Here is a 71,843-nt window from a genome sequence, read left to right as displayed (position 1 = left end):
CCCTTCTCTGGGAGAGTTTTATGGTCTTGAAGAAGACAGAAGGCCCACTCATACATACATACACAAACATTATCACACACTTTCTTATCTCCTCTTTGTTCTCCTAAGAACTCCTTGTCTTTCCTAAAGAAACCTATTTGTTCCTCCTATAGGAGACTTTTCTCCTTCCTTTCTTTCCTCTACTAAATGAGGTGTATAAGCCCCTGCTTCTAACCACACCTTTGAGTTACTCATTACTGAGAATTTTCTGCATATATGTACATTCCTAGCACGAATAAACTCTTCTCTTGCTAATCTGTCTTTTGTTAGTTTAATGTGCATGTCCCCAGGTTTTGAACATAAGAGGGCAGAGGAAAAGTTTTTTCTTCCCAACAGCATTTGTACCGAATCTTGTTTTACCCTCCAGTTCTCAACAGGGCCTGGACCCCCTAAGACCCTCATCTAGAACTGCCAACTTCTTTATCCTCAAACAATAAACCCTTCTCATGGGGTCGTTCAGGGTGTCCCAGTTCTTATCCTTGTTCCCCTTCTGTCCTCACTCTCCAAGTGTACCCTAACCTTAGAAGAGGAACTGTCTGAGGCATGGCTCGTGAGCTAGATTCATTCCTTTCCCAGTACACCCTCAAGTCTAAGTCTAGAATCGAGAACCTAGATTAATGCCTGGGGGACTCCTGCCAGGGAGTGTGGTGGCCTTTGGCCACATGAGCTTTGGTGCATCAAGTCCAGACCCCTTCAAAATCTCACAAGCCAAGTGAGTTGCAGAAAAGCCTCTTCATTTTTCTGATAATCCAGCTCATATTTGCTGAATCAGACACCCACATATTTCCAAAGGGCAAACTTTCCTTCTCAGAATAGTACCGCTTCACCTTTAAAAAGGAAAGGAAAGCGTTGGTAAGAGCCCTATAATTTGTAAGGCAACCTCTCTAATCCTCTGCTAATACTTCACTCACCCTGGGGCCTGCCAGGAACAAGAAAGGGTCCCAGGTTGAGCCAAGACTTCTTAAAGGCTGCTGTCAGCTACGCACACAAAGAAACAGCAGAAGCTTTGAAATTACCACTTGTAAAGGCACAATTGCATTCATGGGCCAGCGGGTGGGGGCTGGCTCTTCTTCTATGCCACTATTGGGAGGTGGGAAATAGGGGGAAGTTCATTCTTCCCTTGATCTTAGCATTTGGGCATGTAAAATTGAGGTGCTTAAGCCATCTAGGCAGTTGAAAATAAAGCTCCCAGGAGTGAGCTTGCTCACGCCTATAATCCCAGCACTTTGGGAGGCCTAGGCAGGCGGATTACGAGGTCAGGAGATCGAGACCATCGGCGCCAACATGGTGAAACACAGTCTCTACTAAAAATACAAAAATCAGCTGGGCATGGTGGCATGTGCCTGTAATCCCAGCTACTTAGGAGGCTGAGGCAGGAGAATCCCTTGAACCCAGCAGTCGGAGATTGCAGTGAGTTGATCCCTACAGATAGAGGTGAAAACCATCAGCTGTAAAATGGCAGCCCATGCTGTGGAAATGGGGATGTTCCCATGGGGGCACAAGGAGAAGGCAGAACCTGTTTTCCCCACTCAGCTCTGTGAGGATGTTCTTCCTGTAAACCAAAAAGTATCTGAGATGGGTCTCCATTAATTTACAAGTTTATTTTTCCAAGATTAAGACTATGTCCTTAAATTGATTGAGACCTGTCTCAGGTACTTTTTGGTTTACAAGTTGGTAACCAACGGACTGGACTCTGAGTGGCAGTAGCCCAGATGTTTAACAAATCTCCTTTCAGTGCTTGGCACCAGCTTGGGCTATCTTGATTGTTCAAACCAATAGGACAATTCCCTAAGGCCTGGGACCTTCCCCCCTCCATAGAACCCCTGATCCAAATGTTGATTGAGATCAAGATTTATTTTGGGCTGGGCATGGTGGCTCACACCTGTAATTCCGACACTTTGGGAGGCCAAGGAGGGCAGATCACGAGGTCAGGAGTTCAAGACCAGCCTGACCAATATGGCGAAACCCAATCTCTACTAAAAATACAAAAATTAGCCTGGCATGTGGGAGGCTGAGGCAGGAAAATCACTTGAACCCAGAAGGCAGAGGTTGCAGTGAACTGAGATCGTGCCAGCCTGGGCAACAGAGCGAGACTCTGTCTCAAAAAAAAAAAAAAAAAAGATTTATTTTGCTGTATGCCTCCTCTTCTGGAGTTTTACTTGCTTCCCAACAAAGAAGGTGAGTTTTCCTGCTTCCGTGATAATGGAGGGCAGGCAACTTCTTTCTGGGAGTCTCAGCTTATTTCCAACAGGGAAGGCAAGTTTGAGTCTTCTCCTGCTTCTAGGATGGTAGAGAGCAGTTTTCAGCCTGGGCCCCATTCTTAGGTAAGTAGCTGAATTGGGGTTTTCTCTAGGAAATTTTTCTCTAGGAAAACCCCGAGATTCTGCCAACAAACACAAGGCGGTGTAGAACAACATGCTGTTTTAATGAGCGCCTGGGTGCAGACAGGCTGAGGCCTAAAATGGCATCAGTACCAAATGAGGATAGGGCAGAGATTTTATAGTCTCCTGTAAACAGGAAGTGTCTCAGTCTGATGTAACTGCTAAGCGGTACCCTGACAGCCTCTCTCTTGGTCTTCAGCGGGTACCTGTCTTCCGGCCAGCTAGCTCGCTTCCTGCTTCTGTTATCTTGCTGATGCAGGCCGCTGGCGCCAGTGGGCATGACCTTGGGACTGGGCCTGAGAAGGGAGGAGTTACTCACTGCCCCCCACCACCTCCAGCTTCCAGGCCCCAGGGAAAGTCAGTTTCCATCTTTTTCCCATTGGGTTTGACCAACTCTACCTGACTTGGTCAAATTCAAAGGAAAGTTCCAAATTACGGGGAACAAGGTCTCTGAATTGGTGAAATCCCTGCAGCTGGAAAAAAAAAGAAAGAAAGAAAGAAAAAAAAGAAACAGAAAAAACAAGAAAGAAAGAGAGAGGGAGAGAAAGAAAGAGAGGGAGAGGGAGAGGGAGAGGGAAAGGGAAAGGGAAGATTTTGACTATCTGAGGAGTTTTATTTACATAACAAGGCCACCTTTTGCTAGCCAAGCCCAAACTGACAGAGCAATGGCAGCTGTCCCTGCTGTAGTTGTGTAGCTATGATTCTGCGTCTTGTTTTTTACATGGTGACAGCCTGGGTTTGGTTCCTAAGTCAAGCCCTTTCTAGTTTGATATTTGTGTTACTTTCAAACTATCAGCAGTTTGATCCAGCAAAAATATGATAAGAGATTTTAAAAGATTTTTTAAGAGCTCAATGGTTAAGTCAGCTTAACTAAAATCTAATATCTAAGATATGTATATACACACATATATAAATATATATATATATACACACACACACACTTTTTTCTCTCCTAGGATCTTGTTTTTTAAGAAAAAGGTGTTTTTCTTCTCAATCCACTGAATTCTGTTGTGTCCATTTACTTCTGCCTGTCTCTCCTTCCTCTTACTGTAGCAGGACGAGCCGCAGACGAAACTCCTCAGACACCGAGTAAAAGAAGAAAGGGGTTTATTCGGCCAGGTGCATTGGCAAGACTCCTGTCTCAAGAGCTGAGCTCCCCGAGTGAGCAATTCCTGTCCCTTTTAAGGGCTCACAACTCTAAGGGGGTGCACAAGAGAGGGTCGTGATCAATTGAGCAAGCAGACGGTACGTGACAGGGGCAGCATGCACTGGTAATTAGATTGGAACAAAACAGGATAGAGATTTTCACAGTGCTTTTCTATACAATGTCTGTAATCTATAGATAACAAAACCGATTAGGTCAGGGGTCGATCTTTAACTACCAGGCCTAGGGTGTGGCGCCAGGCTGTCTGCTTATGGATTTCATTTCTGTCTTTTAGTTTTTACTTTTTCTTTCTTTGGAGGCAGAAATTGGGCATAAGACAATATGAGGGGTGGTCTCTTCCTTATTCCCCCGCTTTGAGACTCTCACTCAATAGTGGGAGTTCTCAGTTTCATTTTTACTACCCAGGACTTCTTGCAAGACAGATCGACAGTGATTCATATAGTACACTTGTGCTGAAGCATTTTGGTGAACTAAGGTAGCGATGAAGCTTTTTATCATTTGAAGAAGTACAGGTAGCAAACAAGGGAGCAGTAAGCAGGTTCCTGTTACTATTATAACCCTTATTATAAAAGTCTTAAATCCTCCTAGCGCTGGGAACCATTTTCTAAACATGGCCCCAGGATCAAATCCATGCCACACTTGCACAGGCATATGTGCCAGTTTTGTCATATCTCTAAAACTATGTCTTCAATTACTTGCCCTTGATTATCTGTGTGTAGGCAGCAATTAGTAAGGTTAAATTTCCTACAGATCGCTCCTTCAGCTGCTAGCAAGTAGTGGAGAGCTAATCTATTTTGATAGATAGCATTTCTCATCTGAGTTTCTTGCCAGGCCAGAATAGTCAAGGCTATACTGGTTTTATTAGTGATTATTTTTAAGACAGCTTGTAACCGTATGATTCAGTTGATCATGTAAATGGGGGTCTGGTATCCCCACAAGCCGTCTTATGCCTAAGTAGCAGGCCCATAATATTGTATGATTCTCTCAGAGTGCCATTTATCAGTTTTTCAATTTCCTATAGCTATGGTTCTCTTTTTGCAGGAAGCATAGACAGGGAAGCCCAGGAGTTCGCCTGTTTTTATGGGCAGTAGGAAGAAAGATGGTTTAATAGTGCCAATAACACAACTACCTGCCCACTGGTCAGGTAATTTGGCGTAAGCTCTATGCCCACATATCCAGTATAATCCAGTGGGGGCTGTCCGGTCCCGGTGGGACTCCGGGTGGGTCCACACGGTTTGCAACTTTGGGAATTTACTAAATGGATTTCTCTCTGTGTGATTTGAACTCTACCAAGTGACTGTTTTTGTGGTACCATTATACAGTTTCTGTCTCAGACAACTAAGTCGTCCTACAGGGTGAGTGAATTATTTACCTTCTCTAGCTATGCAATATTGCCCAATAGTTGAGGCTTTTAGGACCCAGAATTATCAGGTGATTCTTTTGAGCCAGGAATTCATCAGGAACTGGGTCTGTAGGTACTAATTCTCGGGCTTCCCATGGCCATTGATCTCCTGTTACAATTCCTCCACATACATAACAAGAAGTGACATTGAGAGACTGGGCTAAGTGCTCGGCTAATTGCAAAAACAAATTTCTTGTTTTTCCTGGAATTTCTGGTACTGGCACATTTAGTTCATCATAGAAAATTTGAAACACTGGCTCAGGAGAGCGTTTGTAAACTTCTCCTCAAACCAAGATATTTACTTGAGGATTCAGTCTAGCCCCATCAATTCCTGAGGTCACACACTGCTCTTTCTTCTAGCAAGGATCAAGGGGATTGGTTATTACTAGCTCTAAGGGGTTACATTGTCCTTTAGTACAGGAAGGGCCATTTTTTCCTTTCTGAAGGTAGATTGGATCCTTTTCTTTTTTTTTTTTTATCCAAGTGGCCTAAATGACACAAGATCAGTATTTATATTTATTTCCACACAGTCCTAATTTATGACAGATGTACTTATTTTCTGCCATATAGCCTCTTCTAATTAAGAGAACCACATCTTATTCCTAACTTATTACTATTAATGAAAACACTGGCATCAAATTTTAAGGTGACTTGTTTGGGCACCCCTTTTTCTTCTGTTTTGGCTAACACTTTACTTGTATCATTTATGAGCCCCCACCAGTTCTCAGTCCTTAATCTTATTTTAAAAACTGTGGTCATGGGAGGCTCAGATAGGACATAACACACACCAGGTTGGTCATTTCCTGGGCTACATACCTTGTACAGAATAACATTATACAAACAAGTTCTTTTTAGAGTTCCAGTACACTTATAATAACCATAAAATAATAGGACTGTAGCAACCTCTTGTCCTCCCTCAGTGACTTGATGTATACACTGGGAACAGTCCTCAATCTGAGGAAGGTCAATTGAAGTCCTTACTGTAAAAGTCCAAATTTCAAGGAAATTGAGTCCTTCGATGAGTTTTCTCATGCTTTGGCCATGCGTGGACCAGTCAGCTTCTGGGTGTGACTGAAGCAGGGCTTGTCGTCTTCTTCAGAGTCACTTTGCACGGGTTGATGAAGCTGCTCCCATCCACGTACCGCTCACAGTCTACTGATGTTTAAGGATGGTCTCAGAGGTTGGGCCTGCTTGAATAAACTGAGTCCAACACCTCTACACAGTTATGTTCAACTGGGCTCTCTGATACCAGGAGCAAGGTGGTGGGCTTTAGGGTGTTGCAAACTTCAATAGTTATGTGGGGATTTTCACATACAAGTTTTGGTACTTGGTTAATCTAGCATTTGTTTTTTTTTTTTTTTTTTTTTGAGACGGAGTCTTGCTCTGTCGCCGGGGCTGGAGTGCAGTGGCCGGATCTCAGCTCACTGCAAGCTCCGACTCCCGGGTTCACGCCATTCTCCTGCCTCAGCCTCCCGAGTAGCTGGGACTACAGACGCCCGCCACCTCGCCCGGCTAGTTTTTTTGTATTTTTTAGTAGAGACGGGGTTTCACAGTGTTCGCCAGGATGGTCTCGATCTCCTGACCTCGTGATCCGCCCGTCTCGGCCTCCCAAAGTGCTGGGATTACAGGCTTGAGCCACCGCGCCCGGCCTAATCTAGCATTTGTTAACCAATGATGTCGTTTGGTAGTCACTAAAGTTACCACAGCATGGGGGGCCTTATATTCAGGTTTTGCCTAAGGGTTAGTTTATCTGCTTTTTGTGCTAACAGGACTGTTACTGCTAGGGCCCTTAGACCTGGGGGCCAGGCTTTGGAAATCCTGTCTAGTTGTTTTGAGAGATAGGCCACTGGCCTTGGCCAGGGCCCCACAGTCTGGGTTAAAACTCCAACTGCCATTTTTTCTCTCTCTGACACGTAGAGTGTAAAGAGTTTTGTCAGGTCAGGTAGCCTTAGGGCAGGGACTGACATGAGTTTTTCTTTTAACTCATGAAAAGCTCGTTGCTCTCGGTTGTAATAGATGTAGTTTATCTAATCTACATTTTTATTAACTGTCACCCACTAAAATACTGACTCAAATCCTGCAGCTATTTGATTTCAAGCTTTAAATTGATCTGGTATTCCTCGTGGGACTCCAATTGCATCTAAATAGACATGAGAGTCAAAAGACCCGTAAAGGGCTTCTCTTGCTTTATGATGTCTTATTTTTCCTCCCTCTGGCTGATGAAATGCCAGGGTGAAAGGGATAGCCAATTGGACTAAAGTACAAGTGCCACTCCAGTTATTCGGCAGAGTGCCCAGTAAAGGTCCACCACAACACCATCACACATTGCTCAGGGATGAAGAAGGGCTGACTGATTGATAAGCTCTTGGAAATTCTTAAGCTCACTGCATCTTTTCAGGTCTCCAAGGAACGCTAAGTTTCCTCCCTGTTGTGAGAGACACGAAGTGAACTTAGTGTTGGGAGATCAAAGCTAGATGGCCCTCGGGAGCTCACCCGCAGGGTGCCAAACTTTGGGATATAGCAGGGAGAGCTTGGCACGACTTATTACTCCAGGCTGTAGAATCCTGGAAAAGAGCTACCATGCAGCCCACACCGGGTCCACTGGAGGACCACCTTAGTGTAAAGGGGACAATCTGGGCCTCTGGCCTGCCATGTGCACAAGCATAACAATTGCTTTTGTTTAACGTGCAGATGGAGTATTTGATCCATTTTAACAAGGCATTTGCATCTTGGTATGCTGTCTTAATTGCTAAAGTTTGTTTTAAGTCTTTAACTTCTATGATCCTCTAGTAAAATGAATCTATGGCTTTAGGAAATTACAAAAACCAGTTGGGGCAGTCCATCCTTGCTCTTTAGTGGTCCACAGAATGTTGGACCAACTATGGCATGAAAGTTCTACACTGGGGGGCAACACTCCTGGGGTCTTTATCGAAATGTCCCCGGATTAAATGGTCCTAGTTTACTAATGCCCAGTCTGAGGAGAGTCAGGAGGGACAGAAGTACTTTTGACTCTCATGTCTATTTAGATGCAATTGGAGTCCCATGAGGAATACCAGATCAAAGCTGTCTTTGACTTGGCAAGGCCTCACAGGGTATAACAAGGCAAGCATTAAATGCAATAGTTTGAGGCAAAATTGACTTGGTTCTGTTAATAACTAGATGGTCAGCAATAGAGCGAGGAAAGAAAAAAGAGAAATAGAATAGATGAAAAGAGTTAAAATTTTCTTAGCTTTAGTTTGGTAGGGTTTTCCCCTGGGACTATGGCCCATGACTCTGGAGGAGGTGGTGCTTTCTTGACTCAGGAGTAATGAGTCCATCCTTTTTTTTTTTTTTTTTTTTTTTTTTTTTTTGCTGTATGAATAGCAGTCTTGGTGCTTAGTAACACAAGATAGGTCCTTCCCAGGCTGGCTCGAGTTTTTCTTCTTTCCACCCTTTGATGAGAACATGATCTTTAGGCTGATGCAGGTTTACTGGAAATTCTAGGGGTGGTACATGTGATAAAAGACTCTTAGTTTTTGAGAGACAGGAAAGTGGAAGATAAACCAAATATATAATTTTTAAGAAATTGACCTTTTGTTTTAAATGTGGGGACCTTGGCAGTGGACTTTGTAGTCCTTAGTGCCTTTTTACTGAGAAATTTTCTTTAGCACCTATTTTTATTAGTTTTTAAACCAAAGAAAGCCAAATACCATTTTAGATTTAAAATGCTTCTTGTATGATTTTTTTTTTTTTTTTTTTTTTTTTTTTGTTGAGACGGAGTCTCGCTCTGTCGCCCAGGCTGGAGTGCAGTGGCCGGATCTCAGCTCACTGCAAGCTCCGCCTCCCGGTTTACGCCATTCTCTCGCCTCAGCCTCCCGAGTAGCTGGGACTACAGGCGCCCGCCATCTCGCCCGGCTAATTTTTTGTATATTTTAGTAGAGACGGGGTTTCACCGTGTTAGCCAGGATGGTCTCGATCTCCTGACCTCATGATCCGCCCGTCTCGGCCTCCCAAAGTGCTGGGATTACAGGCTTGAGCCACTGCACCCGGCTGTATGATTTTTATACCAGATAAGCTAAATTTTATCTTTATATTAATGTGTTATTAACATTAAATCTAATTTTAATAAAACCTCATAGACATATTTATCTAATTTTTAATTTTTGACCATAAGGTAAGATTTTATAGACTCTTTTTAACCTTTTATAATTTTTGCTAAAGAGCAGGTTGGTGCTTTAAGAAAAACCTGTTATGCTTTTACTTTAATGTCCAGTTCACAGAAAAACTGGATGATACTTCTTTAACTTTAGCTAATATGTAAATTTTCTTTACAATTAACATTTTAAAACTTGTTTAAACCTTCAGAACAATAATTTTTTTTTTACTTTTTAATGTAGGTAAAAATCTACATTCTTATGCCTCCTTATAATCCTTTTACCAAAGATATATGTTACTTTTCTTATACACCTTGCACATAAACTGTTTTTTTTTTTTTTCAATAGTTTTACATTCAGGAGGCCTACTTACTTTTAAATTATACAACATTTTTTACATAAATTCTTTTTTATAAGTTTTTTTCTTTCATGACTTTCGCAAACAATTCTTCGACATACCTCAACTTTCTGACTTATTACAAATATTTCTTTCTTTAAACAACCAGTTAATTTATTTCAAGACAAGAATTTACCATATAATACTCTTTATATATAAATTCTTCCCCCTCTTTTTTTTCTTTTTTTTCCTTAGGATACTTCTGAACTGGTGAGGTATGCTCACAATGAGGTTTCCTCTAAAAGTTTTTTTTTCTTTTACTTTTTGTTGTTGTTATTGTTAGCAAAGCAGTTGCCGCTACAGATTGAATGCATTTAGGCCATCCGTGGGCTACTGGGTTCAGGATTTTTGATAGGAAGGCCTTAGTGCTTTCGGGATACACTCTTGTTTACATTGACATCAAAGTGGTATTGGAGTATTATAGGGTTACGGAGAATATCTTCAATAATCAATTATAGGTTTTAAATTTACGTTGGCTTTTAAAGGAATAGTGTATACTTTTTTTTAACTACTTGTATATCTCTTTCTTTCTCTCTTTGACTTTGTCTTTGACTTTCCTTTTGCCTCTGTCTCTTCTTCTCTCTCTCTGCCTCTTTTTTGTCTCTCTCTCTCTCCTTGACTCCCTCTTTGTCTGTGTCTTCCTCTCTTTGCCTCTTTTCCTCTCTGTCTCTTTCCTTTCTCTCTCTCTCTGCTGGTCTTTCCTTGCTCTGCCAGCTGCTTATGCTGCAGTTCTCTCAGCTACTGTGTGTTGGGGATGGGGGGTCTAAAACCAGCTGTAACCAAGTGTCTATGTATGGGAACTGGTCTGGGTTCCCTGGCTTACAGGTTACCTTGTGCCATATCTTTGAAAAAAGAGACCTGTCCAGGCTTCCTTCTAATGGCCAACATACCTCTAATGCTGGCCAGTCTATCTTACACAAAGTTTTAAGTTTTCCTAGTGTCAAAGGAGACTAGTGTAAAGGAGACTCCATAGTGTTCTTTAAATTCTTTTTTGAAATTTTTCAACATAGTTCCTAGTAGGGTGGGCTTATTTGTGCCTGACCTATGCTTCTTCAAGACAAAACACCACACTCACACCACACACACACCACAAAACAAAGAACGGGTAAAAACGGCACACACACACTTTTGCAGTTTGCACCAAACCAAAATCAAAACCAAAATCAGAGTATACAGAAATCCAAGCCTGGTCAAAACAAAAACCAAAGTATCAAGCAATCCAAGTCAAGTCAAAAACAAAAACCAAAGTGCCACATGGGTGATCAGGGCCATGCTTCCATTCAAATGGAATAGGCAAGTTCCCAAGGCCAATCCTGTCAAGCAATTCAAACCAAGTCAAAACCAAAACAAAAGTGCTGATAAAGGCATGCCGTGGGTGATCAGGCCACGCTTCCACTCAAATGGAGTGGGCAAGTTCCCAGGACTGGTCCTGTCAAGCAATTCAAACTAAGTCAAATACAAAACCAAAACCAAAGTGCCAATAAAGACAAGCCATGGGTGATCAGGCCACGCTTCCACTCAAATGGAGTGGGCAAGTTTCAAAGACTAGTCTAACCAAGTTTAAGAGTCCAGATTCCAAGTGCCCATTCCTTCCTGGTGTTCAGCCACTGCGTTGATCCTCCATGGGGGCCTGCCACACACTGCTCTGAATGAGGCATCCCACAGAGGCAAATGCCTACCCGGGAGCGCTTTCAGGATCCGCCTCGCTCAGGCTGGTCGGAGTCCCCCGCAAGGATGTTCCACAGGGCAGGCTTAAGCCGCCTAAGAAGCTGCCTCGACTATCTGCCAATCACCTCGCTTCCCGGTCAGGGAACCAAGAAATGTAGCAGGACGAGCCACAGACAAAACTCCTCAGACACCAAGTTAAAGAAGGGTTTATTCAGCTGGGGACATTGGCAAGACTCCTGTCTCAAGAGCTGAGCTCCCCGAGTGAGCAATTCCTGTCCCTTTTAAGGGCTCACAACTCTGAGGGGGTGTGCGTGAGAGGGTCGTGATCAATTGAGCAAGCAGGGTGTACGTGACTGGTGGCTGCATGCACCAGTAATTAGATCGGAACAAAACAGGATAGGGATTTTCACAGTGCTTTTCTATACAATGTCTGTAATCTATAGATAACAAAACCGATTAGGTTAGGGGTTGATCTTTAACTACCAGGCCCAGGGTGTGGCACCGGGCTGTCTGCTTGTGGATTTCATGTCTGCCTTTTAGTTTTTACTTTTTCTTTTTTTGGAGGCAGAAACTGGGCATAAGACAATATGGGGGGTGGTCTCCTCCCTTATTCCCACACTCTGCTGCATGAAGGATATAAATAGTTCCTAACAGCCTAGGATTCCTTTAAGAAAACAGAGAAGGCGCCAGGTTTCCTTTTAGGAGAAACCTCTGTTTTTCCTTATGGAACCCCAAGAGTGTAAACAGACAAATTCCTCTCAGATCTGTAAACCAAAAGTATCTGAGACAGGTCTCAATCAGTTTAGAAGTTTATTTTGCCAAAGTTAAGGTCAAGCCTGTGACACAGCCTCAGGAGGTCTTGACAACATGTGCCCAAGGTCTTAAGACTACAGTTTGGTTTTACACATTTCAGGAAGGCGTAAGATATTAATCAATACATATAAGATGTACGTTGGTTCAGTCCAGATTCAGAGAGAGTAGATTGCAAATGTTTCTTATCAGATTTAGAAAGTGTTCTTACCAGACTGTTCTATCAGTCGTAAGGTCTGTGTTGATGTTAATGCTGGTCAGCTGTGCCTGAATTTCAATGGGACCAGGGCATAATAGGGTAGGTCTGACTCCTGGCTTCCCATCATGGGCTGAACTAGTTTTTCACTTTCACTTTGGAATTCCCTTGGCCAAGAGGAAGGATCATTCAGTTGGGTGAGGGGCTTGGAACTTTATTTTTGGCTTACAAATCTTCAAATGCTTGTTCTTGTATTATGTTACCTAATCTTTTTTCTACCAAAATCGTTATTACCCTGTACAGGGGTTACTCTTGCATATTTGAGGTAATAGGTGGTGTGGTTTAAACACTTAGAGAACTGTCTTTGTAACAGTGCATTGTAAGCACATTACATGGCCTAGTCCCATGATGTCACTCTGTTTTTGGAGAACTAGGATTCAGCGTGGGATCCACCCAGAGCTCAGAGGTCCAGTTAAAACGTAGAGACTAAATTTAAAACAACCTATCTAAATAAAATTTGTCTCCTTATCAAATCCTATGGTATATTTCTATCATTTTATGTTTGGCTTGGTATCCATTTTTAATCTCCTGCTAACACACCTAGACTTTGTCTGTACTTTGAGATGAATTTCACTATCTGATTTTCACTAAGAGTTGTTCCTTTGGTATGCACATTTAGAGCTATCTAGCTGGCAATTGCCTAGGGAAATGAAACTGATTATCAAGAAATTAGAACTCTAAAATAGAAGACTAAAAAGGAGAATTTTAGGAATCTATGAGCTTCTATCTGCATGTCTAATACGTCTATGCATTTATGTGTCATGTATATGATGTTTCACTACCAAAAATATATAAAAGAGCTCTAATTAATTGACTTTAAAAAAAAAGCACTAGGCCGGGCGCAGTGGCTCAAGCCTGTAATCCCAGCACTTTGGGAGACCGAGACGGGCGGATCACGAGGTCAGGAGATCGAGACCATCCTGGCTAATACGCTGAAACCCCGTCTCTACTAAAAAATACAAAAAACTAGCCGGCGAGGTGGCTGGCGCCTGTAGTCCCAGCTACTCGGGAGGCTGAGGCAGGAGAATGGCGTAACCCAGGAGGCAGAGCTTGCAGTGAGCTGAGATCTGGCCACTGCACTCCAGTCCGGGCGACAGAGCGAGACTCTGTCTCAAAAAAAAAAAAAAAAAAAAAGCACTTAAAACAAATACTTTATCAGAGTCAGGCACAGTGGTTCACGCCTGTAAGATCCCAGCACTTTGGGAGGCGGAGGCAAGTGGAGCACCTTAGGTTGGGAGTTCAAGACCAGCCTAACCAATATGGAGAAACCCTGTCTCTACTAAAAATGCAATAAATTGGCCGGGTGTGGTGTCGTATGCCTGTAATCCCAGCTACTCAGGAGGCTGAGGTAGGAGAATTGCTTGAACCTGGGAGGCGGAGGTTGCAGTGAGCCTAGATTGTGCCATTGCACTCCAGCCTGGGCAACAAGAGCGAAACTCCGTCTCAAAAAAAAAAAAAAAAGTTTCTTAGAAAAATAGGAACTTTAAGCCCAAATGCTTTTTCAAGTTCACATGACTCAAGTAAATCCTTAATAAGCTGGTTTTAGTTGGTAAGATAAAATTAGAAATGTCTTCAGAATTCTTAACATACATTATTGTTTAGATTTATTGGTCAAGTGGTTTCATATTTATCTCTCCTAAATATTATGTCAGCCAGGCGTGCTGTGTCATGCCTGTAATCCCCGCACTTTGGGAGGCTGAGGTGGGCGGATCACCTGAGGTCAGGAGTTTGAGACCAGCCTGGCCAACATGGCCAAACCCCATCTCTACTAAAAATACAAAAATGTGTTGGGAGTGGTGGCATGCACCTGTAATGCCAGCTACTTGGGAGGCTGAGGCAAGAGAATCGCTTGAACCTGGGAGGTGGAGGTTGCAGTGAGCTGAGATCACACCATTGCACGCTAGCCTGGATGATGAGAGTGAAACTCTGTCTCAAAAAAACCTAAAAATTTGGCATGAGGGTTACTATCTTTGTGTAAATTTATATAAATAAGGTATTTAATTAAATTGTTGGTTTGATGGAAACAGCTAAATCCCTAGTTACTGGCCGAAAAAAAAAAGAAAAAAAAACTTTATTTAACCTTAATGTTCTTACTTATGTAAACACTTGAACTTCACAGGCTATAAAAATGGTTAACAAGGAAATAATACTTTTTTTTTTTTTTTTTTTTTTGAGGTGGAGTCTCGCTCTGTCGCCCGGACTGGAGTGCAGTGGCCGGATCTCAGCTCACTGCAAGCTCCGCCTCCCGGGTTCACGCCATTCTCCTGCCTCAGCCTCCCGAGTAGCTGGGACTACAGGCGCCTGCCACTTCGCCCGGCTAGTTTTTGTATTTTTAGTAGAGATGGGGTTTCACCGTGTTAGCCAGGATGGTCTCGATCTCCTGACCTCGTGATCCGCCCGTCTCGGCCTCCCAAAGTGCTGGGATTACAGGCTTGAGCCACCGCGCCCGGCCCAACAAGGAATAATACTTTTTTTTTTTTTTTTTTTTTTGAGGTGGAGTCTCGCTCTGTCGCCCGGACTGGAGTGCAGTGGCCGGATCTCAGCTCACTGCAAGCTCCGCCTCCCGGGTTCACGCCATTCTCCTGCCTCAGCCTCCCGAGTAGCTGGGACTACAGGCGCCTGCCACTTCGCCCGGCTAGTTTTTGTATTTTTAGTAGAGATGGGGTTTCACCGTGTTAGCCAGGATGGTCTCGATCTCCTGACCTCGTGATCCGCCCGTCTCGGCCTCCCAAAGTGCTGGGATTACAGGCTTGAGCCACCGCGCCCGGCCCAACAAGGAAATAATACTAAATGATGACTATCACAGTCTTTTTCTCTTTTCTTTCTTTTCTTTTTTTGTTTTTGTTTTTGTTTTTTGAAACATGGTCTCCCTCTGTTGCCCAGGCTGGGGTGCAGTGGCATGATCACAACTCACTGCAGCCTTGACCTTCTAAGCTCAAGCAATCCTCCCACCTCAGCCTCCGAAGTAGCTGGGACCACAGGCTCACAGCACCATATTGGCTAATTTTTTTTTTTTTTTTTGTAGCGGCTGGGTCTCATCATGATGCCCAGACTGGTCTTAAACTTCTAAGTTCAAGCAGTCCTCCTACTTCAGCCTCCCAAAGTGCTGAGATCCTCCTACCTCAACCTCCCAAAGTGCTCAGGCTCCCACAGTGAGCCACTGTGCTCAGCCCCTATACTTTAAATAATCACTAGATTGCTAATAATACCTCATACAATGTAAGTGCTATGTAAATACTTGTTATACTGTATTTTAAAATTTGTGTTATTTTTTATTGTTGTATTTTGTTCCACAAATATTTTCAATCCACAGCTGGTTGAATACAAGGATGTAGAACTTGTGGATACAAAGGGCCGACTGTAGTTGTAACTTGCACAAGCCCAGGTATATGAAAGGAATTAAAATTTGTTTTGTTCACATATCCTTTCTTGTTCTCCAAGACCATTGTTCCTCAAGAGAAATTATAGTCTTGGCCGGGCGCGGTGGCTCAAGCCTGTAATCCCAGCACTTTGGGAGGCCGAGGCGGGCGGATCACAAGGTCAGGAGATCGAGACCATCCTGGCTAACACGGTGAAACCCCGTCTCTACTAAAAAATACAAAAAACTAGCCGGGCGAGGTGGCGGGCGCCTGTAGTCCCAGCTACTCGGGAGGCTGAGGCAGGAGAATGGCGTGAACCCAGAAGGCGGAGCTTGCAGTGAGCTGAGATCTGGCCAGTGCACTCCAGCTTGGGTGACAGAGCGAGACTCCGTCTCAAAAAAAAAAAAAAAAAAAAAAAGAGAAATTATAGTCTCTTCCTTCTTTGTGATCACAATGCCTGGCTTACAGTAGGTGCTCAGTAAATGTTACAGAAGCATCATGTTCTCAAGCTCTTGCTGAACCTAGACCCAGCCTCCCTTTCAAAGAGGACTGTTCTGCCAGGTGCTTCACTCCATGTCCTACTTCTTTGCTCAAGTCCCTGGGGCCCTCAGACCTCCTGAATTTCCACCACTACTGCAGGGATCAGATCTTCCAATTGTCTAGTTTTCTTCCACTGATGAAACTGTTGGTTCCAGTCTTTAAGTCTGCTGGGAAAAGACAAAACAAACATACAAACAAAAAACTGGCAATAGACAGGTTAACAGGAAAAAAAGCAAACACATGGCCGGGCGCGGTGGCTTAAGCCTGTAATCCAGCACTTTGGGAGGCCGAGACGGGCGGATCACGAGGTCAGGAGATCGAGACCATCCTGGCTAATACGGTGAAACCCCGTCTCTACTAAAAAATACAAAAAACTAGCGGGCGAGGTGGCGGGCGCCTGTAGTCCCAGCTACTCCGGAGGCTGAGGCAGGAGAATGGCGTAAACCGGGAGACGGAGCTTGTAGTGAGCTGAGATCGGCCACTGCACTCCAGCCTGGGCGACAGAGCGAGACTCCGTCTCAAAAAAAAAAAAAAAAAAAAAAAAAAAAAAAAAAAAAAAGCAAACACATTTATTGTATGGGAGTGGGAAGCAGGGTGTAGGGGCAACTACACCCCTACACCCAGAGGGCAAAGGGTAGGGAAAACTTACCCTTTGCCCTCTGAAGGTTCACTGAAAAATCACCTGACAAATGGTGGATGAATAGGAGAAAAGGTGCCCAAATTTATTTGATCCTAGTTTTATGTGACATGAGAACCTTCAGAAAGAAGGTTCAAGGATATAGGAAAATTGTCCATTTTTATGCTCAGGTTCCACATGGTATGGATATTCAGAAACGTGACTGGTCAAAAGGGTATGATGCAGCGCTAATAGACTGAGCGGGGAAACCCCGCAAGCCCTCTCTGTGTAAATTCTTCTTAGTACCTCTGTGCAGCATTCCTTCCTTCTGGGTATGGGGCAAGACCCTCTCTGGAACAGAGGTCTTATGATCTACAAGATAGGTCAGATAAGATATATCAATTTCTTCCAGGCACAGTGGCTCACACCTGTAATCCCATCACTTTGAGAAGATGAGGCAGGCAGCTCACCTGAGGTCAGGAGTTTGAAACCAGTCTGACCAACATGGAGAAACCCCATCTCTACTAAAAATACAAAAAATTAGCCAGGCGTGGCGGTGGACACCTGTAGTCCCAGCTACTCGGGAGGCTGAGGCAGGAGAATCACTTGAACCCAAGAAGCGGAGGTTGCAATGAGCTGAGATCATGCCATTGCACTCCAGCCTGGGGAACAAAGAGAGACTCTATCTCAAAAAAAAAAAAAAAAAGGTAATTTCTTTACAGCCAGTTCTTACACAGAAAGGCTGGGGTGGCAGCAGAGTTAGTAATATTTTTGGGTTTTATGGCTAGCTTTGGGGAAAAGGGGTCTGGTTTTCATGACCTCCCTTGGGAAAGAGGGATTCTAGTTTCAATGGCTAGCCTCTAGAGAGAACGAGAGTCTAGAAATAGGAGATTAGAAGGTTAGAGAGAGCTGCCTCTAAGGCCTTCTTTTTGGGCTATTGTTTTCTGACCCCCAACAGAGGCATCACAGAAAAGCAAATACCCAGTAACCCAATGAAGTCTTCTAATCATCACTGTTTAAGGAATGGGATATGGGCCGGGCTCGGTGGCTCAAGCCTGTAATCCCAGCACTTGGGAGGCCGAGACGGGCGGATCACGAGGTCAGGAGATCGAGACCATCCTGGCTCACACGGTGATACCCCGTCTGTACTAAAAATACAAAAACTAGCCGGGCGAGGTGGCGGGCGCCTGTAGTCCCAGCTACTCGGGAGGCTGAGGCAGGAGAATGGCGTGAACCGGGGAGGCGGAGCTTGCAGTGAGCTGAGATCCGGCCACCGCACTCTAGCCTGGGTGACAGAGCAAGACTCCTTCTCAAAAAAAAAAAAAAAAAAAAAAAGGAATGGGATATGTTTGAGAAATGCACCATTAGTCAATTTCATCATTGTGGGAACATCATAGAGTGCCCTTACACAAACCTGGATGGCATAGCCTACCACACACCTAGGCTATAGGTATAGCCTATTACTTACTCCTAGGCTATAAACTTTACTGTATGTTACTGCACTGACTACTATAGGCAGCTGTAACACAATGGTGACTATTTGCATATCTAACCATGTCTAACCATAGAAAAGATAATATGTTACACTTTGACATTATCAAGGCTAGGTGTCACTAGATGATAGAAATTTTTCAGCTCAGCCAGGCCTATGGCCTCACACCTGTAATCCCAGCACTTTGGGAGGCCAAGATGGGAGGATCACTTGAGGCCAGGAGTTCAATACCAGCTTGGGCAACATGGTGAGACCCCTGCCTCTACAAAAAAATTAAAAAATTAGCCCAGTATGATGGTGTGCACCTATAGTCCCAGCTACTCAGAGGCTGAGGCAGGAGGATTGGTTGAGCCAAGGAGGTCGAGGCTGCAGTGAGCCATGCATCAGCCTACTGCACTGCAACCTGGGCAAGAGTGAGACCCTGTCTCAAAAAAAGAAAAAAAAAACTTAGCTCCCTTTTTTTCTCATGGGGCCACCATTTTACATGTGGTCTGTCATTGACTGAAACATCCTTATCCATCTAGGGGAGAGGGAAGTGGGGTATGTAGGCCACCTACACACAGATGGATATGGGGGAAAAAAGGATGAGCCTTCAGAAGAACAGGTAATAAACTGGATGAAACGTCAACTTTAATCTCTCCTAGGTTTGAGTCCTGTGACATGTTAATCTTCCTGATAGATACAAATTTCTAGGGAGGGTTTTCACGACAATTGGCTTCCTTCTGGAGAATCTACCTTTACTCAGATAAGGGAAATTCGGCCGGGCGCGGTGGCTCAAGCTTGTAATCCCAGCACTTTGGGAGGCCGAGACGGGCGGATCACGAGGTCAGGAGATCGAGACCATCCTGGCTAACACGGTGAAACCCCGTCTCTACTAAAAATACAAAAAGCTAGCCGGGCGAGGTGGCAGGCGCCTGTAGTCCCAGCTACTCCGGAGGCTGAGGCAGGAGAATGGCGTAAACCCAGGAGGCAGAGCTTGCAGTGAGCTGAGATCAGGCCACTGCACTCCAACCTGGGAGACAGAGCCAGACTCCGTCTCAAAAAAAAAAAAAAAAAAAAGATAAGGGAAATTCAGGAAAAGCCCCTCTATGTATCCACTGTTTTCCCAGATGCCTTCAGTTTGAAGCAATCAGCATAACAATGTGGCATTTTAGGGGGTGATAGCTCCTGGGTTCATTCAAAATATTAGCAACATGCTTGGCTGCTTAACCCCCTCATCACAATACTCAAGAAGGTATTGTGGATATTATTCCTTAACTGGAACAAAATCTTAGTCAATGAGCAATTTTGTAGGGTGGTGCAAAACTAATTTTTGTTTTTCCCATAAGGGCAGGCTTGGATAGAGATCCAGGCATCCCTTTTTCTCTCTGGTATTCCTCTCTTTCCCTTTTTTGTCCTCTCTGCCCTCCCTGCAAGCCTGGTACCACCCTGACAGCTGACATGTGTGGTCCTGGAACCTTGTTCCTGGTTCCATCCTAGAGGAGTGGGCAGAGATGGGGACTTACCTACTCTAGGGGTCTTGGGTCTTTCAGATTCACCAAGGTGAGAATCTGCAGGCAGACAAACCTTTTTTCATGACCTCTCCTAACCTGACTTTGCCTCATTATCATGCTAAAAATTTCTTTTCTACTAGGGTTGGAGGGGAAAGAACAAAAGTAGGGTGTCCTACAGAGCACCAGACAGATCCCTCTAATTATTTATAAGCCTCAGTTGATTCATATTTGCAAAATGGCTCTGGAAATTTTCAAATGGTTTATTAAATTTTCCATCCTCATACTGAGCATGTCCTATCTGGCAAGGCTGTGTTGGATGCCAATGGAACATGAAGGTGACCAAGAGAAGCTCCAAGTCCCATGGGGAAACAAGCTCATCCAGGACTAACAAAGCACAAGTGCCCAGTGCCCATCTCAACAAAACCACAGTGGCTCTCAGAGACAGGTCAGACTGCTTGAATCACACGTAGCACACTCTGAATGTCTCTCCATAAGGCCTTCTGACTGCAGATTTAGTGCCTTTCAGCTGCCAGGGATGTCAGCCGAACTCTCAAAACCCCACACCGGATAAAATTCTATTTTCTCCATGAAAAAGCATGTGGGTAGCCACTTGCTGCTTGAACTCCCTGAAGGATGTGTTTGGGAGGGAGGATCAGGAGGGTCTCCCAACACCCTCCCCCTTCTGAGTTAGCACCAGAACCTTGTTTCCTGCATTCCTGGGGTGACAGTCCCCTGCTTGCTTTCCAGTACCTCCCAGAGAACTCCTGCACAAGTGCTGTCCTGAACTTCCCCACGGGGACCCACAGCCTTCTTCTTACCCTCTCTAAGTAGTATGACCATTTTCCCCTATGCTGCGACTGGGGCTCAAAAGATGCTCCTCCAAATTGGAGGCCTCAAAAGCAGCCTCAGAAGCAAAAGTTTCTCTCTGATCTTCTCCTGCCTCCTGTCTCTGGCCCCCAAGGCTAGCCACAGAAACTAGAGTCTCTCTTCCCCAAGGCAGGTCTTAGAAACCAGAACTCCTTTTCCCCAAAGCCAACCATCAAACCCCAAAATATTACTCTAACTTCCTCCCTTTTTCTGTGTAAAACATGGCTGTAAAGAAATCATCTGGCCGGGCGCGGTGGCTCAAGCCTGTAATCCCAGCACTTTGGGAGGCCGAGACGGGCGGATCACGAGGTCAGGAGATCGAGACCATCCTGGCTAACACGGTGAAACCCCATCTCTACTAAAAAATACAAAAAACTAGCCGGGCGAGGTGGCGGGCGCCTGTAGTCCCAGCTACTCGGGAGGCTGAGGCAGGAGAATGGCGTGAACCCGGGAGGCAGAGCTTGCAGTGAGCTGAGATCCGGCCACTGCACTCCAGCCTGGGCGACAGAGCGAGACTCCGTCTCAAAAAAAAAAAAAAAAAAAAAAAGAAATCATCTGACCAGGCCAGGTGCAGTGGCTCATGCCTATAATCCCAGCACTTAGTGAGGGGAGGCAGGTGGATTGTTTGAGCCCAGTAGTTCTAGATGAGCCTAGGCAACATGGCAAAACCTCCTCTCTACAGAAAATTTAAAACTTAAGCCAGGTGCAGTAGTGCATGCTCTGTGGTCCCAGCCACTGGAGATGCTGGGGCAGAAGGATCAGCTGAGTCTGGGAGGTCAAAGCTGCACTCCAGCGTGGGCAACAGAATGACCCTGTCTTAAGAAAAAAAAAGAAAGTAGGCCGGCGCGGTGGCTCAAGCCTGTAATCCCAGCACTTTGGGAGGCCGAGACGGGCGGATCACGAGGTCAGAGATCGAGACCATCCTGGCTAATACGGTGAAACCCCGTCTCTACTAAAAAATACAAAAAACTAGCCGGGCGACGAGGCGGGCGCCTGTAGTCCTAGCTACTCGGGAGGCTGAGACAGGAGAATGGCGTGAACCGGGAGGCGGAGCTTGCAGTGAGCTGAGAGCCGGCCACTGCACTCCAGCCTGGGCGGCAGAGCAAGACTCCGTCTCAAAAAAAAAAAAAAAAAAAGAAAGAAATAAAAAGAAATTATCTAACCTACTTTGTTCGATAGTAGGTCACAAGATCCCCATTCCACAGAGAGTCTTGCCCCGTACCCAGAAGGCAGGAATGCTGCACAGAGAGGCCAAGAAGAAAATATACAGACAGGCCTTGCTGCATTTCCCCACTCGGCCTATTAGCATTAGAGTTTTGTCCAATCACAGTTCTGCATGACCACTCATACTTTTCTGAACCTAAGCATAAAAATGGACAGCTTCCTCTGTATCTTCGGGGTCTTCATTCTGAAGGTTCCTCCATCACATAAAATTATGATCAAATAGGTTTGTATGCTTTTTGGCCTGTTAGTCTGCCTTTTGTGAATGATTCTCAGTGAACCTTCAGATAGCAAAAAGAACGTTTTTCTCTTGGCCCCTGCACCTCTAGGAAAGACTGCAGGCTGCAATCGCCTTCACAATCGCTGCCATCTGCAGCGGCTTCAAGTGGGCTGTGACCTGTGTCAGGCCACTCCATTCTCAGGGTACTGGACCTACATCCCAAACACTGATGTCTCTCCTTGCCATCCCTCACAGGACAGGCCCATGCTGAAGATGCCCTGGGCCATGTCCCCCCGGTACCGCATTTGGGGGCCCACGTCCCAGAGTCAGAGGCATTTGAACCAGAGCAACTCCATCTTGAATAGGAGCTAGGTACAATGAGGCTGAAACCTACTGGGCTGCATTCCAAGACAGTTAAGTATCCTAAGTTACAGGATGAGACAGGAGATTGGTACAAGATACAGGTCATAAAGATCTTGCTGATAAAACAGTTTGCAGTAAAGAAACTGGCCAAAATCCACCAAAACCAAGATAGCCACAAGCATGACCTCTGGTCATCCTCATGTCTACACTTCCCCCAGTGCCACGACACTTTACAAATGCCATGGCAACGTCAGGAAGTTACCCTATATGGTTTAAAAAGGGGAGACATGAATAGTCCACCCCTTGTTTAGCATATATAATCAAGAAATAACCATAAAAATGGGCAACCAGTAGCCCTTGGGGCTGCTCTGCCTCTGGAGTAGCCCTTATTTATTCCTTCACTTCTTTTTTTTTTTTTTTTTTTTTTGAGACGGAGTCTCGCAGTCGCCCAGGCTGGAGTGCAGTGGCCGGATCTCAGCTCACTGCAAGCTCCGCCTCCCGGGTTTACGCCATTCTCCTGCCTCAGCCTCCCGAGTAGCTGGGATTACAGGCGCCTGCCAACTCGCCTGGCTAGTTTTTTCTATTTTTTAGTAGAGACGGGGTTTCGCCGTGTTAGCCAGGATGGTCTCGATCTCCTGACCTCGCGATCCACCTGTCTCGGCCTCCCAAAGTGCTGGGATTACAGGCTTGAGCCACCGCGCCCGGCCTTCCTTCACTTCTTTACAAACTTCCTTTCACTTTAGTCTATGGATCCACCCTGAATTCTTTCTTGGGCGAGATCCAAGAACTCTCTCTTGGGGTTTGTATCAGGACCACTTTCCGGTAACACCTGGGTTGAGTGTGGACCCCAGCCAATGCAAAGCTCTCTCCTCTCCCCACCTGCCACCAACAGGCCCCTCTATTTTTGCTCTTCTAGCAAAGCTTCTCCCAGCAGAGGCTCAGCTTCAGCCTGCTGCTCTCCCGGCTTCATCATGTAGCAGGACGAGCCACAGACAAGAACCCCTCAGACACCGAGTTGTAGAAAAGGAAAGGGCTTTATTCAGCTGGGAGCATCGGCAGACTCACGTCTCCAAAACCTGAGTTCCCTGAGTGAGCAATTCCTGTCCCTTTTAAGGGCTCACAACTCTAAGGGGGTCTGCGTGAAAGGGTTGTGGTCGATTGAGCAAGCAGCAGGTAAATGGCTGGGGGCTGCATGCACCAATAATCAGAATGGAACAGGACAGGATTTTCACTATGCTTGTCCATACAATGTCTGGAATCTATAGATAACACAAGCAGTCAGGTCGGGGGCTGATTTTTTTTTTTTTTTTTTTTTTTTGAGATGGAATTTCACTCTTGTTGCCCAGGCTGGAGTGCAATAGTGCAATCTCGGCTCACCGCAACCTCCGCCTCCGGGGTTCAAGCAATTATCCTGCTTCAGCCTCCCGAGTAGCTGGGATTACAGGCATGTGCCACCACCCCAGCTAATTTTGTATTTTTAGTAGAGACGGGGTTTCACCACGTTAGCCAGGCTGGTCTTGAACCCCTGACCTCATGATCTGCAAGCCTTGGCCTCCCAAAGTGCTGAGATTACAGGCATGAGCCACCATGCTCTGCCAAGTCGGGGATTGATTTTTAACTACCAGGCCCAATGCATGGTGCTGGGCTATCTGCCTGTGGATTCCATTTCTCCCTTTTAGTTTTTACTTCTTCTTTCTTTGTTTTTTTTTTTTTTTTTTTTTGAGGCGGAGTCTCGCTCTGTCGCCCGGACTGGAGTGCAGTGGCCAGATCTCAGCTCACTGCAAGCTCCGCCTCCCGGGTTTACGCCATTCTCCTGCCTCAGCCTCCCGAGTAGCTGGGACTACAGGCGCCCGCCACCTCGCCCGGCTAGTTTTTATATTTTTAGTAGAGATGGGGTTTCACCGTGTTAGCCAGGATGGTCTCGATCTCCTGACCTCGTGATCCGCCCATCTCGGCCTCCCAAAGTGCTGGGATTACAGGCTTGAGCCACCGCGCCCGGCTCTTCTTTCTTTGGAGGCAGAAATTGGGCATAAGACAATATGAGGGGTGGTCTCCTCCCCTAATCAGGGCACTCTTGCCTTCATCAAATCTTTTTATTGTGAGCAGCGAGGCAGCCCACCTCCTCCACAGCCAGCAGCACTGGGCACACACCCTCCCCACTGCCAAAGAGGAAGAGGAAGATCTGCTCCACAGACGCAGCTTCCAAGGAAGAGCCCAGGAGGAGGTTGGCGTGGTTGTCAGCTAACCTGCTCCTGCAAAAGTAGAAACGAAGCTGAAAAAGGCAGCAGAGGATAAACCTTCGGACAAAAAAGTGCAAACAGGCCGGGCGCGGTGGCTCAAGCCTGTAATCCCAGCACTTTGGGAGGCTGAGACGGGCGGATCACGAGGTCAGGAGATCGAGACCATCCTGGCTAACACAGTGAAACCCCGTCTCTACTAAAAAAAAAAACAAAACACTAGCCGGGCAAGGTGGTGGGCGCCTGTAGTCCCAGCTACTCGGGAGGCTGAGGCAGGGGAATGGCGTAAACTCGGGAGGCGGAGCTTGCAGTGAGCTGAGATCCGGCCACTGCACTCCAGCCTGGGCGACAGAGCGAGACTCCATCTCAAAAAAAAAAAAAAAAAAGTGCAAACAAAAGGGGAAAGGGGAGCAAAGGGAAAACAGGCCTAAGTGGCTAACTAGGAAACTAAAGAAGATTTACCTGCAGAAAATGGAGAAACTAAAATGATTTCTCTCCAGCTGATGAAGCTGGAGAGAAAGAAGCCAAGTCTGATTAAATCACATACCATGTTTTATCAGTGGTCCCCGTCTCCCTTTTTGTACAATCGCGATAAATATTTTCATCAACTATTTCGTAAATGCAAGTTTACAAAATAATAGTGGTTTTTTTCTGAGACAGGGTCTGGCTCTGATGCCCAGACTGGAGTGCAGTGGCGCCATTTCAGCTCACTGCACTCTGCCTCCCAGGCTCAAGCCATCCTCCCACCTCAGCCTCCTGGGTAGCTGGGACCACAGATGCATGCCACAATACCTGGCTACTTTTTTGTATTTTTTGTAGAGACAGAGTCTCACTTTGTTGCCCAGGCTGGTCTTAAACTCCTGAGCTCAAGAGATATGCCTGCCTTGACATCTCAAAGTACTGGGATTACAGGTGTAAGCCACCATGGCCGGCCTAGAAACATTTTTAAGAAGGAGGGAATCACACCTAATCCCATTTTTTAAGTGTAAATGCTTTTTTTTAAAAAGGTGAAACCATTTGCTGCTTATTTTTTGGTACAACCAGAAAATAGAGTGGGCTATTGGATTATGGGAGGCTTTGACTGTCTTGGGTGTCAGCTTAACATTCCATAGACAGAGGGGTTAGTTTTTATATCCTATAATACAAAGCATACTAAATGGCAATATGGAGTCACAGTCCTGCATTTAATGTCCTGAGCATTTAAAATTACTTCTATTCCCACGTTTTGTTTTTTTTTGTTGTTTTTTTTTTTTTTGAGATGGAGTCTCGCTCTGTCACTCAGGCTGGAGTGTAATGGCATGATCTCGGCTCACTGCAACCTCCGCCTCCTGGGTTCAAGCAATTCTCCTGCCTCAGCTTCCCAAGTAACTGGGATTACAGGGTATCTGCCATCATGCCCGGCTAATTTTTTGCATTTTTGTAGAGACAGGGTTTCACCATGTTGGCTAGGCTGGTCTTGAACTCCTGACCTCAGGTGATCTGCCCTCCTCGGCCTCCCAAAATACTGGGATTACAGACGTGAGACACCACGCCGGGCCTACCCATATTGTTTTTTAGCAGAATTGTTTCCTAAAGAAATCCACTTGATCGTGGCACTCCCTGAGAATTGTGTGCACTCTGTAACATCCTTGGTCGTGGTAGTCCTGTTTTCCTAGTAACTTTGTTAATGTGCTGTGAAAGATTGAAAATGTGAGTATATGGTATATTTGCTGTTCAGTTGCGTATTGGTGGGATGTATGTAACAGCTTATCCACATGTGCAGATACTGGTACTTGATAGCCTCTTAAGGAAAATTTGCCTCCAAATGTTAAGCTGGAAAGTCACTGGAATAACTTTTAAAAAGAATTACAAGGCCGGGCACGGTGGCTCAAGCCTGTAATCCCAGCACTTTGGGAGGCCGAGACGGGCGGATCACGAGGTCAGGAGATCGAGACCATCCTGGCTAAGACGGTGAAACCCCATCTCTACTAAAAATACAAAAACTAGCCGGGCGAGGTGGCGGGCGCCTGTAGTCCCAGCTACTCGGGAGGCTGAGGCAGGAGAATGGCGTAAACCCGGGAGGCGGAGCTTGCAGTGAGCTGAGATCTGGCCACTGCACTCCAGTCCGGGCCACAGAGCGAGACTCCGCCTCAAAAAAAAAAAAAAAGAAAAAAGAAAAAGAATTACAATACATGGCTTTTTAGATTTTCAGTACATATAAGAACTGTGTGCAAACTGATATGTCTGTGTACTGAGCCGCAACACAACCAATAAAATCTCAATTATGAAAGAGTGTTTTGAAGCACCTGGAAAAAAACTAAGCAAACAAATCTCCTTATTGTGACCATTTCACACTTGGGAGGACAAGGCACAGAGACACTGCCTATTGGCTGTTTGCTCAGGGACAGACCTGCTGGACGCCTTGCTTAGGGTCTGAGGGCAAAAAGAGTAAATCCTGGTTTGGGGCACTGGCTCCTCTGAGAAGAAACCCCACTAGAGCTGTGAGCTTTAGGCAGCTCCTGGCGCCCGGCATTCCCCTCCAGCCCAGCCAGCAGGCCTGGACCCAGGAGCAAGCACTCACAAGCACGCAGCACCGGAAGCTGCTTGCAGCCTCCCAGGAGACCTTTCAGGCTGAGCTGTTTTTGAAGAGAGGAGAGCCTGAGGAAGAAGAGGTCACAGGGCTTTTTGTAGGGAAAAGCATAACTACACATTTAACTACCAATGATGCTTTCCCATTAGCTCAGGCTGGCCAGCTCTCCCTGGCCCCCAGCCTTTGCACCAATCACATAAGGCTGGTTGGCCCGGAGCACGGGCAGGGAGAGTTTCTTCCCAGTGCAGCAGTGAGATCCAGACGTGGGAGCAGATGCACATTCTCAGGGTGGCCAGTCCCGAGGCCTTGGCAGGGACCACTGCAGCTGCCCATCTCCAGCAAGGCCATCAAAAGGCAGTGAGGCGTGGGAGCCAGCCCTCGGAGGGGCCACCACAGGACTCGCCAGACTGCCATCAGGCCTTGGCAGGAAGAGAAAATGTTTTTGCTCTTATAGAGGGTGCAGAGAAAGGCAGCATGTCCGAGCAGGCCAACTACTGCCAGTCTTCAGGGGGTGTGGAACAAAGCCCTTTTTTCTCCGGGTCCACCGACACTCTGCCAGGCCGGACCATTGGTTAGTTCTTTCCCAGTTCCCTTGGCACCAGGAGATGAGGCAGTCAGAGCTGCCCAGGGCTCATTGAGGAGAGGCCCTGAATGGGCACATCCAGGGGGCCCAGGCCAGCTGACACTACCTCGCAATCAGAGCCTCCCGGCTTAGAGTGATGCATGGGCTTTGCATTCAAAGAGACCTGCATTCACCAACTAGGCTACATAAGCCCTCTGAACCTCAGAATCCTCTCATTTAAAATAACAGGGATGGGGTATGTTGTTAATAAAAAAAAAGGCAAGGTGCAGAATACAAGCATAGCATGCCACCAATCAAGGAGGCAGGAGACAGAGAGACATAACAGCCACTAATCAAGGAGGCAGGAGACAGAGAGACATAACATTTACACACATTTACTTGTGCGTGCATAAAACATAAAATGTCTCAGAAAAGATAAACAAAAAATGGGCTTTTGGGTTCCCTCCAAGAAGAAAAATTGGGTGGCTGAAGAAGGAAAGGGGGGAGCCGGGCGCGGTGGCTCAAGCCTGTAATCCCAGCACTTTGGGAGGCCGAGACAGGCGGATCACGAGGTCAGGAAATTGAGACCATCCTGGCTAACATGGTGAAACCCCGTCTCTACTAAAAAATACAAAAAACTAGCCGGGCGAGGTGGCGGGCGCCTGTAGTCCCAGCTACTCGGGAGGCTGAGGCCAGAGAATGGCGTGAACCCGGGAGGCAGAGCTTGCAGTGAGCCAGGATCCGGCCACTACACTCCAGCCTGGTCGACAGAGCGAGACTCCGTCTCAAAAAAAAAAAAAAAGAAAAAAAGAAAAAAAGAAGGAAAGGGGGAAGGAGGAAGACTTTTTATTATTTTATTTTTTATTTATTTTTATGTATTTATTTATTTTATTTTTTTGGAGACAGAGTCTTACTCTGTTGCCCAGGCTGGAGTGCAATGGCACAATCTGGGCTCACTGCAACCACCACCTCCTGGGTTCAAGCGATCCTCATGCCTCAGCCTCAAGTAGCTGGGATTATAGGCACCCACCACCACACCCAGCTAATTTTTGCATTTTTAGTAGAGATGGGGTTTCACCATGTTGGCCAGATTGGTCTTAAACTCCTGACCTCAATTGATCTACCTGCCTTCACCTCCCAAAGTGCTAGGATTACAGGCATGAGCCACCATGCCAGGCCAGAGGAAGACTTTTTCAGAGAGTACCTTTTGGAGCTTTAAAATTTTGATTTTTTTTCTGGTAAAAAAAAAAATTTGTTTTTTGTTGTTGTTGTTGTTGTTTTTTAAAAACAGGGTCTCACTATGTTGCCTAGGCTAGTCTCAAACTCCTGGTCTCAAATGATCCTCCCACATCAGCCTCCCTACTTGTTGGGATTACAGGTGTGAGTGTGAATTGTTTAAATTACTATATATTTAAAATAAGATTTCAATGAAGAAAAACAAAGGTAACAGTGAAGACCTGCCTGGATTGCTGTGAGAATAAAATGAGTTAACACAGATGACAGCAGGGCACCCTGCATGCAGGCCCTCAGGAAGTGGTGTAGAGCCTTAGGGGTTACAGGTCCAGATGGTTTGGGTTTTTGTCTCCGCCCAAATCTCATGTGGAACTGTAATCACCAATGTTGGAGGTGGGGCCTGGTGGGAGGTGACTGATCATGGGAGCAGATTTCCTCCTTGCTGTTCTCATGATAGTGAGTTCTCATAAGATCTGATGGTTTAACTGTGTGTGGCACTTCCCTGTTCACTCTCTCTCTCTCTCCTGCCACCATGAGTAGAAGGTACCTTGCTTCCCCTTCACCTTCCGTCATGACTGTACGTTTCCTGAGGCCTCCCCAGCCATGTTTCCTGTACAGCCTATGGACCCGTGAGCCAATTAAACCTCTTTTCTTTAAAAATTACCCAGTTTCAGATCTTTCTTTATAGCAGTGGGAGAACAGACGAATACACAGGGAGTGCATGCACTGGCTCATGCTGCTGAGTGAGGAAAGGTACAGAGCAGGCACAGTGGATCCTGCAGTGCAGATGGGACCCTGAGGTCCAGAAGGAATCTGCCCAAGGTCATGCAGATAGAAGTGATAAAGGATGCATCTAGGAATCCTATTCCTAGGGCTGAGAACATTTGTAGAAACTAGAAAAACTATTAGGATCTTTGGAGACCTGAGTGCCAGGTGAAAATCAGACTCTCTCAGGATAATGAGACTTTCAAGGCCGGCCTTCAGAAGAGCAAAGGATGCGGGTCTTGACTGATCAGGGCAGGGACTTTGGACTGGGGCCTGAGGCAGTGATTGGATCTCAGAACCTAGCCTCCCGCTGGAACAGATCAACCCCAAGAGGCCTATCTGCCAAGGGAACATATGTTCCTGGTCTGTGGTTTCTCCTCCCAGCCCCAAGCATCTGCTGGAGATGAATCCCTTTTCAAAATTCACCCAGCCTCTCACCTCCCAGCAGACTTCTCCTTCACTAACACTGCATGCCACTCTGTGCTAGGCATTCAGCCAGGTCATGGGGACACCAAGAGGTCTAAGGCACCCCTCAGAGCTTCTAGTTTAATCAGAAGATGTGTCAGGCAGATTTGGATAATAATCTTGAAAGACAAAACCCTGAATGTTGAAATCTTAAAAGATCAAAATCCATAAAGTCTAAAATCCTGAAAATCACTATCACAGGATCGTGTTAGGTGGAACTACTGCCTTGTTAGTATCTTTATTTGGAAATGAAGCACAGTTCAAGGAGATGTGTATGGGTTCTCAGTTCACAAAGGGTGGATTTGTGAACTTAATTTGGTTCTGTGAAAATAGAAATGCACTTAATTGCAATGGGCAGGTGATAACCAGACTTTCAAATGAACAGCATATACTTAAAACATTTGTAGACCTGGCCGGGCGCGGTGGCTCAAGCCTGTAATCCCAGCACTTTGGGAGGCCGAGACGGGCGGATCACGAGGTCAGGAGATCGAGACCATCCTGGCTAACACGGTGAAACCCCGTCTCTACTAAAAATACAAAAAATTAGCTGGGTGAGGTGGCGGGCGCCTGTAGTCCCAGCTACTCGGGAGCCTGAGGCAGGAGAATGGCCTAAACCCGGGAGGCGGAGCTTGCAGTGAGCTGAGATCCGGCCACAGCACTCCAGACTGGGCGACAGAGCGAGACTCCGTCTCAAAAAAAAAAAAAAACAAAAAAACATTTGTAGACCAGAACCACTATACAAATGCAAATGTAGCAAACGTTTTGAAGATAGAAGTGAAACTGCTGGCAAAAAAATGCAAGAAATCTCCTCTACCAAATTATTCAATCATGTAAGACTTCTGCCCCTTCACACATGGTGCCATGCTTGCCTTCAAAAACTGCCCTTCATCAGGGAATAAAAAGAATCTAACAAGCTCAGCAACCTCTGAACCAAAGACGCTTGCTGATACTGAGGCTTCTCCAATGTTACAAAACACATTAATGGTGAGCTAGTCTTTTTTTTTTTTCTGAGACAGGGTCTCGCTCTGTCACCTATGCTGGAGTGCACTGGTATGATCATGGCTCACTACAGCCTCAACTTCCCAGGCTCCAATGATCCTCCCACCTCAGCCTCCTGAGTAGCCGGGACCGCAGGTATATGCCACCACACCTGGCTGATTTTTGTATTTTTTGTAGAGAAAGAGTTTTTGCCATGTTGCCCAGGCTGGTCTCAAACCCCTGGGCTCAAGCAGTCCTCCTGCCTTGGCCTCCCAAAGTGCTGGGATTACAGGCATGAGCCACTGCACTCAGCCAAACTATTCTTGATTAGGGGTTTGACTGTCAAAGAAGATAGAATTTTTATGTTTATCACTAACTCTAATACTAAAAAATAACTTGCATATAGTTCATTGTGGCAAATAAATGGGACTTTCAAAACTGTCACTCCTTTTTTTTTTTAAATCAACTATATACAATTCATGCCCCTATTGGGTCTGAAAACTCTAGAACTTATCCACTTGTTTATGTATTAATGACTGAAAAAAGTGGTGCAATTTATAAAAGTTTATTTGAAGATTTGATAAACTATGCAGAAGAAAATGGATTTCAACTGAATATCCAAACCGTAATGACAGATTTGGAATTAGGTGTGATCAAGGTTACAAGGTAACTTTCCAATAAAGTTTGTTTTTCTCTATTCAGTCCAACGCATTTGGTGGAAAACTCAGATGAGTGGACTGGCCAAGCAATGTGGCAAAAACAATAACTTCAGTTTAAAAAGGCATCATTTGTCTACATTGATGTTCCTTCCAGCTGATGACATTCCAAGAGTGTTTGATTAATTAAAGGCTTATTTACCTGAAGAAGCTAACGAAGTTACTGAATTGTTGGAAAATAATTATGTGGCTGGTAGAACAATAAGACACTTAGGCAACAATGCTTCTGTTCAATCACTAGTATTATTTCCACCAAATTTGTGGCCCCTAAATTGGGGCATGCAGAATGGATTTCTCCATACCCAAAACAACATACAAGGCCAGGCACGGTGGCTCACACCTATAATCCCAATTCTTTGGGAGGCTGAGGCAGGCAGATCACCTGAGCTCAGGAGTTCGAGACCAGCCTGGCCAACATGGCAAAATCCTGTCTAGACACACACACAACACAAAATTTAGCCAGGCATGGTGATGTGGGCCTGTAGTCCCAGCTACTTGAGAGGCTGATGAAGGAGAATTGCTTGAGTCCAGGAGGTTGCAGTGAACCAAAATTGTGCCATTGCACTTCAGCCTGGGCGACAGAGCAAGACTCTGTCTAAAAACAAACAAACAACAACAGACATAGAAGCATGGCACAGAAGACAGAAGATGGGAAATTTTATTTTATTTTATTTTATTTTATTTATTTATTTTTTTGAGATGCAGTCTCGCTCTGTCACCCAGGCTGGAGTGCAGTGGCCGGATCTCAGCTCACTGCAAGCTCTGCCTCCCGGGTTCACGCCATTCTCCTGCCTCAGCCTCCCGAGTAGCTGGGACTACAGGCGCCCGCCACCTCACCCGGCTAGTTTTTGCATTTTTTAGTAGAGACGGGGTTTCACCGTGTTAGCCAGGATGGTCTCGATCTCCTGACCTCATGATCCGCCCGTCTCGGCCTCCCAAAGTGCTGGGGAAATTTTAATAGGGAATGCTCATGTCAGCGTATATCGAGCCACAAGATTTTCAAAAAGAGCAGTGCTACCTGGAAAATGAAGGTGGGGACAGAACCTGAATCCTGTTCCCTTTCTTTCCTCCCCAGACAACATGAGCTTCATCTCTCATTCCACCACCTTCTCCACCAACTACTAGTCCCTGGGCTCTGTCACCCAGCCACAGTGTCTGGCTCACAAGCAGCATGGCCAGTGTCTATGCAGGTGCTGGGGGTTATGCTCCTGGATCTTCATGTCCTGCTCTACCAGCTTCCTAGGAGACTGGGAGTCCAAGGACCTGGCCGCAGGGATGGCCAAGGGTCTGGCGGGAATGGGGGGCAACCAGAGCAGAAAGGAAACATGCAAGGCCTGAATGACTTCCTGGTCTCCTACCTGGACAGAGTGAGGAGCCTACAGACCAAGAATCAGAGGCTCAAGAGCAAAATCTGGAAACACCTGGTGAAGAAGGGACCCCAGGTCAGAGACTAGGGGCATTACTTCAAGACCATCAAGAACCTAAGGTCTCAGATAATTCTGTGGACAATGCCTGCATCATTTTTTTTTTTTTTTTTTTGAGACGGAGTCTCGCTCTGTTGCCCGGGCTGGAGTGCAGTGGCCGGATCACAGCTCACTGTAAGCTCCGCCTCCCGTGTTTACGCCATTCTCCTGCCTCAGCCTCCCGAGTAGCTGGGACTACAGGCACCAGCCACCTCGCCCGGCTAATTTTTTTTTTTTGTATTTTTTTTTTTTTTTTTTTTTTTTTTTGAGACGGAGTCTTGCTCTGCCACCCAGGCTGGAGTGCAGTGGCCGGATCTCGGCTCACTGCAAGCTCCGCCTCCCGGGTTTACGCCATTCTCCTGCCTCAGCCTCCCGAGTAGCTGGGACTACAGGCGCCCGCCTCGTCGCCCGGCTAGTTTTTTGTATTTTTTTTAAGTAGAGACAGGGTTTCACCATATTAGCCAGGATGGTCTCGATCTCCTGACCTCGTGATCCGCCCGTCTCGGCCTCCCAAAGTGCTGGGATTACAGGCTTGAGCCACCGTGCCCGGCCCTTTTTTTTGTATTTTTTAGTAGAGACGGGGTTTCACCGTATTAGCCAGGATGGTCTCGATCTCCTGACCTCGTGATCCGCCTGTCTCGGCCTCCCAAAGTGCTGGGATTACAGGCTTGGGCCACCGCGCCCGGCGGCCTGCATCATTTTTCATGTTGAAAATGCCCTTCTTATTGCTGATGACTTTAGAGCCAAGTATGAGACAGAGCTGGCCATGTGCCAGTCTGTGGAGAGTGACATCCATGAGATCTGCAAGTTCGTTTATGTCACTTGGCTGCAGCCAGAGACAGAGATCAAGGCTCTCAAGGAGGAGCTGCTCTTCATGGAGAAGAACCATGAGGAGGAAGTAAAAGACCTACAAGCCCAGATTGGCAGCTGTGGGTTAATCATGGAGGTAGATGCCCCCAGATCTCAGGACATCAGCAAGATCAGGGCAGACATCCAGTCCCAGTACGACAAGCTGGCTCAGAAGAACCGAGAGGAGCTGGACAAGTACTGGTCCCAGCAGATTGAGGAGGGCACCAGAGTGGTCACCACTCAGTCTGCTTAGATGTTAAATGTCATCTTAGCAGTCCATGGAGCTGTTAAGATGATGCTCATGGAGCTGAGACATACACTTCAGTCCTTCGAGATCGACCTGGACTCAATATCTGAAGGCCAGCTTGGAGAACAGCCTGAGGGTGGTGGAGGTTCGCTACACTATGCAGATGGAGCAGCTCAATGGTGTCCTGCTGCACTTGGAGTCAGAGTTGGCACAGACCCAGACAGAGGGGCAGCACCAGGCCCAGGAGTACGAGGCCCTGATGAACATCAAGGTCAAGCTGGAGACTGAGATCACCACCTACCACTGCCTGCTGGAAGACAGGGAGGACTTTATTCTCAGTGATGCCCTGGACAGCAGCAACTCCAAACAAACCATCCAAAAGACCACCAGGCTGGTGGATGGCAAAGTGGGGTCTGAGACCAACGACACCAGGCTGGTGGATGACAAAGTGGGGTCTGAGACCAATGACACCAAAGTTCTGAGGCACTGAGCCAGCAGAAGCAGGGTACCTTTTGGGAAGCAGGAGTTCAATAAAAATTTCAGAGGTCATTGGTCTGAAAAAAAAAAGAAAGAAAACAAAGATGAATATATTCTCCAAGGACAGCCATGTCCTAAAAGAAAAAAAAGCAACTCTTCATTGTGATATAAGACTTCAAAATATAGTTAATGATTGTGAAAGTCAACCAATGCATCTGCCCATAATCTATCCCTACAACACACCTTCATATGTTGAATTCTCTTCTTAGTTTGTTTTGTTCATTTTTTTACTTTTTTCTTTTAAATTTTTTTATTTTTAAGGTTTTTTAAATTGGCACATAATAATTGTACATTTTTTTTTTTTTTTTGATACGGAGTCTCGCTCTGTTGCCCAGGCTGGAGTGCAGTGGCTGGATCTCAGCTCACTGCAAGCTCCGTCTCCCAGGTTTACGCCATTCTCCTGCCTCAGCCTCCCGAGTAGCTGGGACTACAGGTGCCCGCCACCTCGCCCGGCTAGTTTTTTTTGTAATTTTTAGTAGAGACGGGGTTTCACCATATTAGCCAGGATGGTCTCGATCTCCTGACCTCGTGCTCCGCCCGTCTCGGCCTCCCAAAGTGCTGGGATTACAGGCTTGAGCCACCGCGCCCGGCCATAATTGTACATATTTATAGGGTACATAGTGATGCTGTGATACATACACTGTATTGTAATCAGATCAGGGTAATTAGCATATCTATCATCTCAAACATTTATCATATCTTTGTATTGAAAACATTCCAAGTTCTCCTTCTAGCTATTTGAAACTATATAATATATATTGTTGTTAGCTATAGTCATTCTACAGTGATATGGAATAGTAGAATTTATTCCTCCTATCTAGCTGTGATTTTGTATCCTGTAACAAATCTCTCCCTACCACTCCTTTCCCCTTACCCTTTCTAGCCTCTGTTTTACTTTTTATTTCTAGGAGACCAACTTTTTTTTTTATTTTAGCTTCCACATATAAGTGAGAATATGCAGTATCTAACTCTGTTTCTAGCTTACTTCATTTAACATAATGCCTTCCAGTTCTATCCAAATTGCCAACAAATGACAGGAATTCATTCTTTTTTATGATTGAGTGGTATTCTACTATGTACATATACCACATTTTCTTTATCCACTAATCTGTTGTTGGATACCTAAGTTGATTCCATATCTGGGCTATTGTGAATATGTGGGGAAAAGAGAGGTCAGCTTGTTACTGTGTTTATATAGAAAGAAGTAAATTTAAGAGACTCCATTTGCCTCTGTATTTGAGATGCTGTTAATCTGTGACTCTACCCCCAATCTTGTCCTTGCTGGAGACATCGCTGTGCTAATTAAAGTTGAAAAGATTTTGGGCTGTAAGGAATGAGCTTTGTTAAACAAATGCCTAAAGGCTGCTGGTGGTTAAAGGCCATCACCATTCTCTTAAATCTCAGTAAAAGAAAAACATCTGTCTCCTGCCCGTCCCTGGGTAAATGGAACATCTCCGTGTATCTGTATGTCTTACTGCTGATTTACTCCCTTATCTTTTGAGCAATAAATACTGAGGGAACTCAGAGGCCGGTGCCGGTGTGGGTCCTCTGTAAGCACAGCACCGGTCCCCTGGGCCCCGCTTTTCTTTGTCTATACTTTGTCTCTGTGTATTATTTCTTTTCTCAAGTCTCTCGTTCCACCTAATGAGAAGCACCCACCGGTGTGGAGGGGCAGGCCACCCCTTCAGGAATAACACTGCAATAAGCGTGAGGGTGCAGGTGTTCCTTCTGTATACCAATTTCCTTTCCTTTGGATAAACGTACAGTAGTGAAATCACTGGATCATATATATGATAGTTCCTTTTTTTTGGGGGGGGGGACAGAGTCTTGCCCTGTCACTGCAGTGACACAATCTCGGCTCACTGGAACCTCCACCTTCTGGGCTCAAGTGATCCTTCTGCCTCAATGTCCCAAGTAGCTGGGATTACAGATGCCTGCCACCACACCTAGCTACTTTTTGTATTTTTGGTAGGAACAGGGCTTCATCATGTCGCCCAGGCTGGTCTTGAACTCCTGAGCTGAGAGGATCCGCCTATCTCAGCCTCCCTAAGTGCTGGGATTATAGGCATGAGCCACCATGCCAAGCCCTATATAATAGGTCTATTTATAGTTTTTTGAGATACCTCCACACTATTCTCCATAGTGGTTGTACTTGTTTACATTCCCACCCACAGTGTATAAGAATTCCCTTTTCTCAGTATTCTCACCAGCATTTGTTATTTTTTGTCTTTTTGATCATAGTCATCCTAACTGGGGTGAGATGATACCTTATATGGTTTTGATTTGCATAAACCTGATGATTGGTGGTGTTAAGCATTTTTTCATATGTATATATATAGTTTATATATATATAGTATGTGTGTATATATAGTTTGTTTTGTTTTTGAGATGGAGTTTTGCTCTTGTTGCCCAGGCTGGAGTGCAGTGGTGCAATCTCGGCTCACCGCAATCTCCGCCTCCCACATTCAAGCGATTCTCCTGCCTCAGCCTCCCGAGTAGCTGGGATTTCAGGCATGCGTCACCATGCCCAGCTAATTTTGTATTTTTAGTAGAGATGGGGTTTCTTTATGTTGGTCAGGCTGGTCTCGAACTCCCGACCTCAGGTGATTCACCCACCTTAGCCTCCCAAAGTGCTGGGATTACAGGCGTGAGCCACCACACCCAGCTTTTTTTTCATATATTTGTTGACCATTTGTATGTCTTATTTTGAGAAAAGTCTGTTCAGATCATTTGCCCATTTTTTAGTCAGATTTGTTTTTTGCTATTGTTAGAGTTCCTTGTATATACTGAATATTAATCCCCTGTCAGATGAAAGGTTTGCAAATATTTACTCCCATTCTTCTGCAGGATATCCTTTCACTCTGTTGATTGTTTCCTTTGCTGTGCAGATGCTTTTCCATTTGATATAATCCCATTTGTTTATTTTTACTTTTGTTGCCTGTGCTTTTGAAGCCTTCTTGTTAATAAAATCTTTTCCTCAAACAATATCCTAAAGCATTTCCCTTATGTTTCCCTTTAGTTGTGTTAACTACAGGGTCTTACCCTCTAGTTTTGGGTCTTACCTTTAGGTCTTTGATCTATTTTGAGTTTATTTGTGTATAGGGCAACAGAAGGGGATCTGGTTTTATCCTTCTTCATATGGATATTCAGTTTTCCTATTTTATTTAGGAAATAAATTTATTTAACAATAAATAAATTTAACCATTTATTGAAGAGGCTGTCCTTTCTCTAATGTGTATTCTCAGTGACTTTGTCAAAAATCAGTTGGCTATAGATATGTGGATTAATTACTGGGTTCTCTATTCTGTTCTATTGGTCTGTGCTTCTGTTTTTATGCCAGTACCATGCTGTTTTGGTTACTACAGCTTCGTGGTATATTTTGAAGTCTGGTAGTATGATGCCCCCACCTTTGTTCTTTTGTCTGTTTGGGGTCTGATATAGTTTGGCTATGTGTCCCCACCCAAATCTCATGCAAAATTGTAATCCCCATGGGTCAGGGACAGGACCTAGGGAAGGTGATTAGATCATGGGGGTGGATTTCCTCCTTGCTGTTCTCATGGTAGTGAGTTCTCATGAGATCTGATGGTTTAAAAGTGTGTGGCACTTCTGCCCTCACTCACTCTCTCTCTTTCTGTCTCTCTTTCTCCCTCTCTCTCCTCCCACCATGGGAAGAAAGTGCTTGCTTCCACTTTGCCTACTGCCATGCTTGTAAGTTTTCTGAGGCTTCCCAGTCATGCTTCCTGTTTAGCCTGTGGAACTGTGAGTCAATTAAATCTCTTTTATTCATAAATTACTTAGTCTCAGGTAGTTCTTTATAGCAATGTGAGAACAGACTAATACAGGGTCTTTGTGGTTTCATGCAAATTTTAGGATTTCTTTTTCTATTTCTGTGAAGGATATCATTGGTGTTTTCATAGGGACTGCACTGAATCTCTAGATTGCTTTGATTAATATGGTCATTTTAACAATATTCTTTCAATCCATAAACATGTCATATTTTGTTTGTATCCTCTTCAATTTCTTTCATTAGTGTTTTCTAGTTTTCCTGGTAGAGGTCTTTCACCTTATTGGTTAAATCCCTAGGCATTTTGCATGTATGTGTAGCTATTGTTAATGGGACTGCTTTATTTTTTTCAGGCAATTCATTATTTGTTTATAGACACGCTACTGATTTTTGTATGTTGATCTTGTATTCTGCAACTTTACTCTATTCCTAATCAGTTCTAAGATGAGTTTCTTATAAAGTCTTTAGGGTTTGTTTGTTTTTTCTTTTTTTTTTTGGCAGAGTCTTGCTCTGTCACCAGACTGGAGTGCAGTGGCATGATCTCAACTCACTGCAAGCTTCACCTCCCAGGTTCCAGCGATTCCCCTGCCTCAGCCTCCTGAGTAGCTGGTACTACAGGCACCCACCACCACACCTAGCTAATTTTTTATACTTTAGTAGAGATGGGGTTTCACCATGTTGTCAATCTCCTGACCTCGTGATCTGCCCACCTCGGCCTCCCAAAGTGCTGGGATTACAGGTGTGAGCCACCATGCCCGGCTGTATTATCTTTTTGATATGTTGTTGGATTCAGTTTGCTAGTATTTTATTGAGGATTTTTTGCAACAATGTTTATCAGGGACTTGGGCCTGTAGTTTTCCTTTTCTGTTGTGACATAATCTAAATTTGGTATCAGGGTTATGCTGGCCTTGTTAAATGAGTTATGAAAAATTCCCTCCACTTGAATTTTTTGGAGTCATTTGAGAATAATTGTTATTAATTCTTCTTTAAAGGTTCAGTAGAATTCAGAAGTGAAATCATCCAGTCCTGGATTATTCTTTGTTGGGAGACTTTTTATTACTGACTCAGTCTTATTACTTGTTGTTGGTCTGTTCAGGTTTCTATTTCTTCTTGGTTTAATCTTGCTAGGTTGTATGTGTCCAGGAAATTATCCCTTTCCTCTATGTTTTTTAATTTATTGGCATATAGTTGTTCATATTAGTCTCTAATGATCCTTATTGCTGTGATATCCATTATGACATCTCCTTTTTCATTTGTTTTTATTCATATCTTCTCTCATTTTCCCTTCATCTAGCGAATAGTTTGTCCATTTTTTATCTTTCCATAAAACCAACTTTTTGTTTTGTTGGTCTTTCGTATTGTATCTTTTTTTTTTTTTTTTTGAGGCGGAGCCTCACTCTTTTGCCCAGGCTGAAATGCAATGGTACAGTCTCAGCTCAATGCAACCTCTGCACCCTGGGTTCAAGCAATTCTCCTGCCTCAGTCACCCAAGTAGCTGGAATTACAGTCTCCTGCCACCACACCCACCTAATTTTTGTATTTTTAGTAGAGATGAGGTTTCATCATGTTTGGCCAGGCTGGTCTCAAACTCGTGACCTCAGGTGATCCGCCTGCCTCGGCCTCCCAAAGTGCCAGGATTACAGGCTTGAGCCGCCATGGCCAGCTGTATTATTTCTTTAGTCTCAATTTTCTTTATTTCTGCTCTGATCTTTATCATGTCTTTCCTTCTAGCTTTGAGTTTGGCTTGTTCTTGCTTTTCTAGTTCCTTGAGTTGCATTATTAGGCGGTTTATTTTAGTAGAGATGGGGATTCTCCATGTTGGTCAGGCTGATCTTAAACTCCCAACCTCAGGTAATCTGCCTGCCTCGGCCTCCCAAAGTGCTGGTATTACAGGCTTGAGTCATGCACCCAGCACTGAAATAATAGTTATTTAAGTTCTTTGAGAAATCTCCAAACTGCTTTCCACAGTGGCTGGACTAACTTCTATTTCCACCAGCAGGGTATAAGGATTCCCTTGTCTCCGCAACCTCACCAATTAAGTTTGTTTTTGTTTTTGTTTTTGTTTTTTTGAGACAGGGTCTCACTCTGTCACCTACGCTGGAGTACAGTGGCGCGATCTCGGCTCACTGCAACCTCCACCTCCCAGGTTCAAGTGATTTCTCCTGCCTCAGCCTCACCAGTAGCTGGAATTACAGGCATGTGCTACCATGCCTGGCTAATGTTTTGTATTTTTAGTAGAGACGCGGTTTCACCATCTTGGCCAGGCTGGTGAGCCACCATGCCTGACCCTTAAATTTCATTCTTAATGCCTTCCTTTACCCACTGATCATTCAGGAGCATGCCATTTAATTTCCATATATTTGTATAATTTGGGGTGCTTTTCTTTTTATTAATTTCAAGTTTTATTCCCTGTATTCAGATAAGACACTGGTACAAATTCAATTTTTAAAACATTTTTGAGGCCGGGCGCGGTGGCTCAAGCCTGTAATCCCAGCACTTTGGGAGGCCGAGATGGGCGGATCACGAGGTCAGGAGATCGAGACCATCCTGGCTAACACTGTGAAACCCCGTCTCTACTAAAAAATACAAAAAACTGGCCAGGTGCGGTGGCTCAAGCCTGTAATCCCAGCACTTTGGGAGGCCGAGACGGGCGGATCACAAGGTCAGGAGATCGAGACCACCCTGGCTAATACGGTGAAACCCCGTCTCTACTAAAGAATACAAAAAACTAGCCGGGCGACGAGGCGGGCACCTGTAGTCCCAGCTACTAGGGAGGCTGAGGCAGGAGAATGACGTAAACCCGGGAGGCGGAGCTTGCAGTGAGCTGAGATCCAGCCACCGCACTCCAGCCTGGGCGACAGAGCCAGACTCCGTCTCAAAAAAAAACAAAAAACAAAAACAAAAACAAAAAACTAGCCGGGCGAGGTGGCGGGCGCCTGTAGTCCCAGCTACTCGGGAGGCTGAGGCAGGAGAATGGCGTGAACCCAGGAGGCGGAGCTTGCAGTCAGCTGAGATCCGGCCACTGCACTCCAGCCTGGGCGACAGAGTGAGACTCTGTCTCAAAGAAAAAAAAAAAAAAACATTTTTGAGACTTGTTTTCTGTTCTAACATGTGGTCAATCCTGGAGACTGTTCTATGTGCTGACAAAAAAACATGTGGCTGGGCACGGTGGCTCATGCCTGTAATCCCAACACTTTGGGAGTCCAAAGTGGGCAGATCACTCGAGATCAAGAGTTCAAGACCAGCCTGGCCAATATGGTGAAACCCTGTCTCTACTAAAAATACAAAAACTGGTCAAGTGTGGTGGTGAGTGCCTGTAGTCTCAGCTACTGGGGAGGCTGACAAAGGAATCACTTGAACCTGGGGAGGCGGAGATTGCAGTGAGCCAAGATCGCATCACTGCACTCCAGCCTGGGTGTCAGAGTGAGATTCCATCTCAAAACAAAACAAAAATATGTATTCTTCGGTTGTTGGGGGAAATGATCTATAAATGTCTGTTATATCCATTTGGTCTATGGTGCAGTTTTTATTTTTTATTCATTTATTTATTTGAGACAGGGTTTTGCTGTCACCCAGGCTGGAGTGCAGTGGAGTGATCTCATTCACTGCAACCTCTGCCTCCCAAGCTCAAGCAATTCTCCAGCCTCAGCCTCCCAAGTAGCTGGGACTACAGGTGTGAGCCACCAATGCCAAGTTAATTTTTGTGTTTTTTCTAGAGACGGGGTTTTGCCATGTTGCTCAGGCTGGTCTTGAACTCCTGTACTCAAAGAGATCCACCTGCCTCAGCCTCCCAAAGTGCTGGGATTACAGATGTAAGCCACCATGCCTGGTCCCTATGATGCAGTTTAAATCCAATGTTTCTTTGATTTTCAATCTAGATTATCTGTCCGATGCTGACAGTGGGGTATTGAAGTCCTCAACTGTTATTGTATTGATGTCTGTTTCTCCCTGTAAGTCTAATAATATTTGCTTTATATATCTGGATGTTCTGGTGTTCGGTGTATATATATTTACAACTATTATAGCCTGTTGCTGAATTGATCCCTTTGTTATATAATGTTCTTGTCTCTTTTTATAGCTTTTGACTTGAAATCTGTTTTGTTTGATAGAAGTATAGCTACTCGTGCTTGCTTTTGGTTTTCATTTGCATGGAATATCTTTTATTCCTTTACTTTCAACCTATGTGTGTCTTTACAGGTGAGGTGAGTTTGTTGTAGGTAGCATAAAGTTGGGTCTTGTCTTTTTTATCCATTCAGCCAGTCTCTATCTTTTAAATTGAGAATTTATTTTGTTTACATTCAGGGTTATTATTGATAGATAAGGACTTACTCTTCTCATTTTATTTATTGTTTTCTGGTTGTTTTATATATCCCTTGTTCCTTACTTCCTCTCATATTGTTTATTTTTATGATTGGGTGGTTTTCTGTAACAGTAAGATTTTAGTCCTTTCATTCCTTTTTTTTTTCTTGGAGACAGGGTCTTGCTCTGTCACCTAGGCTGGAGTGCAGTGACGCGATCTCAGCTCACTGCAACCTCTGCCTCCCAGGTTCAAGCAATTCTCCCGCCTCAGCCTCCCCAGTAGCTGGAATTATAGGCATGTGCTACCGTGCCCGGCTAATGTTTTGTATTTTTAGTAGAAACGGGGTTTCACCATGTTGGCCAGGCTGGTGAGCCACCGCACCCGGCCCTTAAATTTCATTTTTTAATGTCTTCCTTTACCCACTGATCATTCAGGAGCATGTCATTTAATTTCCATATATTTGTATAATTTTGAGTGCTTTTCATTTTATTAATTTCAAGTTTTATTCCCTGTATTCAGCTCTCCAAACTGGGCTTGCAAGGGCTGTGGAGTAGTGAGGCCTGTAGGTGTACGTGGTGGCAAAGAGGGCTGCTGGGGTTCTTCTGCTTACCTTTTCCACACAATGTGAGGTTCCTCCTGACTCTGGGCAGATCTGATCCAGGCAGGGAGATAGGGCTGCAGCAGCTAGGTGACTCCACATTGCCCCCCTGGACTTCTGGTTTCCACTCCCCTGCTGCACTCCAACGCTCTCCCTTCGACATTCCAGACAAATCTTATCTTTATATTCATTGCTTTGATCCTTTCTTGTGAGGGGGATGAGCACCAGGTATCTCTAATTCACCATCTTGCTGATATCACTCCTCTTTTACATTTATCACTAGTTCTTTTTTTCACTATTTTAAATTCTTAGCATTATTTTTTACAATTTGCTATGCTACATATTTTATCTCCACATCACTTCCAATACTGGAGGTATAACTTGTATAGGACATTTAGAAAGTTCTAATGCAGTTTTTGCAAATTTGACTCTACCAAAGTGCATTATCACAAGGTTAGCTGTAAGCATTTTGTCTATACATTAAAAATGTTGAAACTTCCTTAATGAATAGATATCCTTTTTGTACACCTACATTTGTGAGAGATAAATTTTCTTGCAATCACAGCTCTTTGGGTGATTGCATATGTGGTGGTGACTCATCGTGGTTTTTTATCTATCTCATCAAAAGACTTAGGTTGTTCGTCATGTCTTTCAGATGACCATATTTACAAAGCTGGGTGCACATAATTACCAACCGTAGTGATATGTGTTTATACATTTCTCTTTTTGATCTATCTCTTTTTTCTTCTCCTTTTTTTTTTTTTTTAAAGACAGAGTCTCGCTCTACTGTCCAGGCTGGAGTGCAGTGGTGCAATCTTGGCTCACTGCAACCTCCGCCTCCCATGTTCAAGCAGTTCTGTCTCAGCCTCCTGAGTAGCTGGGATTACAGGTGCCCACCACCAAGCCCAGCTTTTTTTTCTTTTTTTTTTTTTGTATTTTTAGTAGAGACAGGGTTTCACGGTGTTGACCAGGTTGGTCTCAAACTCCTGATCTCAAATGATCTGCCCACCTCAGCCTCCCAAAGTGCTGGGATTACAGGCGTGAGCCACCACACCCGGCCTTTGATCTATTTCTTTATGAACACAGTCCTCCTCCTTATAACTGCTATACCCACGCAATTGCTGTTAGTATATCTAACTGTTTATGCTTGCAAAAATGTGAATGTTACTGCCCATTTTATTGTGTAAAGTGGCCTATGAAGTGTTCTATCACGTTTTTGTATATTTCTCAAATATATCTACTTTTTAATACGCAAACAAATACCTTTTAAATAATTTTTTTTCTGAATTATGTTCTTGGGATTTTGATCTTTTGGGATTTCGACATTTGGGATAATGGCATTTAGGATTGTGTCTTTCAGGATTATGAGCAGCTCCCAGGTCAAGCACAAGAGAGGTTAAAACAGACTGATATTTGCTCTTAGAAACTTGGCTCTGCCATTCCCTAGCTGTGTGACCTCAGGTCAGATGCCTAACAGTTTGCAGCCTTGACTCCCTCAGCTGTAAAATGGGCATTAAAACAGCTACTTTGCTTGTTTTGATAATTAAATGAGATAATTCATAGACAGCACATAAACACTCCATAGGAAGCTGACCTAAAGCTCTATTAGCTACCATTGTCATGCAAGAGAGAAGGAGGGAAGAGGCATTTCAAAGCATACCAAAGGTTGGACTGTTGTAAGTCAATACTGTACACCAGGATCCCTAGTAGGAATGCTGGGTTAGTCAAGAAGTGCCCGGTAGCGGATCCCAAGGTCAGGAGATCAAGACCATCCTGGCTAACACACTGAAACCCCGTTTGTACTAAAAATACAAAAAAATTACCCGGGTGTGGCGTTGGGCGCCTGTAGCCCCAGCTATTCGGGAGGCTGAGGCGGGAGAACAGCATGAACCTGGGAGCCAGAGCTTGCAGTGAGCCGAGATGGCGCCACTGCACTCCAGCCTGGGCGACAGAGCGAGACTCTGTCTCAAAAAATAAAATGAAGGGCCCTGTATTAGTCCATTTTCATGCTACTGATAAAGATATATCCAAGACTAGGCAATTTACAAAAGAAAGAGGTTTACTGGACTTACAGTTCCACATGGCTGGGGAGGCCTCAATCATGGTGGAAGGCAAGAAGCAAGTCACATCTTACGTGGATGGCAGCAGGCAAAAAAGAGCATGTGCAGGGCAACTCCCGTTTTAAAAACCATCAGATCTCATGAGATCCATTCACTATCATGAGAACAGCACGGGAAAGACCCATCCCCATAATTAAATAGTCTCCCACCGGGTCCCTCCCACAACACGTGGGAATCATGGAAGCTGCAAGATGAAATTTGGATGGCTGGGTGCAGTGGCTCTTGCCTGTAATCCTAGCACTTTGGGAGGCCGAGGTGGGTGGATTTCCTGAACTCAGGAGTTCGAGACCAGCCTGGGCAACATGGTGAAACCCCGTCTCTACTAAAGTACAAAAGAAAAATCAGCCGGACATGGCAGTGTGCGCCTGTAGTCCCAGCTACTTGGGAGACTGAGGCATGAAAATTGCTAGAACCCCTGAAACAAAGGTTGCGGTGAGCCTAGATTGTGCCACTGCTCTCCAGCCTGGACAATAGAGCAAGACTCCATCTCAAAAAAAAAAAAAAAAAAATGAAATTTGGGTGGGAACAAAGAGCCAAACCATATCAGGCCCTATGAGCAGGTGAAACTTGAACTGGGCCTTGAAGCAGAGAAAAAAGAAGAGGGTTTTCCAAGGGGGAAGATCAGGTATAGCCAAGGCAGGAGGCAGGCATGAGTTCCATATGTTTAGAGTCCTAGTTCAGTTACAGCAGAACGACTTGCCTGAGGTCATGATGGGAGGTGAGGCTGAAAGGCTGAATGCTCAAGGGGCCTTGAGGTCCAGGCGATGGGAAGCCATGAGTCATGCCTTGGTAGGATGGCTTGGGAAGGACCAGAGAGGGAAGCAGGATACCAGCTTGGAAACTAACCAAGTAATGAGAATGTGGTAATGACACTGCCTGGGCTCATCAAAATACTCAAATACAATGTACTCAAATACAAAAAAAAAAAAATTAGCCAAGCATGGTGGTGTGCACCTGTAATCCCAGCTACTCAGGAGGCTGAGGCATGAGAATCTCTTGAACCCAGGCAACAGAAATTGCTGTGAGCCAAGATCGAGCCACTGCACTCCAGCCTGGATGACAGAGCAACACTGAATCTCAATAAATTTTTTTTTAAAAAAAAAAAAGGTGAGAAAGCACTCCACAGGGAGGGAGTGGGCTGGAGCAAGTGGCTAAAGGACACAGTTACAAAGTTTTCTGGGTTTTTAAATACTCCATTTGAGGTCCCTGTTGGCTACTCCTGATCTAGATGAAGGATTTGGCCTGTGGCTAATTAAAGGCCAAGGTGAACTGGCAGGCACCCTTGCAGATGAAGGGATGGCCCGTGCTTGGCCTGCTGCCAATCCAAGGCACTCTCTCTTTCCATCTGAGAGTGGTGGAAGCGGGAGGGGTGCAGAAGAGCAGCCTGTGATCCTTTGCTACTGGTAGTTGGTAGTTGGGTGGTGGGGGCGGGGGTGGGGAGTGGGTGGGTTCCTTTTGGTTCAGCTGTAGGAAGTTGGTGTTAACTGCCTCGTGGTGGCGGGGGGGGGGGGGGGGCTGCCCCAGACCCAGGTGTTTCCCTTTTGATGCTGCTTTAGGAAATTATCCTGAATTGGTGTCAGATTTCCTGCCCCGAGACTTTGTGTTTTCCCTTGATTCAGCTTTAGGAAGTCAGCACCAGCTGGCCTTAAGTTCCCTGCTTCCAGACACTATTCTCCTGCCTCAATGGGGGAGATTTCTCATCTCTGATTTTAGTGCCATCCCCTTGGTACTGTCCTTATGATAGTGAGTGAGTTCCCGCGAGATCTGGCCATTTGTGTGGCGCTCCCTCATCTCTCTCTTGCTCCAGGTCTGTCCATGTGACTGACCTGACTACTGCCTCTTCATCTTCCACCATGATAGTAAGTTTCCTGAGGCCTCCCTGGAAGCAGAGCAGATGCTAGCATCATGTTTCCTGTACAGCTTGTAGAACCGAGACCCAATTAAAGCTCTTTTCTGGCCGGGCACAGTGGCTCATGCCTGTAATCTCAGCACTTTGGGAGGCCGAGGCGGGCGGATCACAAGGTCAGCAGTTCGAGACCAGCTGGGCCAACATGGTGAAACCCCGTCTCTACTAAAAATACAAAAATTAGCCAGGCATAGTGCCAGGTGCCTGTAACTCCAGCTACTCTGGAGGCTGAAGCAGGAGAATTGCTTGAACCCAGGAGTCAGAGGTTGCAGTGAGCCGAGATCGCGCCATTGCACTCCAGCCTGTGCGACAGAGTGAGACTCTGTCTCAAAAAATAAAATAAAATAAAAATAAAGAAATAAATACAGCTCTTTTCTTTATAAATTACCCAGTCTCAGGTATTTCTTTTGAGCAATGCAAGAATGGCCTAATACATGAACGTTCAAAACCTTATCTTCTAGCTTTTTGGGGGAAAAAAATGTATATATATATATTGACTGGGCGGAGTGGTTCACGCCTGTAATTCCAGCATTTTGGGAGGCCGAGGCGGGTGGATCACGAAGTTTGGAGAGCGAGACCATCCTGGCTACCACAGTGAAACCCCGTCTCTACTAAAAATACAAAAATTAGCTTGGCATGGTGGCACGTGTCTGTAGTCCCAGCTACTCAGGAGACTGAGGCAGGAGAATCACTTGAACCCAGGAGGTGGAGGTTAAAGTGAGCTGAGATCATGCCACTGTACTCCAGTCTGGGTGATAGAGCGAGATGCCATCTCAAAATAAATAAATAAAATAAATAAATATAGTTAATCGTATTCACACTATAGGGCTGCAGAAAACCAGAACTCATTGCTCCTATCTAGCAGTAATTTTGTATCCATTAACCAACCTCTCACTGTCTGCCCTATAGGAAAACAGCATGTTGCTTGGTAAGAATGACACCATTTTGAAGTGAAAATGCCATAATGGATAATGTTTGACTTCTGCTTCTGCCGCAAGGTTTTTAAACAATATCTAGAGCATAGATTGCCCTTCACAAAGAAGCAATGCCTATAACATAGATAACCCCTCATACAAATGTTTAAACTCCTCCCCAGTGGTTACAAATTTCGCAAGAAAGTCTGAAGCATGACCAGCGGCATGCTTTACCAAGAAAGCTTGCTTTATAAAGGATATTTTTCAGCCAGGCACAACGGCTCACAGCTGTAATCCCAGCCCTTTGAGAGGCTGAGGTAGGAGGATTGCTTGAGCCCAGGAGTTTGAGACCAGCCTTGGCAACATGGTGAGACCTCATCTCTACGTTAAAAAAAAAAAAATTAGGTGGGCATGGTGGCACACACCTGTGGTCTCAGCTACTCAGGAGGCTGAGGTGGGAGGATCATTTGAGCTCAAGAGGTCATGGTTGCATTGAGCAGTGACCACATCACTGCCCTCCTGGGCAACAGAGCAAGACTCTGTCTCAAAGCAAAAAAATAAAAAATATATATTTTTTTCTGGAAGGCAGGTGTGGGTATCCACCCTCTCCTGTCTGCCCAAAACAAAACATCATATCTGTTTGTAACAACAGCCTCCAGTCTCACCCATGTTGCCACAAATGACAGAATGTCATTCTTTTTTTTTTTTTTTTTTTTTGAGACGGAGTCTCGCACTGTCGCCCGGGCTGGAGTGCAGTGGCCGGATCTCAGCTCACTGCAAGCTCCGCCTCCCGGGTTTACGCCATTCTCCTGCCTCAGCCTCCCGAGTAGCTGGGACTACAGGCGCCCGCCACCTCGCCCGGCTAGTTTTTTGTATTTTTTAGTAGAGACGGGGTTTCACCGTGTTAGCCAGGATGGTCTCGATCTCCTGACCTCGTGATCCGCCCGCCTCGGCCTCCCAAAGTGCTGGGATTACAGGCTTGAGCCACCGCGCCCGGCCGACACAATGTCATTCTTTTTTCTGGCTGAATGGCATTCTACTATGAATATATACCACATTTGCTTTATCCACTAATCTGTTGTTGGACACCTACAGTGACTTCATAGCTGAGCTATGTGAATAGTGCTGCAATAAATATGAGGGTGCAGGTGCCTCTTCAATACACTGACTTGCAGTGGGATTGCTGGATCATATGATAAGTCCATTTTTAGTTTTTGAGAAACCCCCATACTGTTTTTTATAGTGACTATAATAATTTACATTTCCACCAACCATCTATAAGAGTTCTCTTTTCTCAGACTTCTCACAGCATTTGTTATTTTTTGTCTTTTAGTAATTAATAGCCATTTAACTGGAGTGGGATAACATCTCATTGTGATTTTGATTTGCATTTTTTTAGTAATTAGTGTTGTTGCGCATTTTGTCACGTATTTGCTGGTCATTTGTATGTCTTCTTTTGATGCCTATCCATGTTCTTTTTTTTTTTTTTGAGACGGAATCTGGCTCTGTTACCCGGGCTGGAGTGCAGTGGCCGGATCTCAGCTCACTGTAAGCTCCGCCTCCTGGGTTCCCGCCATTCTCTTGCCTCAGCCTCCGGAGTAGCTGGGACTACAGGCGCCCGCCACCTCGCCCGGCTAGTTTTTTGTATTTTTTAGTAGAGACGGGGTTTCACCGTGTTAGCCAGGATGGTTTCGATCTCCTGACCTCGTGATCCGCCCGTCTCGGCCTCCCAAAGTGCTGGGATTACAGGCTTGAGCCACCGCGCCCGGCTCATGTTCTTTTTTGAGCCCCGCTCTGTTGCCCAGGCTGGAGTGTGCAGTGGTGCAGTCTTGAGTCACTGCAGTCTCAACCTGCCATGCTCAAGCCATCCTCTCACCTCAGCCTCCCTAGTAGCTGAGACTACAGTGTGTACCACCACTCCTGGCTAATTTTTATATTTTTTGTAGAGACAGGTTTTCATCATGTTGCTCAGGCTGGTCTTGAACTCCTGGGCTTAAGCAATTCTCCCACCTGAGCCTCCCAAAGTGCTGAGATTACACGCATGAGCCACCATACCTGACTTCTTGCCCACTTTTTGATGGGATTTGGTTTTTCACTGTTGAGTTGTTTGAGTTCCTTGTATATTCTGGATATTAGTCCCTTGGGAATGAATAGCTGGCAATTTTCTCCCATTCAACAGGTTGTCTCTTCACTCTGTTGATTGTTTCCTTTGCTGAGCAGAAGCTTTTTAGTCTAATACAGACTCAATTTTCTACTTTTGTTTTTGTAGGCTGTGCTTTTGGAGTCTTTGCCATTAAATTTTTGCCTACAGCAATGTTCTGAAGCATTTCCCTTGTTTTCTTCTGGTAGCTTTAGAGTTCCAAGTCTTATATTTAAGTGTTTCATCCATTTTGAGTTGATTTTGTGTGTGGTGATAGGCGTCTAGTTTCATTTTTCTCCTATGTATATTCAGTTTTCCAGCACCATTGGTTGAAGAGGGTATCCTTTCCCCAATGTTTGTCGTCTCAAAAGTCAGTTGGGTCTAAATATATGGATTTATTTCTAGGTTGCATATTCAGTACAGAAGCATTTAAGAAGGAAAGAATCAATATTCGAATCCTTCAACTCAGAAAGAGTCACAGTAATCATTTTGCTGTGTATGTCCTTCAAACTTTTATCCTATCCATGTGGTTTTAACAAAGTTAAAAATTATGACTTGTATAATAGGCAGTCTTCTAAAATGGCCTTCATTCATCCCATCTTCTAGTATTCACACTTTTCTATAATTCCTTCCCCTTGAGTGTGGGCTGAACCTTAGTTAGTGACTTGCTTCTAACAAACAGAATACAGCAAAAGTGTCAATGTCAATTTCACGATTAGGTCATAAAAGACTGAATTGCATCATGCCAGCATTTTCTCTCTTTGGCTCTTCTCACATGCCTGCCCTGATAGAGGCGGCTGCCTGGTTAACTGAGGGAAGCCTCATTCCAACAGCCTCAAGGAGCTAAATCCAGACAAAATCTATGAGACTGAGCTTGGGAGCAGATACTGCACCAGTCAAGTCTTCAGATGGGAACACAGCCCTGGGCAATACTTTGATTGTAACCTCATGACAAACTCTGAAGAAAAGGACTCAACTTAGGCTGACCCATGCACTCTGAAATAATAAATGTGTCTTGTTTTAAGCCCCACATTTTGTAATAGTTTGTTACACAGCAATATTTAACTGATAAACCATGCGTATAATTGTATAGATCATTTTCAAAGCCTAACATCATAACGTAAGCACTCTGCCAGGTTATTATACCTCTCTGTAAACTCTGTTTGCTTGTTGTCTAATAATTCATCCATAATTTGCTTACCCGTTTTGCTATTGCTGAACATATGAATTGTTTTCCAGTTTTCACTGTATGGTTAACACTATTATGCATAAAACATTGTCTTTAAGATGATTTCTTCAGACCAGGCATCCATAAGAATTATTAGGTCAAAGAGTATGACCCCAAAAAGGTACCTTTAACAACATGAGTTATGATAAACTTACCACCCTATCTTTTTAGGGTACAGTTCATTCCCTTTTATTTTATTTTATTTATTTATTTATTTATTTATTTTGAGATGGAGTTTCGCTCTTGTTGCCCAGGCTCGAATGCAATGGCTTGATCTCAGCTCACTGCAACCTCCACCTCCTGGATTCAAGAGATTCTCCTGCCTCAGCCTCCTAAGTACTTGGGATTACAGATATGCACCACCACACCCAGCTAATTTTGTATTTTTAGTAGAGACAGGGTTTTTCCATGTTGGTCAGGCTGGTCGTGAACTCCTGATCCCAGGTGATCTGCCTGCCTTGGCCTCCCAAAGTGCTGTGATTACAGGCATGAGCCACTGCACCTGGCCCATTCTCTTTTATTTTTATGTATTGATTTACTTATTTGAGACATGAGTCTTGCTCTGCCACCCGGGCTAGAGAGCAGTGGCACCATCACAGCTCACTGCAGCCTGGACCTACCAGGCTTATGCAACCTCCCCACCTCAGCCTCCTGAGTAGCTGGGACAACAAGTGTGCACCACCATGCTCAGCTAATTTTTTTTTTTTGCTATAGAGACGGGGCCTCCCTATGTTGTCTAGGCTGGTCTCGAACTCCGGGGCTCAAGTAATCCTGCCACCTTGGTCTCCCAAAGTATTGGGATTACAGGTGTGAGCCACTGCACCCAACCTCTCATTCTCCTTTAAATCCTAATTATATGAACCAAATTACCTGACAAAGCTCCCATACAGGCAGGCTGAGAACTAAGGATTTGGTTGGGATTAGAAAGTAAGATCTTAAAGACGCCATGAAGCAGAGGTTCAGGCTCAAGTTGCCTTTTATGAGGCTCAGGGTGCATCTTCTAGTTTCTGTTTACTACAAACTCAAAGTGGATGCCTCAGCAAACCAGTTCTCATTGTTTCTTATGGTTCCCATCAATTAGCTGTGAGACCTTGGGCAAGTTATTAATCCTTAACCTCTCCGTGCCTCAATGTCCTCATATATAAAAGTAGAGGATGAACATAATACCTGCATCATAGCGTGTTATGAAAATTAATTATTTAAAATATGTAAAGTGCTTCCTATGTGTGTGGCACATACTGAATGCTATATGTGTGTTATTCCCATTTTCAGAGAAGGGTAAGTTGCTGATGAAAAGTTGGGCAGACCTGGCTTTAAATTCCCTCTCCACTGATTCTGAGCTGTGTGACCTTGGACAAAAAAAGCTTAGCTTCTTCTAAACTAATTTTCTCCATCCTCAAATCAGGCCATGAAGCTAATGAAGCTTAAGCTTTGGGACAACTTACTTGCTAAGGCTCTCTACCTAATTTTGTATTATAACTGTATCATTCCAATTTAATCTTTTAAAGAAAGTCCTCTGAATTTTTTTTTTTTTTTTAAGAAAAAGAGTCTCATTCTGTCACCCAGGCTGGAGTGCAGTGGCATGATCATAGCTCACACTATGATCGAACTCCTAGGCTCAAGTGATCCTCCCATCTCAGTCTCCCAAATTTAGCTAGGAATATAGGCATGCACCACCATGCCTGGCTAATTTTCTATTTTTGTAGAGATGGGGGTCTCACTGTGTTACCCAGGATGGTCTAGAACTCCTAGGCTTAAGTGGTCCTACAGCCTTGGCCTCCCAAAGTGCTGAGATGACAGGCATAAGCCACCATGCCTGGCCATCTCTATTTTATAAACTTCATAAAACCTGGATCCATCCCTAAGAAGGGGGATAAAATAACAGTACAGTCAGGCCAGGTGCAGTGGCTCACACCTGTAATCCCAACAATTTGGGAGGCTGAGGCAGGTGGATCACTTGAAGTCAGGAGCTTAAGACCAGCCTGGGCAATATGGCGAAGCTCTGTCTCTACAAAAAAATACAAAAAAAAAAAGCTGGGCATGGTGGTGCACACTTGTAGTCCCAGCTACTTGTTGGGGGCTGAGGCAAGAGGATCACTTGAGCCCAGGAGGTTGAGGCTGCAGTGAGCCATGTTTGTGCAACTGCATTCCAGGTCTCACAAAGTGAGACCCTGTTTCAACAATAATGATAATAATAGTACACCATGTGTCACAAACAGCATTTCAGTAAACAATGGATTGCATATATGATGGTGGTCCCATAAGATTATAATGGGGCCAGGTGTGGTGGCTCCCTCCTGTAATCCCAGCACTTTGGGAGGTCGAGGCGGGTGGATCACCTGAGGTCGGGAGTTCGAGACCAGCCTGACCAACATAGAGAAACCCCATCTCTACTAAATGCGGGGGTCTCTCCTGCAGACCCTGACCCAACGACGGATGAATAATGTACACTGACACATAGATATTCTGCTTTGCCAGTCCGGCTGAGTGTCCGTGCCACTTACAGACACCAAGGAATGTTCTGTACCAAGTCATCAGCCACGGCCTCAACTTGCCAGCGAGACTTGCACTCAGTAAAGATTAATTGACAAAGGTTGTGAGTAAACACACCTGTGGGTAATTAACCTGGTCGCCCCCACCCCGGAGAGAGCTATCATGCACCCCTAAATGATCAAAGGTTGGTCTTAAGACCACATGAGGCCGGGCGCGGTGGCTCAAGCCTGTAATCCCAGCACTTTGGGAGGCCGAGACGGGCGGATCACGAGGTCAGGAGATCGAGACCATCCTGGCTAACACGGTGAAACCCCGTCTCTACTAAAAATACAAAAAAAAAAACTAGCCGGGCGAGGTGGCGGGCGTCTGTAGTCCCAGCTACTCGGGAGGCTGAGGCGGGAGAATGGCGCAAACCCGGGAGGCAGAGCTTGCAGTGAGCTGAGATCCGGCCACTGCACTCCAGTCCGGGCGACAGAGCGAGACTCCGCCTCAAAAAAAAAAAAAAAAAAAAAAGACCACATGAATAAACAAGCTAGTTAGATAAAGTATTCTACCTTCCTTTGTACCCACTTTAAGCTATTTACTCAAGGTAAGAATTCGGTTGCCTTCAGCCATAACCTTATCCTGAGACTTTTGCAGAAAGAAGGTTTGTGGCTTATAATTTTCCCCACCATCCTGACTGAACCCCCACAACTAAAAATACAAAATTAGCTGGGCGTGGTGGTGCATGCCTGTAATCCCAGCTACTCAGGAGGCTGAGACAGGAGAATCGCTCAAACCTGGGGGGCAGAGGCTGCAGTAAGCGAAGATTGCGCCATTGCACTCCAGCCTGGGCAACAGAGAGAAATTCCGTCTCAAAAAAAAAAAAAATTATGATGGAACTTAAAATTCCTATCACCTAGTGACATTTTAGCTGTTGACATTATTCACATGTTGAGAATGATAGCACAACACATTACTTGTGCATTTGGGATGATACTGGTGTAAACAAACCTACTGTGCTCCAGTCATACAAACATGTATAGTAAAGTCCTAGGCCTTCACATTCACTCACTATTTACTGATGAACTCACTCAGAGCAACTTCTAGTCCTGCAAACTCCATTCATGGTAAGTGCCCTATATACATGTACCATATGTATACCATACCATTTTTTTCTTTCCTTTTTTGAGATGGGGTATTGCTGTGTTGCCCAGGCTGATCTCAAACTCCTAGTCTCAAGTGATCTTCCTGTCTCAGCCTCCCAAGAAGCTACGACTACAGATATATGCCACCATCCCTGGCTAAGTTTTAAAAAACTTTTTGGAGACGGGGTCTCACTACGTTGCCTAGGCTAATCTTGAACTCCTGGCCTTGAGCATTCCTTCTGCCTTGGCCTCCCAAAGCACTAGGATTACAGGCAGGAGCCATCATGCTTGGCCCATTTTTTATCTTATTTACAGTATTTTTACGGTATCTTTTCTATGTTTAGACATATTTAGATACACAAAACCTACCATTGTGTTACAATTGCCTACAGTGTTCAGTACAGTAATATGCTATATAGGTTTGTAGCCTAAAAGCAATAGGTTATACCATATGGCCTAGGTGTGTAGTAGGCCATGCCATTAATTTGTGTAAGACACTCTATGATATTCTCACAACAAGGAAATCACCTAACAATGCATTTCTCAGAGCATAGCCCTGTTGTTAAGTGATGCATGATCATGCTTATCACACAGAGTAACTATAAAGATTAAATGAGATAATATATTTAATGATTTAAAATAGTGCCTGAGTTGGGCATGATGGCTCATGCCTATAATCCCAACACTTTGAGAGGCTGAGGTGGGTGGATTGCTTGAGCCCAGGAGTTCAAGCCCAGTCCTGGCAACATAGCAAGACTCCATCTCTATAAAAAAATTTTAAAAGGAGCCAGGAGTTGTGTCATGATCCTGTAGTCCCAGCTACTCAGGAGGCTGAGGTGGGAGAATTGCTTGAGCCTGGGAGATTGAGGCTGCAATGAGCCATGGTCATACCACTGCATTCCAGCCTGGGCGACACAGCAAGACCCTGTCTCCATCAATCAATCAATAAAACAGTTTCTGACACATAGAAAGTCCCGAATCATATATAGTAGCTACTTCTTTGGAACGTATGACTGCAGACTTTACTTTTCTCCCTTTTTTTGCCCTTTAAATATGTAACCACTTCAGAAAACTCAATTTACAAAAACCCAAATTTTGGAAGAGAGAATAAGCCAGTGAGTAATAATTCTAGTTATAAAATGACTCACTAACCATTGTTAGGCTCTTTACATTTTTACTCGATGTCTTAAAAACAGTAATCCATCCACTGAGCAAACACAATGATTGAGGCACTATAAATACTTTGAAATCCTGAGAGGGCAGACCCTGTGGAGAACAGAGGAATAAACGGAACTTTGGCATCCTGTGCAGCTCCTGTCAAAGTGCCGGAAGCCAGAAGGGGCTTCTCCCTCACTGGACTGAAGAGGGATTCACCATCTTCTCAGCTAGACCCCAAGTCCTGAGCCTCACATTCCTTTAACTTCCACTTCCCTCCAGCCAACCCAGTCCATTTGGAAATTCCTAGAATTGCAGCCTGATCCTTCCTCAAGAACAAAGTGGGGCCGGGCGCGGTGGTTCATGCCTGTCATCCTAGCACTTTCGGAGGCCGAGGTGGGCGAATCACCTGAGGTCGGGAGTTTGAGACCAGCCTGATCAACATGGAGAAACCCCATCTCTACTAAAAATACAAAATTAGCCAGGCGTGATGGTGCATGCCTGTAATTCCAGTTACTCGGGAGGCTGAGGCAGGAGAATCGCCTGAACCCAGGAGGTGGAGGTTGCGGTGAGCCGAGATCGCGCCATTGCACTCCAGCCTGGGCAACAAGAGCGAAACTCTAGCTCAAAAAAAAAAACAAAGAAAAAGAAAAAAAAGAAAAAAGTGGGAGGCAGCATTTCCTGCCGAGGCCTTCTGACCTGGCATCAGATGAGCTGGCTCTAGACAAGGGTGACGGCCCCAAATCAGATGGCTCTGGCACTGCATCTAAGGGGACAGGGCACACTGGGTCAGAACAGACCTTCTGGCACTGGGCAATGTAGGATGGACACCCCCACTGTCCCTGAAGGTTGCTAAAGCTGCAGCCCCAGCCCCTGCCCCCGCTAGAGCAGCTCCCAGGAGGACTCCCTGTAGCCAGATATTCCGTGATGCTGTGGGAACTGGCCTGAGTCCAGAGGTCTTCTGAAATTCTGAGTCAATCCTCAGGGGAGGAAGTATCCACTAGGCGTGAGAGCCTGTGTGACCATTTAAAAAGCTGCAGAGAGCCCGGAGCCACCCGTAGTCCCAGCATACAGCCTAGGGGTGCCTGTGGCCCAGCACTCTCTGGGCTGTGGTTGACACAGCTCAGGGAGCAAAATCGTAGCTAACCCTAATATAATAGTAGCTCACTCTCACTTCCTTAAGAAGAGTCCTACTTTAAGCATTGTTTTAGTTTCCTGTGGATGCTGTAATAAATTGCCGGCCGGGCGCGGTGGCTCAAGCCTGTAATCCCAGCACTTTGGGAGGCCGAGACGGGCGGATCACGAGGTCAGGAGATCGAGACCATCCTGGCTAACATGGTGAAACCCCGTCTCTACTAAAAAAAAATACAAAAAACTAGCCGGGCGAGGTGGCGGGCGCCTGTAGTCCCAGCTACTCGGGAGGCTGAGGCGGGAGAATGGCGTAAACCCGGGAGGCGGAGCTTGCAGTGAGCTGAGATCCGGCCACTGCACTCCAGCCTGGGCGACAGAGCGAGACTCCGTCTCAAAAAAAATAAATAAATAAATAAATAAATAAATAAAAATAAAAAATAAAAAATAAATTGCCAAAAATTGGGTGGCTTAAAACAACAGGAACTTATTTTCTTACAGTTCTGGAAACTGGAATCTGAAAAGGTATTTGGCTGGGCCAAGCTCCCTTCAAAGGCTCAAGAGGAGACTCCTTCCTTGCCCCTTCTAGCTCCCAGTGGCCCCAGGTGTTCTTTGGTATGTGGCTGCCTCACTCCAACCTCCTCCTCCCTGCATGTCTCCTCCTCTTCTGCTCCTGTCATTGTCACTGGATTTAGAGCCCACTTGGATAATCCAAGATGATCTCCTTATCTCAAGATCCCTGACTTAATTACATCTGCAAAGACTCTTTTCCCAAATAAGGTCACATTCACAGGTTTTGGGGTTAGAACATGGATCTCTGTGTTACATGTACTAACTTCTATGCTCACAACAACTCTATTTTTTTAAATGCTCTTTTTTTATAGATGGAGAACTCAGGTATAGGCAGTTAAGGAATTTGGCCCAGGTAACACAGCCAGGAGGTAGCATAGTCACTATATCATATTGCCCCTGCCATAAGTCCTGGGGTCCCAGACACAAGAGCATTCCCACAGTGATTAAGGGGGTCTGGGACATAGGAAGCCAAACCTTGTTACATAACCTCACCATTCCATACACACTCAGACATTTGATTAAATGACTGAAATAATATTCAAATAGATGAGGGGCTGGGCACAGTGGCTCATATCAGTAATCTCAGCATTTTGGGAGGCCAAGACAGGAGGATCGCTTGAGCCCAGGAGGGCATGATCAGCCTGAGGAACATAGCGAGACCCTGTGTCTACAAAAGATTTAAAAATTAGCTGAGTGTGATGGTGCATGCCTGTAGTCCCAGGTACTCAGAAGGCTGAAGCTGGAGGATGCTTGAGCCCAGGAAGTCAAGGCTGTAGTGAGCCGTGATCATGCCACTACACTCTAGCCTGGGCAACAGGGCAAGACCCTATCTCTAAATAAATAAATAAAAATGAAATAAAATGGATGAGAGTGCCATGAGGAAGGATTTCAGGTAAAAGGACAAGTGCCATTTCATTCACACTGTCCATTGGGAATGGCGTCTGGAACTTGGTAAGCACTGAATCCATGCTGATCATTATCATGCACATTCCTAGCAGCCAGGGAACAAGAAGGGGAGAACTAGCACAATGGGAGATACAGTCTCTTCACCCTTGCAGGTGGCCCTGGCCTGGCAGGCTGTGGTACCGGTCTGACCTGACACCTCAGCACCCTCTCCCATAGGGAAACTGAGGCATGGTGACATAAAATTAGAATCTGAGTTATGTAACTAAAATCAAACCAATGTTCCTAAGTTAATCATAGAATTAGCAGTGTAATCCAGCAATTTCACTCCTAGGTATTCAACTCCTAAGAACTGAAAACAAGTGTTCAAACAGAAACGTGTACACAAATGTTCACAGCAACATTCTTCACAATAGCCAAAAGGTAGAAACAACTAGATGTCATCAGCCGATGAAGGAATAAAAGTGGCATATCCATGCAGTGAAATATTATTCAGTCATGAAAAGGAATGAAGTACTACATGCTACAACATGAACCAACCTAAGAAACATTCTAAGTGAAAGAAGGCAGATACAAAAGGCCTCGTATTGTATAATACCATTTATTTATTTGTTTTTAAATTTTTTTTGAGATAGAGTCTTGCTCTATCACCCAGGTAGGAGTGTAGTGGCACCATCTCAGCCCACCACAACCTCCGCCTCCTGGGTTCAAGCGATTCTCCTGCCTCAGCCTCCCGAGTAGCTGAGACTACAGGTGCCGCCACCACGCCCGGCTAATTTCTGCATTTTTAGTAGAGACAGGGTTTCACCATGTTGGCCAGGATAGTTTCAATCTCCTGACCTCCTGATCCGCCTGCCTCGGCCTCTCAAAGTGCTGGGATTACAGGCGTGAGCCACCGTGCCCAGCTGTATGATGTCATTTATATGAAATATCCAGACTAGGCAAATCCGTAGAGACAGAAAATAGATTGGTGGTTGCCAGGAGGTAGAGGAAAAGGGGAGTGGGGAATGACCGCTTCACAGGTAGAAGGATTTCCATTTGGAATTTAGGAATGATGGAATATGCTGGAACTAGATAGTGGGGAAGGTTGCACAAAATTGTGAATGTACTAAGTGCTATTGAGTTATACACTTAAAAATGGTTAAATGGCATGACTGGGTATGATGGCTCATGCCTATAATCCAGTGTTTTGAGAGTAGAAAGCAGGAGGATGCCTTGAGGCCAGTAGTTGGAGACCAGCCTGGGCAACATAGTGAGATTCAGTCTCTACCAAAAATTAAAAAAACTAAAATTACCTGGGCATGGTGGTGTTCCTGGCCCAAACTGAGAGTCAGGCTGCTGTTTCTCGAGGCCCAGTAATGAGATGCAGATGAACTGGGGAGGAAGAGAGTTTTTATTTTTGTAACCCGTTACAGAAAGAAGGCCTGGAAATTATCACCAGACCAACTCAAAATTACAAAGTTTTTCAGAGTTTATATACCTTCTAAGCTCTATGTCTGTGTGTAAGTGTGCATTAATCTAAAGACATAAGTGATAACTTCTTTCAATCTATAACTAAGGTCTGAGTCCGAAGACCTTCTTCAGGAGCCTCAGTAAGTTTATCTAAATGGGTCTGGGTGCTGGGGTGATTACCCTTATCTTGTCTCCTGCTAAATCATGGAGGTTTGGGGAGTTCCTTCAGACCTCCAATAAACGTGTTTCTGGAGGCTTGGGGAGTTTCTTCAGACCCCCAATAAAAGTTGTTTAATCCTAAATGGGTCCTGTTAAGAATTCATTCATTGTTGGCCGGGCGCGGTGGCTCAAGCCTGTAATCCCAGCACTTTGGGAGGCCGAGACGGGCGGATCACGAGGTCAGGAGATCGAGACCATCCTGGCTAATATGGTGAAACCCCGTCTCTACTAAAAAATACAAAAAACTAGCCGGGCGACGAGGCGGGCGCCTGTAGTCCCAGCTACTCGGGAGGCTGAGACAGGAGAATGGCGTGAACCCGGGAGGCGGAGCTTGCAGTGAGCTGAGAGCCGGCCACTGCACTCCAGCCTGGGCGGCAGAGCAAGACTCCGTCTCAAAAAAAAAAAAAAGAATTCATTCATTGTTTTGTCATGCTTTAAGGCCCAGGAAAGGCCTAGGCAAAACTCTTGGTGGGCTTTTGTTACATTCCAGCCTTTGTGATACGGCTCGGATGACTGGAGGAACACCAGCGTCCTCGGTCTCGCACTGATAGGATTAACGACATGGACACACGTGGAGTGATTTTAAGGAACGAAAAGTTTAACAGGCAAGAAGGAAGGAAGAGGAAAACTCTCCCATACAGAGACAGACAGAGGGGGGATTCAAACAAAAAGAAAACCCCATGTGGGGCAGAAAAGTGGCTGCTTATATTGGGATGCTGGAGGAAGTGATGTCTGGGTTCCATAAGCCCCAGGGGATTGGTTTTGAAAGAGCACAAACACATTCCTCCATATATCTCAACTTCCTGAGCCCAACATAAACACATTCACACATTCCTCAGCCCTAGGCCCAGCACAAACACATTCCTCCATATCTCAACTTTGGAAAAACACCACCTGGAGAGTCCCCGGATAAGGTTACAACCGTTTGTGGTTTTACTGAAAGTGCGGGAACCAATAGAAAACTACTAAATGTATAACTTAAAATGACAACCAATTGTAATGCTGTAACCAAAAGAATACCCTTGTTCCTCTGTAACTTAGCATATCCTGTTTACATCGGGCTATAAAAACCGAGCACACGCATCGTTTGGGGCCCTCTTGTACGCTATGGAATGGAGGGACCAAGTTCGAATTTGCAGTAAAGATCCTCGCCGCTTGGCTTTGACTCTGGACTCTGGTGGTCTTCTTCGGGGAATAAACGGTCTGGGCATAACAGTTTGATCAGGTGAGTGATTTACATAGCCCTCGAAAAACCTGGCCCTCCCACCTTAGTCCTTTAATATGCAAATGTGGGTCACTAAGATGTGCCGAACACATGGTGTTATCTGAGGTGGCCCATGACACTTGGTACACCTGGTTACAAGGAGAAGATGGTGGGAATCGCCATATTGAGTGAGCCCAGTTTCTAATGGCCGGCATTTGCATATTAAAGCTTGCCAGCCCAGCCCTTCAAGCTACTTTTTCTGTTAGAAAAGAGATAGTTCAGGGATTGTTTCTTATGACAAGAAAATTTCCACCGAGAACCTTTACACTTACTATCTGCCTAAAAATGATTTCTCAATAACTCCTACTGGCTTTTCTTCAGCTTTTAATATTTAACTTAACCACTCAGTCAGTCCTGAAACAGCTGTGCTGGAGGCCTGCATTAGTGAGACCTGGCCTGCCACCGTGGTCCCCTCCTGTAGTCCCAGCTACTCAGGAGGCTGAGGTGGGAGGATTGCTTGAGCCCAGGAGTTTGAAGCTACAGTGAGCTATGATCACGCAACTGCACTCCAGCCTGGGCAAGAGGGAGACCTTGTCTCTAAAAATAAATAAATAATAAATTAAACTGATTAAAATGATGAATTTTACATTATGCACACTTTACCATTGTAAACTAATCAAGTTGGAGTCACAGCTCTGCTGCTGCCTCTCAGGAGTGTAACTGGTGCCCGCCCCTTTCCAAGCCAGGGTAATAGGAGCCCACCTTGTTTCTGTTTGCTTGTTTGTTTGTAAACATCCAAATGACTTCCTTCTTGTTTTTTTCTTTATTTTTATTTTTACTTTTAAGAAAGTTGTGAAACAAAGAAACAAAACAGGTAGGTTTTACTCATGGTAAAACTCTGGGTGATAACACAAGGCAATAATGAGGGAGTCGGGACCCGGTAAATAAACCCAAAGAAAAGTAAACAATACCAGAGAGAGCAGCAGCTGATGGAATGTGGGAGATGAGGACCCCGGAAGGGGGCGTCTGGTGTCTGAATCAGCCTGGATCCCCAGGGCGGTGCCTCCACCCAGCTGGGCCTGCACTGCAGGCTGGGCCCAGACCGGGGACGCATCTGGCCCATCAGGGCCCCAAGGCCCCGGAACCCTTTCCTGGATCTGTTCTCTGCCCCTCGCGGTCTCGGGCCCCCTCCTCTGCATTCAATCCCCTCGCTCACGGTTCATGAATCCAACCTCTTGCCTCCTAAACCAGACCCTGCATGAGGCACCCCTTCTCCAGTTGGGGCATTGCACAGCCTGCATGAGGCACCCACCTCTCCTGTCTGAGGCATTGCACAGCCTGCATGAGGCACCTCCTCTCCTGTTGGGGCATTGCACAGCCTGCATGAGGCACCCCCCCCTCATGCCTCAGGGCACTCATGCCTCTCCCAGGTAACCGCAGGCCACACCCACACTTTCTAGACCAAATGGATCCCCCAAATTTAAAGATTCCAAACCCGCCGATGCTGAGTGATAGAGTAGAAAGAGCATGGACGTCCTGGGCTCCCATGGTGCCCTCCCTTCTGTGACCTTTGATTGTGTGACCTTGACAAGTCACAGAAACTCTCCCCTCAGTGCTGAAAACTGTGAGGCGCAGTATCCACCTTGCCCACTTCCTGAAGCATTGTGGAGATGGAGTAAGCTGCTGTGTGGGAAAGTGTGCAAAGATAAATTAGCATAATGAACTCAGGGAATTTCAAGTGCCAGCCTGACTTGCCATGCTCCCCTTCTGTCTTCTGCAGTGACCTGGAAATGCCGTAACCACCCATCCCCTTGCCCGGGCACCTGCCTGCTCCTCCTGGGCCACTACTCAGAGAGGTCTCCTCCGAGCCTGCTTGGAAGGTTCCTGGAGCTATAAGCAGGTCGCTGAGAGCCCTCTCCCCAGACCCAGCGCCCCCACACCTGTTCTCTTGCTATTACCTGTCAACAGGCTTCCTGCTGTTACCCAACCCCAGTGCAAAAGCCACAGAAGGCATCTCTCTGAGGGCACCAAGTCAGGCAAGGCTGAGCATCCTCCCAGGGAGTGAGAGATCAGCTTCCCAAGGAAAGGTCTTCGATTTCTGGTCTCATAAAAATGCTTCAAATAGGCCGGGCGCGGTGGCTCAAGCCTGTAATCCTAGCACTTTGGGAGGCCGAGACGGGCGGATCACGAGGTCAGGAGGTCGAGACCATCCTGGCTAACACGGTGAAACCCCGTCTCTACTAAAAATACAAAAAACTAGCCGGGCGAGGTGGCGGGCGCCTGTAGTCCCAGCTACTCGGAGGCTGAGGCAGGAGAATAGCAGGAACCCGGGAGGCGGAGCTTGCAGTGAGCTGAGATCCGGCCACTGTACTCCAGCCTGGGTGGCAGAGCGAGACTCCCTCTCAAAAAAAAAAAAAAAAAAAAAAAAAAAAAAAATGCTTCAAATAAAACTAAAGGGGTTCTACAGCTACAAACATTTGAGGAACTTGGCTAACCCATGTTCAACCCTCTCCCTCCTTTCCCTTCCCCCACCCATCTCAGAAACCTACAGTAACCTGCTAAGTCGGGACCACATAGTGGCTAAGGCATGGGTTTTGTTTTGAAGTCAATTTTCAAATACACACAAGCAGAATGATTAGTAAAATCAACTCTTTGGACCAAAGGAGTTAAGGACATAACACCCCAAAATACCCTGACTTGGCATATTGATGATTTCAAGCTGAAAGCATCTGAGCAGCAGCAGTTGTAGGTAAGACAGGACCTTCTGAGCCACCTTTTTGTCGCCTCCCAATGTGTTCTTCTTGCCTGCTGCCTAGATAGAGTAGATTTATCAAGGCAGGGGAATTGCAATAGAGAAAGACTTTTATACACGTGGGGCCGGCTATACAGAAGATCAGAGTTTGTTTGTTTGTTTGTTTTTTTTTTTTGAGTTCAGGATTATATATATTACAATTTGCCTTGTTATAATACATTTGTGGCTTTATGATAAAAATAACTCTGGGACATACGGAATTCAAGCTGATGTGCGTAACTGTCACAAGAAAAAAGCATTAAATGCATTTCCGAAATAAGTATTTTCATTTAATTTCAGAATCTCAAAACAGCATTAGACCTTGCCTTGTTTTAAAAAAAATTAAGTACTACGCTAGCTAAATAACCTTCTTGAAAGGTTTAAAAACACAATCGATATAGAAAATGTTTTCCTCTGAAAGAGATCAAATGAAATTCACAGGCAGACAGCCCGGGCGGCGCCTTGAGCCTAGTTAAAAGTTGACCCCGGACCTAACCGATTATGTTATCTATAGATTCCTGACGTTGTAGAGACAAGAATTGTAAAAGTCCCTGTCTTGTTCTTTCTCTGTTCTAATTACCAGTGCTTGCCATATATCTCTCAACTTCCTGAGCCCCGTATAAACACATCCCACCATATGTCTCCCCTCCATATGTCTCTCAACTTCCTGGGCACATCCCACCATATGTCTCCCCACCAATATATCTTACAGTTCAAAGACTACCATATATCTCAACTTTAGAAAGACACCACCTGGAAAGTCCCCGATAAGAACACAGCCGTTTGTGAAAGCGCAGGAACCAATAAAAAACTGCTAAATATATAAACTTAAAATGTTAACCAATTGTAATGCTGTAACCTAGAGAATTCCCTCGTTCCTCTGCAACTTTACAAGTCCTGTTTTCCTCGAGCTATAAAAAGCAAGCGCATGCATTGTTCCGGGCCCTCTTGTATGTGTAAAACGGAGGGACCAAGTTCGAACTTGCATTAAAGATCCTTGCCGCTTGGCTTTGACTCTGGGCTCTGGTGGTCTTCTTCGGGGAATAAACGGTCTGGGCATAACACCTCTAATCTCAACCTTACATAAATGGAACAGGTGAGGGAGAGAAGATAGACAGTTTCTTTAGCAGCATATATGGCTAAATTCATCAACCACCAACTGGGGAAATATCAAAATTAACCATTTGATAAACCAAAAGATAACAATTTTAGGGTTACAGTAAGTAAAATATTTTTGAAACACTTCAAAAACTTTTAACCATAAACTAGAAGAATCATCTCTTCATTGTAAGAAAGAAAGGACTAACAGAAAGTAAGACATTTAAACTAAACTGATTTTCAATCCTCTTAGAACAAAATGAAAAATAATGGTTAATTAGCTAAGCTTTGTGCTCTAATCAAACTAATTACAGTGATTTTATTTTATTTTATTTTATTTTATTTTATTTTTTTTTGAGACGGAGTCTCACTCTGTCGCCCAGGCTGGAGTGCAGTGGCCGGATCTCAGCTCACTGCAAGCTCCACCTCCCGGGTTCACGCCATTCTCCTGTCTCAGCCTCCCGAGTAGCTGGGACTACAGGCGCCCGCCTCGTCGCCCGGCTAGTTTTTTGTATTTTTTTAGTAGAGACGGGGTTTCACCGTATTAGCCAGGATGGTCTCGATCTCCTGACCTCGTGATCCGCCCGTCTTGGCCTCCCAAAGTGCTGGGATTACAGGCTTGAGCCACCGCACCCGGCTAATTACAGTGATTTTAAATGGCAATAGCCCATGGGACTGGGCAGCTTGACAGTTCAGAATACTTTTGCAATAATTTTTTAACACAAAGACACTAAAATGATCCAGTCATGCAATGTTCATTTTATGCATTCTGCATCTCTTTGCCAATCTTGTAGCTAAGGATCTTGTTCCAATCAATCTTAGTGCGTGTAACTGGCAATTGTCGATGTAAGGCTTTGACAGTAGTGTCCGACATTGTCTGATAATTCTCACTGATGGCAGTCTGGTACTCATTTTCTGCAGCTTCTACAATCTTTGTAAATTCTTTTGCTGTTTGCACTTCATTAGACACTGTTAGGGAATCTTGTATATCTTTATGACGCACTAGGTGAACATTACCATCTTCATAATAATGAACCTGAATTTTCAAGATGCCAGCCACTTGAGTGGTTGGAGGAGTGATTGTAAACCTCCATTCTGACCTCCAACGACCATTCCAAAAGTTTTTTGCTGGGAACTGATGGCTTTCCATGCATGCAGTAGTGGTTTGCTGTCCATCTATTTTTTGCCATACACAGTGCAGGCTCCATTCGGGTAATGTTATTTTACGTAAGCTCGCAGAGCAGTTTCTACTGAAGGTTCTCCATGATTCAATTGCATTTTCTACTTCACAGGGTCTTGGATCAGTTGCCTCCTTTCTTAAGTGATCAAATTTAAAACAGATTCTCTTCTTTGGATCCAAAAATTTTCCATTTCCCGAGTCACCATGTTTTGTTATCAATATCTGATCTTCATAACCTTCCATTTTTACACAAGTAAACTGCTCCGAGTTATACTGTGCACGGGCTGCTTTTTCCCTTCTTTCATCAGAAAACTGCTCCGCCAGACCCGCCATCTTCCTTCTAGCGACAAACTCGGCGGGGGCGGGGGCGGCGGCAGTGGCCACCTGACTTACCACTTTCTGTGAGGTGCTCCGCGCCGCGCACCACCCCCAGAGTTTTATTATTACTCAAATCAGCCTCCTCAAAAATTGGAGGCTGAGGTTTTTCAAGGACAGTTTGAGGGAAGGGTGGGTGGCTAGACAATGGGTGCTTGCCGCCGATTGGCTCGGGGTGCAATCATAGGGGTGTGGAAAACGGTCCTCGTGTACTCAGTTGCTTCTGGGTGGAGCTACAGGAGCAGCTCGCGGGTCCACGTGGAGCCATGGGTTGTCAGAAATGCAAAGACATCTCAAAAGGCCAATCTTAGGTTCTGTCCTAATGATGTTATCTTGCCCAAGCTGGACTGTAGTGGTACTATCTCGGCTTACTGCAACCTCTGCCTCCCGGGTTCAAGTGATTCTCCCACCTCAGCCTCCTGAGTAGCTGGGATTACAGGTGTGTGCCACCATGTCGGGCTAATTTTTGTATTTTTAGTAGTGATGGGGTTTCACTATGTTGGCCAGGCTGGTCTCGAACTCCTGACCTCAAGTGATCCTCTCATCTCAGCCTCCCAAAGTGTTGGGATTACAGGCATGAGCCACTGTGCTTGGCCCATATCTTTTTGTAAAATAATTGTTTTTTAAATAAATAGAGACAAGGTCTCTGTATATTGCCCAGGCTAGTCTACAGCTCCTGGGGTCAAGAGATCCTCCTGCCTTGGCCTCCCAAAGTCCTGGGACTACAGGTATGAGTCACCTTACCTGGCCGGAATTGGCATATCTCATGACCTCCGGAATAATGGCTGCAGTCGTTCGTGTCTACACCTCTAGTGGTCTCTCATTAGTGTTGTAGAAAAAAACTGGGTTCTTTTCTCACAATCATGAAAGATTAGGCTCACAGACACTTTGAAGGGTGAGAAGGGTAGGGTTTATTGTTTGAAAAGGAACAAAAAAAAAAAAATAGGGAACAGGGACTCTCAGCAAAGCAAGAGTCCTGCTAGCAGGCTTCCCGCGTCACAGATTGAATCCCAGGTTACCACCAAGGAACAGGAGAGGCCAGGTTCCTCCCTGCAAAGGGTGCAAACTTCCCATGGCTCTACCCCATTCTCTCCCCGCTCCGCCACCCCCGTTCTCCCAGTGCCTTCATAAAACTGATCATTCTTTGTCCAAAAGGCTTTCTGCTTTGGTCATTTCTTAGGTCTTCACTCTCTTGTGAAGATCCTCATGTATACATAAAATTAACAAAACTTGTAGCTGGGCTTGGTGGCTCAGGCCTGTAATCCAAGCACTTTGGAAGACCAAGGCAGGAGGATCACTTTAGCCTAGGAGCTCAAGACCAGCCTGGGCAACGTAGGGAGACTCTCTACAAAAAATACTAGCTGGGTGTGGTGGTGCGTGCCTATAGTGCCAGTTACTTGGGAGGTTGAGGTGGGAGGATTCCTTGAGCCCAGGAATTTGAGGCTGCAGTGAGCTGCGATCACATCACTGTACTCCAGCCTCGGTGACAGAGCCAGACCCTGTCTCAAAAACAAATAACAACAGAAAACTTGCATGCTTTTCTCTTGTTAATCTTTCTTGTATTTAATTTGGTTTCTAAACCCAGCTGGATATTCCACTGAAGAACTAAGACAGTGTTAACCCCAAATTAGAGACTGAGCCAAGGGTCTCACTCAGTTCATCGAGATTTGTTGAGTGAGAGTTTGAGGTCACACCCAGGAGAAACAGGTCACAGAAACATCCCTGGCCCATGCTCTCCAAAGCAGTTTTCAGAATTTACAAATGTCTTTAAAGGGAAGAAGGCACCTAGGAAGAGAGGGTTAGGAGGTGAGGCACTTGGGAAGATAAGCTTGTAATCGGCCTTGTTCAGTGTGAAAAACCTAAAAGACTGTAGTTTTAGGGGTTAGACATAGGTTACAAACCTGAAGTTATACTTAATATGTCCTTGTTTTATGGGAGGATCTATATATCTTGAAAGGTTTAGGGCCCAGCAAAGAATTTATGAGCAATTTGTGAGGGCAGTCATGAGACTTTTCATCTCCTTATGGGAGTCTGGCTACTGTATAATGCTTTAGCACAAGCCTGTGAAGCAGCAGCTCTCCGCTTGGGAAAAGGTTGGTGTTACTGCATGACTCAGTCTCCAGGCTTCACTTTGGCATAAAGAGTTTTGGGGTCCTGAGATTTTTCTTTTCCTTTACAATGGATTGAATGGATCATTAGGCTCCATACAGGACCCATCGTCCACCTTCAACAATTATTAATGCTAGGTGAGGGGTCAGAGCTCTGGCTTCGGAAAGTGATCGGCTTGTGGGTTGGTAAGAAGAATTTACTAACAGTATAGGTTTGAAAAAGGAAAGTTTTCAATTAGTCGGGTGTGATAGCGCCTGCCTGTAATCCCAGCTCCTCAGGAGGCTGAGGCAGGAGAATCGCTTGAAGCCGGGAGGGGGAGGTTGTGGTGAGCGGAGATCGTGCCTGGGCAACAACAGCGAAACTCCATCTCAAAAAAAAAGAAAGAAAGAAAAAGGGAAGTTTGGTTAGAAAGAAGGAACACTGCAGCAGAGTTCAGTGGCGGCCTCAGCGAGACAGGACAGAGTGCATCATAGCGGACTTTTCGATAGGGATATTTATGGACCTGAAGTAAGAGCTGAAGGGTAATTTGCATGATACTTGATTACATTTTTAGACATTTGGTGCCTTGATATCAGCAAGGGTTGAACAATGAGTTTCTGCATGCATGCATTCCGGAGATGTATAGAAATTCTAGTTACTGCCCGGCGCGGTGGCTCAAGCCTGTAATCCCAGCACTTTGGGAGGCCGAGGCGGGTGGATCACGAGGTCAGGAGATCAAGACCATCCTGGCTAACATGGTGAAACCCCGTCTCTACTAAAAATACAAAAAACTAGCCGGGCGAGGTGGCGGGCGCCTGTAGTCCCAGCTACTGGGAGGCTGAGGCGGGGTGAACCCAGGAGGCGGAGCTTGCAGTGAGCCGAGATCGCGCCACTGCACTCCAGCCTGGGCAACACAGCCAGACTCCGTTTCAAAAAAAAAAGAAAGAAAGAAAAAGGGAAGTTTGGTTAGAAAGAAGGAACACTGCAGCAGAGTTCAGTGGCGGCCTCAGCGAGACAGGACAGAGTGCATCATAGCGGACTTTTCGATAGGGATATTTATGGACCTGAAGTAAGAGCTGAAGGGTAATTTGCATGATACTTGATTACATTTTTAGACATTTGGTGCCTTGATATCAGCAAGGGTTGAACAATGAGTTTCTGCATGCATGCATTCCGGAGATGTATAGAAATTCTAGTTACTGCCCGGCGCGGTGGCTCAAGCCTGTAATCCCAGCACTTTGGGAGGCCGAGGCGGGTGGATCACGAGGTCAGGAGATCAAGACCATCCTGGCTAACATGGTGAAACCCCGTCTCTACTAAAAATACAAAAAACTAGCCGGGCGAGGTGGCGGGCGCCTGTAGTCCCAGCTACTGGGAGGCTGAGGCGGGGTGAACCCAGGAGGCGGAGCTTGCAGTGAGCCGAGATCGCGCCACTGCACTCCAGCCTGGGCAACACAGCCAGACTCCGTTTCAAAAAAAAAAGAAAGAAAGAAAAAGGGAAGTTTGGTTAGAAAGAAGGAACACTGCAGCAGAGTTCAGTGGCGGCCTCAGCGAGACAGGACAGAGTGCATCATAGCGGACTTTTCGATAGGGATATTTATGGACCTGAAGTAAGAGCTGAAGGGTAATTTGCATGATACTTGATTACATTTTTAGACATTTGGTGCCTTGATATCAGCAAGGGTTGAACAATGAGTTTCTGCATGCATGCATTCCGGAGATGTATAGAAATTCTAGTTACTGCCCGGCGCGGTGGCTCAAGCCTGTAATCCCAGCACTTTGGGAGGCCGAGGCGGGTGGATCACGAGGTCAGGAGATCAAGACCATCCTGGCTAACATGGTGAAACCCCGTCTCTACTAAAAATACAAAAAACTAGCCGGGCGAGGTGGCGGGCGCCTGTAGTCCCAGCTACTGGGAGGCTGAGGCGGGGTGAACCCAGGAGGCGGAGCTTGCAGTGAGCCGAGATCGCGCCACTGCACTCCAGCCTGGGCAACACAGCCAGACTCCGTTTCAAAAAAAAAAA

General features: G+C 45.4%; 1 protein-coding gene and 1 pseudogene across 1 annotated transcript; one reads left to right on the top strand and one right to left on the bottom strand.

Moving 5' to 3' along the window:
* The first annotated feature begins 33,027 nt into the window (after positions 1–33,027).
* LOC117071082 lies at positions 33,028–34,996 on the top strand (annotated as a pseudogene).
* Positions 34,997–66,812: 31,816 nt separating this feature from the next.
* LOC117070244 (F-actin-capping protein subunit alpha-2-like) lies at positions 66,813–68,148 on the bottom strand. The gene has a single exon (XM_033189072.1). The coding sequence runs from the start codon at positions 67,687–67,689 to the stop codon at positions 66,937–66,939; it is 753 nt and encodes a 250-aa protein (XP_033044963.1). The 5' UTR covers positions 67,690–68,148; the 3' UTR covers positions 66,813–66,936.
* Positions 68,149–71,843: the final 3,695 nt, after the last annotated feature.

The sequence above is a fragment of the Trachypithecus francoisi genome, unplaced genomic scaffold (assembly GCF_009764315.1).
Source record: "Trachypithecus francoisi isolate TF-2019V2 unplaced genomic scaffold, Tfra_2.0 Lachesis_group3, whole genome shotgun sequence".
Classification (NCBI taxonomy): domain Eukaryota; kingdom Metazoa; phylum Chordata; class Mammalia; order Primates; family Cercopithecidae; genus Trachypithecus; species Trachypithecus francoisi.
This window is presented reverse-complemented; position numbering and strand designations above follow the sequence as displayed.

Coding starts and splice junctions, on each gene's coding strand:
- LOC117070244 (XM_033189072.1), bottom strand. CDS start 67,689: ATGGCGGGTCTGGCGGAGCAGTTTTCTGATGAAAGAAGGGAAAAAGCA.